We start from the raw sequence: 72089 nt of genomic DNA, 5'->3' as shown, positions 1-72089 counted from the left end.
CTGACATAACTTCTCTGCAATTGCAAGTTCACCTCTGAGGGACTTGAAAAGAGGGATGGAGATCTGACTCCTGCCAGTCACCAGAAGCTTCCCCAGGCCTCCTTCTCTGTGACACCTTCTGTGCAGGATAGAGGTAATTAACACTACTTTTAGACTGAAAAGTCACAGCAATCTGCAAATGAAAGAAATATCTCTCTTTACATTTACTTGGCCTTCATAGGGTATTCTGCTCTCTGCTATAGACCCTTCTGGGGGAAAAATAAAAAAAAAATTAGTTAAAGCATAAACACAAACCCCAAATATGTACATACACAAGTATGATTTTTTTTTTGCGGTTTTTTTCAAAGGGAGCTGGAGTCTGGGCTGACTCACCATGTATCGTAGTAATTGCAAAGATGGAATGCAACAGCTTCAGAAAACTGCCAAGAAGCAGGCATAAAATCTAGGCATCCGGGAGGCAGCTGGGCTTCTTAATTATTGGCAAATATATTTATATATAAATATTTTGCCAAGCATGATTTGGCTTAAGAGTTCCTGTGAAGTGACCTTTTGCTTTCCTTTGTTTTGTGTCTGTACACATGTCCTAGATAGATACATGGGGAGAGAGACAGAGAAGCACAGACAGAGATAAATGAGCGGATTTCACACAGCCCTTCAAAATCCCAAATGATGCCTAAATTAAACGAAGAGGGATATGAATCGAGGCATAAGTGCAAGCACAGATTTCAGAACTGTGAAAATATGTCAGCAGAGCATCATTTTTTTGGTTCAGGCTGATAATCACTCCCTGCTCTCATTATAAGATCAGAAGGGCCATCTGTCCTCTCTGGATAATTTGGAGCTCAGATACAGTGAGCACCCTTGTTAGAAAATGACCCTCCTACTCTCTGTAATCACAAGCATTTGCAGCCCTGGGATCCGCACGAAGCTGGGGAGGAACAGATTGGTTCCAGATCAGTATTGATTATATATAGATTTGTGGTTTATTTGGTGCTTTATTTTGGTAAGGAGGTTTTTATTTTGGAAGTGTGATGGGTGTTATTTTCTTCCTGCATTTTCCAAACTGTCACCTTCGCTTCCTCAGACTTTCCTCTCCCTTCTCAAGGTGTAACACTAGGATGTTGCATGAGATATAGGAGTATCTTGATTTTGTAATGAGAGAAATAAGCATCAATCTGAACAATACAGCTCGGGAAGCTATTTCCTAATATGCAATCCCTGTTTGCAGGTAGTTGTTTCCTCTCTGATACACAGTAATTCTCTAGTGAGCGACTGACTTATTCACAGCAACAGCAGAGAGGTGTAAAATTCAAGAATTCTTCAATGTTTCCTCTGGTCGTGCAGATAAAAACAAGTCTTAGAGACTTCACTGACACAGGACAAAGTCATTAGCCAAAGGGAAAGATCTTGGCAAGGGAGCATAAGCTGCCTTTCTCTTCTGACCCAGATTCAGTGACAAAGTCCCATGTCCCCACCATGTTTCCAGTCAAGGAGACAACTTGGTCATCGGAAGGGCATTACCAAAGTGAAAGTACCTATTTTCAGAGAAGGGTCCTTGCAGGAATTCATCAGGGATGAGATCATCCCATCATTCTTGTGGGGACCAGTGTGTATGGTATCGCTAATAGCCGAACAAGACGGACAGTTTCGGGACATCAGGACACCGAGAAGTCGCAGGTGGGAGGAATCCGATTTTAGGGCTAAGAGCTTCGTCGTCTCTAATGACCCGCTGTAAGAGACTTGGGGTTTCACGAGCTAGTTTATTCTGACGTAGCGGTTTCTCCTCATTTGTAAGACAATGATGTTTAATATTCACCGAGGAGCAGTGAGGTAGCATTTGAGCACCCCCCACCCGCCTCCCGCCCCGCGCCGGGGGCAGGGTTCCCGTTCGCACAGAGATGCGGCTGGCAGGCTGCGGTGCGCCCGCCGGGGACCGTTCCCTGCTGGGTCGCTGGGCCGGGCCGGGCCGGACGGGGTGGGGCGAGACCCGGCGGCAGCCGTGGGAATGATCCCGCCGGGCCCGAGCCAGGCACCTTCCCGAGCGGCTGCAAAGCCATCCCATCCGCGGAGGCGGACAGGTACTAAACGACATTTGTAAACTCAACCGAGTTCAGACCACAGTGTTAGCGCAGTCGGCGGGGACAGGCGCTGCCCCATCGGCGCCATCGTCCCCGGCTTTCCTGGGAAGGGAGAGCCCAGCGCCGCCGGACGGGGAACGGGCAAGGTCTAGGCACACTCTGGGCGAGATTTAGCATGCATCCCAAAATCGCTTTGTTTTGCATTTGACGTCCATAAAACATCTATGCTAAAAATCAGAACAAAGCAGAGCTCAGGTAACTGTCTCTGTAGACGCTGGCTGGCTTTAAGGACGGGTACGCTTTTGGGTAATCAAAATAATATATCCTTTAACTCTCTTTGTCCAGCAGATAAATAATTTCAAGTGTTGTTTTACTGGTTTAGGGGAGAAGAGAGTTGTGTTTGATTTGGATTTTTTAAAGATTCCTAATCTACACAATCTTTCGCCTCTAACAACAAGTAGCCCTGAATATGTGAGTGATACGTATATGTTTCTTCATCTACTAGGCAAGACGTCGGGTTCTGCATCTGCCCACTTCTGTGTAGTTCCGTGGAAGAAAACCCAGTGAAAATGCTTTACGTGCTTGTATATGTGTGTGTACGGCCGTACAGATAGATAGGTAGATAGACAGCACTCACGTAATCTGCCCGTGTCTACCTAGCTGGGAGGATTAGTTATCTCTGCATCTATTGAGAATTAACAAGGGCGAGAGATTATGTATCAACGTACAGACAACGGCTATGAATATGAAACCTTACGTACATAGGTAAGACGGATTCTGTCAGCCACTCAGCTGAAAAGCTCGTCTTTAAAGCTGCTCTGTCTTATCCTCCTAAAGCCCTCAGACAGTTTCCTCTGAGTACCTCCACCAGGGAATAAGGAGAGGGCTCGGCCCTGCACATCCCTGCTTTTCACATCCGAAAATGACAGACATGTCACCGCCGTGCCTGGACTTTACTGGAAATGGAACGCCTCCCCCCCACACACACCTTTTGTTCCAGGCAAAATAAATAATTCGGAGGAGCTGGGAAAGGGTGTTATGCCAGAAGGAGAAGGACGAAGAGAGGGCTCTCTGTCGCCCCGGCCCCGCGGGCGCGGCTGTCTGCTGAAGGGCCCGAGGGTGCCTCAGGGCGGGCGAGGGTCCTTGCCGCACCCAGCCCGGAGAGCGGCGGCGGAGGGCAGGGCAGGGCAGAAGGGTGTCGGGCCGGGCCTGCCGCACCTCCAGGTGCGGGGAAGGGGCCGGGGCTTCAGCCGGGGGGCAGCAGCGGCAGATGGGGTCTGAGGGACGGAAGAAGGGTAGCTGTACGACCGAGGAGGCCGGGGCGAGGGGCCGGGGCCGGGGCAGGGGTCGGGGAGGCGCACGGCGAGGTCTCTCCGCCGTGCAGGACTGTATTTTGCGGCAGAAACTCTCTTGAGCGCAGACAATGGAGCGGGATGTTTACTGCGGGCGGGAAGACAATTAGCAATTCATCGGGAGAGATGTGTCACCCAAATGTCACGGGGAAGCTAACATGACATCTGTTTTAATGGCTCCGTGCTAATAAACTCCTCTCGAAGGGCGGCTTTGTGGGGACGTCAAAGATTATTTACAGAATGAGTCAGTTTCCAAACGGGCTGAGGCGCCGTCGGTGCCGGCGGGAGCGCGGCTCGGCGGGGACACGGCGCCCGGGACGCCGGGGCGGGAAGAACCCGCCGGGAAGGGGGCACCTGCGGGCAGCGGTCCGGCACGGCTCGGCTCGGCACGGCTCCGGCAGGGCCGGCCTGGCGGGGGACGGTCAGAGCGGGGCGCTCCCCGCGCCCGGCCCGGCCCGCGCAGCTCTGGTGGTGCCCGGCCGAGGGGAGGCGGCAGCCCCAGGCGGGCGGCATTGCTTCCTTCCTCCCCGCGATGGCTGGCTGTGCCGGGCGGGAGCGGGGCCGGAGCTCCACAGGGTCCCTAGTCAGTGCCCCCGAGGGAATGCACGTCCACCTCTGGGGCTTTGCCTTCTGTTTAGCTCTGCCCGGAGGGTAGGGGAGTCACAGTCCCGGGAGAAACGGCGCGGTGCGAAGAGCCCCGGAGCAACAGGGAGGAGGGATCTCCGTCCTGGGGCCGCAGACGCGGGGCGCGGAGGGGCCCGGCCTATGAGATGGAAGTTCCTCGACACCGGGAAGCAGCGAGCCCCCAAAAGAGCGACCGGATTTTCACCGAGTGCCACATCCTGCGTTATTGAACAAGACACACTGCAGTAAAATACATAAGTAGACAAACTGAGAGAATCCATTTAGAAGTTAACACAGTCTGACTCTCTCACAAGCACACAGTGGGGGGAGACAATTTAATTTCCCTCAAATCCATCCAAAGATTTTTATGTTTAGATTGTTGTTTAGACGACGTAAAAGAGTTCTTTAAAACAGAAGAGAGGGGGAAACCTAGCAAGTCTCTGGTAATTGGTTTGTGTTCCTGTGCCTCCTAGATTTTCATGTTCTTTAAGGCCAGACTGGGGAGGGGGTGTGTGGAAAATATGCAACTGTCCTTGGAAATACGTATGTGTATAAAGAGAAAATGTACTTCTGTTTCTCTCTGTATACACATATATGTGGATCTCAACTGCAGAGAGAATGGATACTGCACCTTTTTAAGACAGGCAGAGCAAGCCAATCCAAAACTCTTTACTCGGGCAAACCCAACACTGAACGTAATAGCAGGTTATTGCAAACCTATCCTCGGTACTTATTAATCGTCCAGATCAAGTACATTAATGGATAGCGAGAATGAAAATAGGCTGAGAACCGTCTGTCGTCCTTTCAAGGGCAAAGAAAACTCGGGACTGACATCGGGTCTGAACGCAACAGCGTGCTCTATAACCTGGAGAGGGAAAGGAGGTGGGCCAGGAAGTAGATGGGTAAGAGGAAAATTGCCGTTGTCAGAAAAGCTAAATGCAATTTTATGTGGCCCACACCTGAGATGAGTAAATAAGCCATAGATCTACTTTGCCTCCTTCTGTCTCTAAGGCCACTGTAGTCTCAAAGAAACGCTACGGGAGGCGGGCGCCAGTCCCACATGTGCGAGATGATCCAGGGGACAGGGCTGCTGGAACAGGGGCTCATCCGGCCGGGGACCACGGTGTCCCACTTCCCCTGATCCCACCGGGGTCATTCTCTCGCAGACCTGAACTCATCTTCGCAGTTTAATACAAACCTCGGGACGCAGATCTGCTTCCTCGAGCTTCGACGGGAGAGTCGCTGTCTTCCGGGCCTCAGGGTGAAACGCACCAGCAGCTTCCCGGGACGTGGACCCCGGAGGAGCGAAGGGATGAGGGAGGGTGGGGACAAGGAAATTGTTCCTACTTGTCCTTCACTGGCAGGCTGTTTGTTCCCATCTACCCGCACAGACCAATTCTGTGTAGCTGCCCCTCGTGTGTGCATCTGTGCCACCGACTTTGGGGAGAGCGGGGAAGAGCCCCCCTCTCCTCTCTCCGCTTAAGCCCTCGCTGTTGCGCTTCCCCTCTGCGCGGAGTGCCGGGCAGAGGCTGCCCGCTGCGGTCCTGGGGGACATGGGGGCAACCCCTGTAAGGCGGGAGCTGAGGGGAACGAGCCCCGCGGCACGGCGAGAGGCGGGGAAGGCCCTGCTTTGCACAGTCTCCCCGGCGGCCAAACCTCTGGGAGTAGGGGGAGGCAGGGGAGGGATCCCGCTCTCCATCCCAGCTATTTTCGGAGCTTAGGAGGCCGGTAAACAAAACGGTCTTGCTATCTCCTCGCGCAGATAAGGCAAGAAGTGGCTTTCTTTAATAATATGATTGAAATGTTAGGAGTATGATGCCTCCTCGTTAGTAATATTGGCTTTGCATGCAGAGCACAATCCCATCCCTCTAGACTGCTTAGCCAAAACAGAGCGTAAACTCTGTAATTAGTAATGTGTTCCATCATTAAAGAGCCCTGCTGAGAATTTCTATTTAATAATGGTCTTAAATTAGTTATGATGGTAAATACTCATCTGGAAATTCAACATCTAAAACCATCTACAATCTGGAAATGCTCCAGTGTTGCCGTAATCTCCTGTAACACAGAAATGACTATCACATTCAACCATCGCATTAGAAATTCGCCGTACCGCTTGGTCCACTAATATACAGTATGGATGTGTTAATTAGGTTAACCCATAGACTGTCTGCTTCACAAATATTTAGAAATAAACAATGAAAGCTCCTTTTTAATACGATATAGCCAGGGAAGAGTGGAGGAGGGGCGGATTTGACTTCCAGTTGGAAAGTCTTTTGTTTTCAGATAAGGTGGAACTGCAACGTCGGCCCTAAGAGTTGACCAACACACACCCACGGATACACACTCATGGGCACACACCCACTCCCACACGCACACACCACCTCGGCCGTGCTCAGTAGCTCCCCACGACACGCAGAAGCAGCACCACGGCTCCTCCTGCAGAATGTGGCTTTTACCATTTGCCTCCCGGCTCAAGCAGATCAATTCATACCACACTCTTTCTGTTTGGGGTTTGGTTTTTTATTATTACTATTTTCTCATTTTAGAAAAGAGCTCGCTCCTTCTCTGCCATGTGCCTTATACAGCGGGGCTTGGCTCCGGTAGTTTTCCCAGAGAGCTTTAAAAGCATTCAAGGAGGCACACGGAAGAAGCAGTAAAAGGGTAAATAAATAAATAAATCTGGCTTCTCCCTAGATGCAAGTGGAATAAAAGTTTCGCAGGCAGACTGTGATGCAGGTATAAATAAGTCATTCAGGTACACTTATCCCCACTGGGGATATAAAGGAAAGTTATTTGTAATAACAATAGAAAATCAGTAACTGAGATAGTTGGGGGTTACGTAGCAGTGAAGGGAGGGGAGTGAAGTATATTTCTGTATTTACCTAGACGTCTAAATGTTTATCCTCTCTAGCACTAACCTTTCATGTTTAATGAATGAATCTGCATTGCAGGTTTTTTTTTTCCACTCCATGTGCCGGCTAGTTTTAAATCTGCAAGCACCACAAAGAGGCCGTGATCCCATCTGCCTATGATTCCAAATTAAAGTTCAAACGGATGGCTTACACACTGCTGATCCTGTATCATAGCCTCTCGCGACCCTTCAATTACTATTTAATAGAATTACAGTGTAAAATCCCAATAGTCTTAAAGAATGTTTTATCACAGACTGAAGAGAGAGAATATACAGACACCTCCAATGTTATTGAACTGTATTACTGACCTATTTAGATATTAAAAGGGAATATTTAGTGTTCTACAAGATATTACAAGAACTACTTTAATCTGAAAACATGCATATGTGTGTACACATATATATGCCTCTCTGTGTGTGAACATTATATACATCAGCTCCATCCCATAAGTGAGTGCACACAGCCACACTGTGTGGATGTGTGGGTTCACCCTTGTACACACACCCACGTGAATACACACACTCCTCCAGGTCCGTGTCCAAATTGGGGTGTTCTGGTAAACTGTAGCACTACTTTATTGTTGCTGGATATTGCTAGAGGGGTTAATCCAGTAGGAAAGCAATTTTTCTTTCACTCATTAAAAAATATAGTTTAATTGATCTTATTATTAAATGAACATTCCCTTATGTTGTTTCTATGGGGACCAAAAAAAACAAAAAACAAACAAACAAAAAAAACCAAAACCAAACCAAAACCCCAAACAAGCAAACAAACAAAACCCAACCAACCAACCACAACAACAACAACAAAAAACAAAACCACAAATATTTGCAGTATAGCTAAACTTCCTGCTAATAATTAGGACTGGAATACTGGAATTAAGGTCAGTCACGGTCTGGATTTGGATGCTGTAAATCTTGACTTCTAGTGTAATTCTGGTCTTTCTCTTTCTACCTGCTCGGCAAAGGATCTGTCTGCTGCACAAAGAGACGATTCTGCCACTTCAACTCATTTACAGCGAGGTGATTCTAACCACACACTTCCAGGTATTTACATATGTGTTTCTTTATTCAGTACTCTTCAACATCTTTCTTCTCTTGCAGATCATGAGGTGCCAAGCCACTTTGAAGCCTCCTGGTCTGAAAACACCTTGCTTTCAAAATAAAAAAGAACAGCGTTGAAAACAAAACCTCGCAGCCATCCTTCCCCCAGATACAGGAACACAAATCCCTTTTGTATCATTTAATCACAGCTATAGCCCGACAGCCCTTGCCTTTTGTCATTACCGTGCTAGAAGAGAATATTTAGTATGATTGTCGGTAATACCCTTAGTGCTTTCTCTTCCCAACACTTTCTTGCACACAGAGAGACACAGAGACTCCCACGTCCCTGACTTCTCCATCCCTTAGTCAGTTTACAGTTGGATGATTTGGTTCCTTTCTCCCTTTTTTATATACACCATTTACAAAGTTCTGTGTATCTGGGCTCTCTGCAGGGTGGTGATGTGGCTACAGGCCACGGGTGCCCTCTGCATTTTGGACTCGTGGGTGTGTGTGTGAGTCTGCACACCCGTGTGCGTGTGTGTGCTCTAGAAAAAGGCAATGTTTGTCTATCCTCTCCCTACACGCGGAATCCAGGCCAGTGCGATGTGGAGCTCAATAAGAAACTGCATGAATAAACACGAATAGAAAGTTGTGCTCAGCTAACCGAGGAAATCAGAGCAATACCAGGGCACCAACGTCCACATTTCTTTTCACTTCGGGCCGGGGCAGTAACCTCATCTGGGTATGCTAAAAATTAAGGGCAACGGGCAAGCAGATTCAAGTCTCTCGAAAAGGCTGCTGTAATTGATCGGACAGAGAGAGCTGGGGGTGACCGAAGCCCACGCCTGACCGTGGAGGCTCGTCAGAGGCCGCGGCCCAGCAGGCACACAAAGGACACCCAGCCTAGCTAAAGGGCTAGGGCTGGCCCTCGGGCAGCGACCACGGGGAGGAAGGGAGGGAGGAGGGCAGGTGGCTTCGGTGGTCCCCAGTCCTCTTCGCCGGTGGAACCGCAAAGCGGAGTTCGTTGGGGATGAAGGCAGTGTTATAGCCCCACGGCGAGGGAATGGGCGGTGAGGGGGGTAACTACCGTCTCCAAACTGCTCCGGAACCAGCTGGTCTCGGCCCGACTTCCGACGGGCGGGGCGGGGCTGTGCCCCCGCGGCGGCGGGCGAGAGGCGGTGGTGCGGGACTGGGGGGAGCGGGGCCGACCGGACCGGCTGCCGCGGAGCCAGCGCGGTGGGCGTCCGGGCTTCGGCCATCTGCCTCCCGTCCTTCGGTTTTCTCGTAAATATTGATCAAACGCATTTCAGCTTCCGAGTAATTTCATCTTAATCAACGGCCGGGCTCGGAGAGGATAATAAATTAATGCTGGAGAAGGGCTGTGGATAATGCCGGGCCAAAGGCAAGGAGGAGGCAACCCTCCAGTTTGGTGGGGCTCGATAGGCCCTATCTTCCCGGGGCAGATGGACTTAGTGGGTGAGAAGGCTTAAATGCAGCTTTTCATAGATTTACACCTCAATCAGCCATTCAGGTTTCTAATGCAAATCCTAAAAAAACATCATTTATCCATTACGAAGCCCGGCTTTGAAACGGCATTCATTAGCTGCACCCTTGGAACCCCGAAACCGTGCAGGCACCGGCACTCCCCGGATAAGTGTATGTCTTCCCCCCGCGGCCGCCCCGCACAAAGATCCACGGGCTCCAGGAGAGGGAGACACCTTCAGAACGGCTGGGGCAGCTCCCTCCTTCGGGATTGGGCTGAAGATCCGAGGAGCAACTTTGGGGAATGGGGGTGACAAATGGCTTGGGAGGAAAGGCCCTGCCCTTAAGCTTAAACTGTCCTAAAGCTTAAGTCCAGGTACCCGTAGGGCGACGCTAAGGGCGATCTCTGGCATACCCTAACTGGCACGGCATGACGGGGCGATCTTCTGGAGGATTAATCAGAGGGAAGAAAAATCCAAACCTATCAGTGTGAGGTTGAGCTGAGGTAGATTACTGCTGCCGGCTTGACGCCTTCTAGCTGCAGCTTCGAGACGGGAAAATGAAGAGAAAGGAAAAAAATATATCCCAAACTTTCACGCCTCTGAATCTTTGCAGGTATTAAATTCCCTTAAAAATACTGCTGGATAAGAGTGACACTGCTATCAAGAGGAACAGAAATACTGTGCTTCAAAACAGTGTACCGACATAGAAGATCTTCCTACCCAAATCTGGGGGTGACTGGAAGGCTGGAATTTGTTGTTCTAAAGGCCTTTCCGCTTTCTCGATGCCGGGGAAGGCGGGGGACAGAAAAAGCAACCTGATCTCTAGCGTTAGACCCGGCAAGGGTGCCGGCTACTGGGGAATCTTTTATCCCCTCCTGGGTGAGATTTCTCCCCTCTAAAAACCGCATGGGGGAGGGGGCGAACTAGGTCCATCACACCACCCACGCGGAACACCGGAGCCCTATTGTGTGTCTACCCACAAGCAATTCCCGTCCATTCCAGTTTCGTACAACTGGACGTTATTTCCTTTTAACTCCCCACTCGTGTTGGCAGCGGGGCAGTGACACCGCAGGAGGTGCCCGTGGGGAAGACCCCGCCTTGGAGTCGCGCGTTGAGCGAAGCCCGCGGGGCAGGGCAGGCGACCCCCGACGGAGCGGGGGCTGCCTCGGGCCATATGTGTCCTTCCCCGTGGTGACTCCCGCCACACGCGGGGACATGTTCCGTACGTGCTGGCTGCACGCACACGCGCGGCGTGTCCTCAGGGGAACCAAAGGTGTATTAACGTATTCGCACGTCAGCTTATTTCTTAAAACTACCCATTAGTGGCCTGGTCTAAGATCTCACACCCCATGGGGGTTCTCCCAAATCCACAGGTAGCCTCTCGCGGCGGAAGGGTAGTGGGTGAGAACCCAGAGAGTTCCTTTGGCTTTCCGTAGACCTAGCTCGGACTTCACTAAAAAAGGGGGAGGAAGGAAGAGGGAGAGAGGACTTGAGCAACACAAAGGTAGATCGGAAGTCCATAACAGTTTGGAAATGGTCAAGAAATTCCAGGCACGTTTCTCTCTAAATCCCTGGTAATATTCAAAATTGTATTTTCAAGTAAAAACAAGTTTAGAATTTACTTCTTGTTAATACACAGATGAATAATCTGCCAAGGGCAAAGGGGAAAAAAAAAAAAGAACAAAAGAAAGAAAGATGCTGAAATACTGTTAGTCATGCAAATAAAGGCTTCTTTCAGCACCTTACAATATACTCCGGATTCGAGGGGAGGAGCCGTAGCCCGCTTGGGGCGAGGAGTTTTTGTTTTTGTTTTCATTTAAAGCTACAAAACAAATCCCGAAATGTCTTAACCGCTCTCTGGAGACACCCGGCCCTGCAGACAGGCGGTCGGGGGAAGCCTTTTAGTTCGCAGTGCACAAAAAAATGACCGAGGTGGGGGGAAACGATGGAGTCCGCGGCGGAGGGGACACGGAGGGACACAGCCGTGCCCCGTGCAGCCGTCGCTATTGCAGCACTGTGTCCCCGTTGCCGCCCGCAGCCTCCTCGCAGGGTTGCTTCGTCCCTGCAAAATCCCTTCAGGGTGTCCCGCCGAGCCGGGAAAGGCGGGGACCGGCGGGGCGCAGGGGTCGCGCAGCGCTGCGTGCCCCGTGGGACCGCGGCGGGGCAGAGCGCGGAGCGAGGAGCCCACGGGGAAGTCGTGATTTCCCGTGGCGGACAGAAACACCAACATCGCTGGATAGATAAGAAAATGGAATACTGTATTTGATTTAGAAAGTTTGTACATATAGATAAACACGCAGTTAAGGAAACAATAGTTTAAGCGTCCTACGTGGAGTTTAAGAAGAGACCCCCCAAAGCTGCTATGAAATACTCAAAATAGCTTTTGCATAAGATAACTACAGTTGCACCCTAAGCTTTTTTTTTTTCTTTTTCTTATTTTTTTTTCTATCGCTGAGGTCCCTTTTGAAAACCTAGCACGTCAGATTTTGACAGCTAAGTTTGTGCAAGGAACACCGAGTCAAGGAAAATAAAAAGGAGAGAGAGAGAAAGAGTGGGAGGGAGATAGACAGAGAGAAGGGAGGAAGAAAGAAGAGAGCAAATATCATATACAAGCATTTCTACACATATATTACAAACTGGGAAAATGACCGCATCATTAAGATATACATAATTCATATAAAATTTTGAAATAAAAATAAAAATCTGTTACAGTCATAACTATTCTTTTTCCACATTTATAACCAGTACCCACACAGGCAGTGACAGAAGTGTAGAAAAAAAGGTGCTTACGAATAAAATGATTGTCTGCTGAACAAAAAAACAGAAAATTGCATCTTGGCTGGACCATCACTTGGACTAAAAAAAAAAAAAAAGGAAAAAAAAGAAAAAAAAAAGAAAAAAGAGAGAAAGGGAGAGGAAGAGAGAAAGAGAGAGAAATAGGACCAACAAAAAGGCGATAAACGTTTGTTATTTCCCTCTTCAAGGAGTTCCTTTTAATTTTTTTTTTTATTTTTTAGTTTTGTACAAATTCGATCGGAGTTTGCATTTGTTTGTCTGGTTTCTGTTTGTTTTCCTTTACTATAGAGAATATTTTTTCCCAGATACAAATTTAATCATCATCATCATGCAAGTGGGTGAAATGCGTCCATGGAAAAGCGCAAAGGAGAAATCGTGCTTGTCCTAAAAAGAATACAATTGTCACTTTTGCTTTGTTTTTTTTTCTTCCTTTTTATATATATAATAATTATTATTTCCCTCCCCCCCACCCCTCCCGCTGCAGCACCAGCGTTTGTGACTGTTGAAGTTTTAGCTCCATCTCTTGGTGGTGGTGTTGGCTGACGGTGGTGGTGGATTCTCTGATCCCTGTCTGTTTGTTTGCTATTATGTTTGGGTCGGGTTTGGCCTTTTCTTTCCTCCCGGCTGTGTGTGTGCGTGCATGCGTGTGTGTGTCCTGATTCTAGGTTGCCTCGGTTTGTTTTGCTCGGGACGGGGAGAGGGTGCTTGGCTGTTTGGATTTGGATTTTTTGTTTGTTTGTTTGTTTTCCGATATCATACATCACATTCCGAGTCGCTGGAGGTTACCGAGAGGATGGAGGTGCCCGTCTCGGCTCTTTCTGTCAAACTGGAGACGCTGGTGGTCGGGCTGGCCGCCGTGGACGGAGACTCGGCCGAGCTGTGTGTTGGGCAGCCGGGCTCTGCCAGCGACCGCATGCCGCTCTGTCCTATCGCCTGGTGCTGGAGCCTGCATCGCGCCGGGAGACAAAACAACAGCACAGCCCCGCTCAGACACCGGCCGCCGCCAAGGGCACGGCGCCCGCCCGACCCAGCGCCCGCCCGCCCGCCCGGGGATGGGCCCGGCCCGAAGCGGAACGGAGAGGACCCCTCGGCTGCAGCGCTGCGGACCCCGGCCCTGCCCGGCCGCTTTCCCTCAGAGCCCCGCGGAGCCCGCAGCGGCGGCGGGATGCAGGGCCAAGCCGCTCTCCCGGGCCGCGCTGCCCCCGCTGCCGGGTCAGGCCGCCTCGGGGGACACAACACCCAGCGCAGGCACAGCTAGAGGGGCCACGGCCGGAAAGAGGATGGGGAACGGCGGGAGAAGAGGTTCCCGTCCCCAGGTTTGGAAAACACGAGCAGCGCCTTCTCTTTACCCCGACTGCCAATCATTCCTCCCCGCAGCACGGCGGGCCTAGGAGAAACCGTGTGTGGGTGAGCTCCTTAACACTTGGCCACTGCGAAAAGCTGCAAGGAGGGTTCCGTAGCGGTCAAGAATAGTACTGGGTACCCATTTTGTGCTCTGGGCAATATCTGCCTAAATATTCCCCAGTGCACATACACTCTGGGATCTGAGATAGGGCTGGAGGGAGGTCCTGTCCCAGGGACGCGGCGCTATGGATAAAATAAAAGAAGGAGATTGTAGAACACAGTGCTTCTCTCCGCTCGAAATTTTAGTCCTTTATTCCTCTGAAAGCCAAAATCACCTTTAAAGTGCTGGTCCTTTCACCGTCAACGCTTAAGGAAATACTGTCTTTGAACATTTCTTTAAGAGGCAATACATAATTTTTAGGTTCCCTAGTGTGTTGTGAATATTTCTCTGGGCCCGTTTATTCCTCTCGAAACCCGAAAAAAGCCTGATTCAGGGATAAGAGCTAAAAGTCCTGGGCTGAGCAGCCAGCCTCAAACAGCTAGCGCCTAGCATTGCCAATGTGAATTAAAATACACTTCTTGCTCAAATGCTTCCCACTGGGAAATTTTCTATTTAACTGCTTGCAAAGAGCACAAAAAAATATAGCAGGTTTATTCTACATTTTTCATTATTTTAAGTCGCCTAACTTCAACCTCTTTGATTTTTTTCTCCCATTTACAGTTCCTGATGCATTCATCTGCTGTCAACAGCGTTGAGTCAACAAAAGCATCCATAGGCAACTTCTGTTTATTTACAGTCCTAAGCTGATCTGTTTTCCATTTAATGGAAATTAAATAGCTTGGCACTTTTAGGTTGCATTTTTCCTACAGAATCGTGAATCAATAGCACCAGTGCTATAATTAGGAGGAATTTAAGAGACAGCATTTACAAGAACAAGAAGTTTTGTTTACACGCTTACAGTGGTAGCCAAACTTAAATTAAAATAAAACCAATGAGTCAAGCTGGATTAAGGGTTCATTTTCATTTGCAAAATAAGTTTTACGGAGAGTGACGAGAAAGAAAGAATAAAAAAAAAAAAAAAAAAAAAAGAAAGAAAGATCCCTCGTTTTTATCATGGCAAAGAAAAAAAAAAAGACACCGAGAGACACGCAAATAAATGCAAGCGTAAATGCACAGGAAACACACGACCAGGAGGCCGGGTCGCCATGGGGTGTAAACACAGGAATGGAGATGGGGGAGAAAAAAAGATTCTCGATCTCTTACATGTTTTTTTTCCTTTTTCTCCAAGAGCCAAAGAGCTCTGGGGTATTCGTGTGCTGGTCCCGCTGCGCATGCAGAGCAGCACGAACAATTGGAGCGGAGCCGCTGGCTCTGCCGAAACCCGCTTTGAACCGCACCGCTTGCCTCGGCCCTTCGCCGGGGAAACCGCTCCAGAGCTCTGCCAGGCGCAGATCGCGGCAAGCCGAAAGCCAAACCGGAGCCCACCGACCCGGAGCCGTGGGGTTTTCCGACCCCCGCTGCCGCTGTGGGGAGGGAGGCCGGGAGAGCCGGGAGCTGCCCCTGCCGCAGCCGATGCGCCCCGAGCACACCCAGACAAACACGCGCGGACGGAGCTACCCACGCCTGCCCTGTCTGCAGCCCGGGAGCCTGTGGGGAGCCGGGGCACTGCTCGAGGCACGTCAGGCAACTTTGAGCCGCGCCTGTCCCCGTCGCATCCCTGCAGCTGCCGAGAGGAGACCTACCCGCCCGGAGGGGGGACCGGTTTCTCCCGGTGGCGGTGATGGAAAAGAGGAGAAGAGGGAAAGGAGAGGCAGAGGCGCGCTGCCGCCCAGGCGGCTGCCGACCCGCGGAGTCCGCCCGCGGGGTCCCGCCGCCCACCTCGCCTCCCGCCCCGAAGTGTGGCACCGCAGCCCCACTGACCTGTTTTTAGCCGCTGCTGCTCTGTCTCTTTGCCTTCGGTTTTTGAACCAGTTGCCTACTTGCGTGGGGGTGAGCCCCGTGGCCTGAGCCAGTTCCCTTTTCTTGCTGGGGTTGGGGTAAGGGTCCTGCAGGTACCACTCCCTCAGGAGGCTGCGAGTCCTCTCCTTGAAGCAGTGCGTCTTCTGCTCACCATCCCAAATGGTCCTGGGCAGCGGAAACTTCTTCCTCACCCTGTATTTATCAACCGGCCCCAGCGGGCGACCCCTTAGCTTCTCGGCCTCCTGGTAGTGCGCTTCGAGCCACATGGCCTGCAACTTGCCGTGGGACTCCTTGGTGAATTTGTGGTTCTCCAGGATGTGGTAGAGGTCTCGGAAGTTGCCCGTGTGGAAGGCCACCACCGCCCGGGCGCGGAGGATGGACTCGTGCTTGTTGATGGCCTCGCATGCCCCCGGTGCCACCGGCAGCGACCAGAGGAACCTCCCCAGCCTCTCTATGTCTCCAGTCTCCTCCAGCGTCTCGCAGACACTGGCCACTTGCTCCGGGGAGAAGTTGAGTGTGGGCAGCTGAAACATTGACAACTCTTCGTGGGGTGCCCGGGAGCTGCCGCCTCCACCGCCGCCGGCACCGGGGCTGCAGCCCGAGCCGCTGCCGCTGCCGCCGCCGCTGGCGAGAAGGAGGGAGCGGTGGTGCGGATCGGCGGCGAAGTTTGGCAAGAAGAAATGGGTGGGATAAAGCTCTAGCGGGGACCTGAACACCATGGGATGACCGGGGAGAGGGGGAGATAAATCAAGGAGAAAAGAAAGAAAGGGAGGAAGAAGGGAGGAAAGGGCACACGCACCGCGCACGCATCCACACCCGCACACGCACACACAGCCACATAGAGGCACGGGGGCACACACACTCACACGCACACGCGGGCACACGCACACGCGCGCACACACCCCCCCCACACGCACACGCACTCACACACACCCGGCCCCGCGCCGCCGCCGAGTCAGGATTCAGTGATTCAACAGCGATCGCCCTAATGACAACAGCCTCATAATATCTCCCCTAAATCCACAGTGAGTGCAGCGCTGAAACATTTTGTTTCGCTTTTCTATTGGTCTTCTGAGTGTCGTTGTGGCGTTGCCATGGCAGCCGCTGCCAATCACTGTCAGCCCTGCCAATCATTACGGAGTACGTAAGGAAGGTTTTTACCACTTCGCCCAAATGCACGGGGGGGAGGGAAGCGGGGCGGTTGGTGGAAAAGCCTGGTTTGTTGTTTGGATTTTTTTTTTTCCTCCTTAATCTTTGCAACTCCTAATCTCAGCACTTCCTCTTCTCCCTGTCTCTTCCCCCTCCCTCTCCACACCCCTCCTAAATAAGGGATCAAATAATGCGAAAAGCAGTGTGCACATATTTGTTGAATGGGATGAGCAATTAGAGGGTGGAATATTATTGTGATCTTAACGAGCCTCGTTAAAGCTAAAGGAGATATGGGGGAAAAGTAAATGGGCCAGGCTGGGATACACGTTCGGATAAAGGGCTCCTAACTGAGACAATTTACACATGATTTGCACGTAGTTTCACTTCATTCTGCCTATCTGAGCACTAATAGTGCCGGGGAAGAAAAGAAAGATGAGATCATTAGACCCATCCTCATGCCGGTGACCCTCCCAGAAGCAGGCACATACAGTACAGGCTGGGTTTAGCTCTGGTTCACCGAAGAGTCTCTCCTCCCCTCTCCCTCTCCCTGCCCCTCTCCGCGACAGGAAGGATCCGCTGCTCGCGGAGTTCCGCTGCCACTCCGCCGGGAGCCGCCCAGGGCGCCCAGCCCGGGCCCGCTCCGGCCGCCCGGCTCCGCGCTCGACCCCGGCGGCGCCCCGCTCTCTGCCTCCCTGTCCCAGTCCTCGCCTCCCCGCCCTCCCGCTCCTTCTCGTCTTCGCTTTCGTTCTCCTTTCTCTTCCCTCTCTCCACTTTGTTTTATTTCCATTCTGTCTTTCCTCCTCCCACTCACCTCACCTCCTCTCGCCCCTTCCTTTCTCCGGAGCCCCACGACCTTGCGAGGCTGCTCCTCACCCCCAACCCGTCGGGGCTTGACACAGGACCTCTCCTTTTCCCAGCAATTTCTGCCCCGAACTTGCAGGGCTCTTGTGCGGGCATGAGGAAAGGGAGGAGAGCATAAGCGGGTTTGAGCCCAGATTTTTTTCTTTTTTTTTTTTTTTTTTTTTTTTTTTTTTTTTTTTTTTTAATTGAGAGTAGGAAAATCTCCGTGGTGATGGTTTGAGTCCATCCCTCAGTAAGACATAGCTGGATCGCTAGACCTTGCTACCATGCAACTATATTTATTATTAGGTATGTTGCTTTTAAGAAGATTTAATCAGCATCTTGAGCTGGTAACTCTTTTGTTTGGTTTCTGTAGCTATGGAAGTGTGATTTACAGAGATTTGTACGGGTCATGGACATCTTTCCAGACTTACTGTGTATATTTAGACAGGACTTTGCTTGGTGTTAAAAAGTGTATATTTTGAATAGGTTCACACACAGTAGCAAACAATACCGACATTGTAAAGGCATGTACAACGAGTATTGAAACGCAGCATCCAGACTTCAACTAATCTGCCCTCAATAAAGCTGAAATAATTATCCTAAGCCGCCTTTCTAGAAGAAAAATCATTGAGGAATTCAAAACTTTTTTAAAGATCTTTTCTGCATTCCGATGGAGATCGAGGGGTGAGGCTTGGAGCCCAAACTACTTTCAGACATCAATGGAGGGAAGGAGGGGGGGAAGTGAGATATTACAATTAAAATGTGAAAACATAGCGTGACTTGCCCTATCCGAAGGATAATAATAATACTGCTATGGGTGGTAGAAGTTCTTTAGCTGCGCTCCAAACTGGTTGTGATCCTTTCACTGCGCACTCCTCGTGAAATAATTCCAAGTGGCAGATGAATAGGTCCAGTTGGAAGAGCTGCTGGACTGGAAGAAGCTCGCTGTATTACACATTCGTCTGATTTCCACTAAACTGTCATCGGTGTGCTACATGGCTTCATAGTCCTAATGGAAATAACTCACCCTCTTAATTTTTAGTGATCTGGTTAAGCACTTCTGTTAACAGACTTGGGAAAAACTTCTTTTTACCCTCCCACCTTCCCTGGCTCATATTTCCAGTTGTACAGCTAAGAAGGGAAAGAGACTTCTCAGCCCCTCTACAAATCGACTTGGAGGTATTAATTGGACAACAATATGTTTAGCCAAAGATTTTAATACACACACACACACACACACAATCTTTTTCTTTGTAATCCTTTCCTTTTATGTAAAGGATTACAGAGGGGAGAGTGGGGGGAATTCCTGCGGGAGTTTCTTAATATTTGATTCTATTTTTCTTCAATCTGCAAATTAAACTCCTTTAAAATGTATTTCCAGAAAAGCATCCAAACCGCTTCTCTTTTTTTCCTTTTTTTAACCTTACAGACTATCACACACTGGTCATTCGCCTATAGGTTGTGACCCCTCTATGAGGATTCCTAATGAATCTCTCAAAGCTTCTATATGTGTTTTCTTTCTTTCTCTTTCTTTCTTTTTTTCCCCCCTTCTTTCTTTCTCTCCCTATTTCTCTCTTCCTCTCCCCCCCTCCCCTTTTTTTTCCCCCCCCATTTCTTCCCTCAGACATATGAAACATGTAACTGCATTTCTGGTGAAAATATTTCTTCCAAAATATCCTTCTGTAGGGAATTTCAATGCTTCTACTCCGTGTGCGGGCACGTTTAAAACCAAACAAACCCACAACCTTGCCTATTAGCTAATATCAAGGTCTTCCTGAACCCCTCTCTCCTCTCTGAGCCGCGAAGGTCCAGCGCATGAGCTCTGCTAGCCAGAGGCTCTTGCAAGGACGGAGTCAGCATCCTAAAATGTTTCCACCAGCTCCCGCGGCTCGAAGACGGGGATCGTCGAGGCACGGTGGTCGTCAGCCAGACCTCGGGGAGCGGATCCTGCGCTTGCCCAGCCCGACCAGGGACTCAGCGCTCCCCTAAGCCTGTTAGGGACACACTCTCATGTCCTGAAATGTGCAAGCAGATAATTGTTGGCGCTCCAGCTTTGTGTGAGGAGGCCAGGGTGTAAATGGCTTTTAATGACTGCAGCTGCTGGCTGCAAATTGTCAATGGAATCGGCTAATGCCGAGCCCGGACCCGCCGGGCGGGCGCAGCCGCCGATCCCCGCGGGCGCGGAGCGGAGCGGAGCGGCGCGCGCAGCGGGGCGTCCCGCCGGGCGCGGAGCCGGGAGCGGAGCCGGGAGCGGAGCCGGGAGCGGGCGGCGGCGGCAGCGGGAGCTGCCGCGGGAAAACGGCGGCGGAGGCGGCGGACGGGGCAGGGCAGAGCAGAGGCTGCCCTCTCGGCTGGGGAAATCCTTTCCGGATCCTGTAAGTTTGTTACGGGCAGGCTGAGATCCCGCGGGGGAGCGCCCAGGGGGTGCGCGGCCTCGGTCCCCCCCCCCTTCCCCGGCCATTCCCCACCCCCGCGCTGGGACCCGGGGGTCTCCCTGTGCTGACGATAGCCGCCTTCGCCAGGCCGGGGAACCTGCCGTCCGTTTCCAGTCAATCTTACTTGCTCCCACATGATTCATTGTTTCAGCTGCTAGAATGACATGTGGCTCTGCAGGGCAGGGGAGCAGCTCCCACCCAATTCCCCAAACCTCCCCCTGAACAGACCCGGGCAAACCAGTGCTCTCTTATGGAGGGAGCCCTACGAAGTTGTGAGCGTCTGTGTGTGCACCCACCCTGGAGGACCTTTCTGGGGAGAGGAAGGGAAGCAGAGAGAGAAGCTCTTTTATTTCACTGCTTGTTTTGATGGTCGCTCCCAGGAGGCTGCGATTTTCTCCTGCCTAGTTAGTGCCCCTTAATCCTGACTCGGGAGTGATTCAATCGACGCTTGCAAACGCTGATTATTTTTTTTATCGGGGGAGGCAGGGGTTCAGACGGGGCTGGGGTGTAGCGGTCGAGGTACCGGCGAGAGGAAAATGCAGCACTGCGGCCGCGGCGAGGGGGAAGGCGAGGGGGGGAGAAAGGGAGAGCCCGGGGCAGGTAAAAGAGAACCCATCGTGTTGGTCTTGTTAGGCTTTTTGATATTGTTGTTATTATTATTATGACGATTTAATTGAAATTTTGTCAGTCTTCAGGGGCAAGCGCTGACACATTTGCACTGATGCCATCTTTACCAACACATCTATCTTCTCCCTTTCTTCCCTTTTTCTTTCTTCCTCTCTCCCTTTAGTCACGATTTTCCGGGATAAATGAATGCGCATTTCATGGGTGTGTAAGATGTGGCCCATCCAGCTCCTGTAACAGAGCCCTGTGGATGCCGTGCGTGCTAATAAGAAACAAGTGGGCAAGTGATATTTTTTTAGCTGTTTGGATTAGCTTAAGAAGACGAGGGGGTATTTCATTAGTGGTTCAAAACAGTGCTCCAGCTTCCAAGTTAAACTTTTGGGGATCCCTCCTCTGCTATATTTTGCATAAGCACAGAGGCTGGAGGAGGAAAACGTGAGATACTTATTATTACTCTTACAATAATTATTATTATTTTTAAAAGGGAGAAAAGGAATGCATCTGGCCTCTGCGGCGAGATGCCCGCTCGGGAAGCAGCGAACTTTCCGGAGGAGGTGAGGGAGCTGTAGCCACCTCCCGGCTGAGCTGGGCTGCTTCCCCCCATCCCTCTGGAGTTGCCGGTAGCTCCCATCAGTCGAAAGTTACCTGCTCCTCAGCAGCAGCCATACACTCGCTTGCTCCTGAATTAAACACAACTCTTAATGATGTAGCATTATCAACAAGGGACACTTGATTGACTGATCTAGGTATGATATATGTGCTGGGCGTCTAAATTAAATATTAAGTGAAATACTTAGCTCTAATTAGAAATCGTAACCTAGCAATGAAAACTTGAAGAAACAATTTGCGGGGGGAGGAGGGTACAGCCTTTAAACGCGGCAGCGAGAAAAGTAGCAGTGATGTGTACAGAGTCTGACATATTAGCAACAAGCAGCAACTTTGAAATGATTGATGTATCATTAAAGCCATCAGGCTGATTTTAATAATTCTTCTTCAAGGGAAAAAAAAGAGGATAGAAAAGGAGAAAAAAAGCGTGGAACCTCTCAGATAAGTTATTTATTAGGCACTGCATTAAACTGGAGAGAAACAATATTAAACCAGGGGAGAACGAGGGAAGGCGGGGGGAAGTCTGTTGACGAATTTAACAAATAAACGTCCATAAAGCAGTGACCGTCCAGCTCGGTGCTTATCCGTGAGATGGAGATGTCAGAGCTAGATGCCTTCTCCCCCGAGTGTGCCTTCTCAAGGTAAACAAGCACACAGTTGCTTCAACTTTCTACTTTAGTACAAAGTTCCTGGTGCGACGGAAAATTTGAATATTTTATCAGTCTCTTGTAGTGACCCTCATTAGGTGGGCATCCTGCTAAGGCCTTGGCGTTACAAGAAAGCTGCCCAATCAGAGCATTTGCACGCCTTGTTAGCGATGGTTAATGAAGCTTCCCCATGCACTCAAAGAAAGGCCCCCTCGATGTAGATTTACCTTATGTCAACTCGTTACTTCTAATGAATCGCATCAAAATTCTTCCCTGAATGGGGCCGAGACGCCCGGACCGGGATCCCCCTCCCCGCCCAGTGGAGCCCACCCCTGCCACCGCCGGCACTTTAGCGGAGAACCCGAGGCCAAGGTGACCAGGCGCAGTTTGGCGGTGGGGAGGGGGAGAAGAGGCCGAGGGAGGGGACGGAATGGAGCGTGCGGCCGGCAGCGGCGGGGGCACTGCGGTCTGCGGGGGGGCCCAGCCTGGCCGCGGCTCCCGGCGAGGGCAGCGGCTGCGGAGGCTTCGCTGCTGGCAGGTAGACGTTTGCTCTTCGCCTCTAATTTCCAGGCTCCCTCGACCCCAACCCCCCACCTCCCCGTCCCTCCGGGCTAGCATTTTAAAATCAATTAGTATTTTCAATTCTTAAGGTGAATTATTCAAACAAATGTTTGGGAGACCCTGAGGGAGAATTTGGCCGTGACAAAAGGTTTGATTAGCTTTATTTCCCCCCAAAAGCAACAAAGGCGCAGGGCTGCGAGAACAATCCGCTACATCAGGGCATGTTCAATTAAATGAAAGTCATTAGCTTCGTCGTGAAAGCACTACCTTTAAAATCAGATGGGGCGGGCGGGAAAGGAGCGGGGGGGGGGAGTTACTCTGATAATTGTGGCAGGAGGATTTAACACTCCCCCTCCCCCTATACACACAAAGCCCTCCAAAAAGAAGAAGAAGGGGGGCTGGGGGGGAAGAGAGAACGGGGACTCAAACCCAACACTTCACCCTTTGGAAATTTGTGCTGTCTAAACAATAGGAAGCCCATAATGCAGATTATAACACTCACTGACTCGAATCCATTATCTGCCCTCCACACTGTCTATATATTGATTTCCATATACTTTCTATTGCTCTCAATGACTGAGCAAAGCTCCAGTTAAGAGCCCGCGACACACAGGAGCGCTGCTTGAACTACATCTCACCAGTACAAGCCGGAGCCAGTTGTAAACACGAAATGCTCCCACTTTAGCGGTGTAGCTGTGAACAAGCATACGACCACCCCACACAACCCCCCATAGAGACGGGTGGTCGGGCAGAGACAGGACGCTGCCCCGGGGGCCCCCTCCCGCCACGGGGAACACGCGGATTTCCCCGCGGAGCCGCGTCTAGGTGCGCACTCCGTGTCCGCGGGAGAAATCCCAGGGTCGGTGCCCCGTGCGCCCCTGTCCCGAGAGCGTCGGAGCCGCCTGCAGGGAAGGGGATCTGGGTCCCCGCGCCCCTTGGGGCTCAGAGCTGGCACAGCCGGGCTGGCAAAGCCAGGGTGCTCAGAACCCTGCCCGTAGCCCTCTGCCAGCATCCCCTCTCCCCAAGCCCTGAGCTCTTAACGAGGGATGACGGTCGTTTCTTTGACTCTGACATCTAACAGAGCAGAACTTTTCCCAGGCAGGATCCTCCGGACGGTAAGTTTGATATTTAGATTAAGATCACTTCCTCAGGGGCTCCTGTGGTGTGAGTGTGAGGAAGACGAGGGGAAGGAGCAAGCTCAACAGAAAGTGGTCATAAAAGAGAGAGAAGAAACCACCAAAAGCACTACCCGCTTTTTTTGGAAGTGCTCTTAAAGGGAGGTGGGGTGGGAGCGAGAGGCCGCTGGGGCTGAGACCGGGAGCTCAGCCGAGCCGCCCCTGCCTCTTTACAGCCTTCTTCTGCAGGGTATTGCTCCACACGGAGGGAAAGAAGGTATCGAGAGGGTTAAAGTGCCGGGCGAAAAGTAGAAATTTGGAAGCGAATGGGGGGGGGGGGAAGGGGGAGTAAAGCGGTAATTCTACTGCTATAAAGACCCCAAATAATCCACTCGGAACGTCTATAGATGGGAGAGATCCGGGACAACGTCTTAAATGGTCACATCTCCCCCCCCTCCTCTCCCTCTCTCCTTTTACTTTAATGAAGATTGTTAATTTGCTTCGGGGCAGTGCGCTGAGTTGATAAGTCCTCCCCAGCTAATATGTTAAAGTTTAAATACCAGCAGGTGCAAATTCACTCTACTTAAGGCTATAAAAATAATGTCGAAATTCAAGAGCACAAGAAGTCAGCCTTTGTATTGTGATTTATAAAAGGGAAATTACGCTATACATAGCCAACTATTTAAAAAAAAAAAAAAAAAAAAAAAAAAAGAGAAAAACCCCAACCCCCAAAGCCTTGAAAGTGCTAAATTCTTCTTAATGATGCCGAAGGTGAAGTTGTTTCATATTGGACAAAATGGGAATTATTCTTTGTCATGTAAATCACCCTTCACTTGACCTCAGGTTAGAGGATAATGTTCATTCTTGGTTCACACTAAAACTTATTTAAATTAGAGAGCTGAAGAATCATTTCACCAAATCCGCGTAATAAAGTGAAGAGGACTTAGGGATCTTCATTAAAAAAAAAAGCACAAAAAAAATCAACCCACAACCCATGGGTTAGGAACATGTACTTTAAAAAAATTGATATTTTCTGAAAAACTCAAGGATTAGGAGGTTTTTTATTTAATAAAGTTATGCTCCTTGAATTTCCTGAGAAATGTGTATATAATTTCGCATAACAAGATTAAAAGAAAAGAAAAGATATGAATCAAAGGAGCTATAGATACACAAAAGACCTCCAAGTAACAATTACTGTAACACATATTTTAAAATAGGAAAAGAAATGAAAAGATATTTAACAATTGGGTAAAACAGAAGTGAAGGTTTGATAAAGAAGATGCAGCTTGCGGTGCTGTTTCATTCGATAAATATACTTTTGGCGTGGAGTGACAGGATATGTTATTTTGACACAAAATGAAAGCGTTACTGCAGATATAGAGACACAGATATACACGAAGACAGCTGTATACACTCATTTATAAATTAGTGGGTGCACGTGGAAGGAAATCTGAGCGTCTCTACTTTCCTAAGCAACGCTGAAAAATATCCCATAGGTAAGGTTCTGTGCTGAAGTAGGTTTAATATTGAAGTGCTGGAGATTATTGGAAATCAAATAAAAATTCGACACGCACTGACCCATTAGAGGATTTAGTGGTGAGGAGGGAGAGATTTTCCAGGGCTTTTGTTACTAATGTTTCAATGCTAGGCGCTAACTTTAAGAAAAGTGTCAGTAGAATAACAAATTGAGGGCATGAAAGGCCACGGAGAGAAAGCAAGCAAGGATGCTCTTGACTTCTTAGTAGTTGCTTAGAAAGGATCTCGAGCTTAATATGGGGTCTCAATCAGCGGAGAGCACAAAGCTGGGGAGAGGGAAGTTGGGCTCAGCACGTGCACTTTGGTCAAGTCGCTCGAGTGAGCACCGGAGGGGGAGCCGCGGGCGCGGAGCCTCCGCGGGCTGCACCCCCTGTCCCCCAGTCCTGGCACCGGGAGGTGGCGGGCACCGCCCTCCCGCCGCCTGTCCCGGGGCTGCCGCCGCGGGGGGCGGGGGGGCACCCGCACAGTAGGGCTGTGCTAAATGGGGACCCCTCTTTCGCCTCTGCCGGAGGGCAGGGAAGAGCCGCCCGCCCGGGACAGGCGCACACCGACTCCCCCAGCACACCGGCGTCCCGGTGGCCGCCGAGATGGGGGACTAGATAGAATGTAACTTGTCCCTTTACCGGAGCGCCAGCAGTAGATTTTGTTAAAAGGCTCCCTTATCAAACTCCGTCTTTCCGCGAGAAACGGACGGTTTTAAAGCCCGTCTGTAAAGATTTTTAACAGCTTAAAGAATATCAGAGATAAGGGAAATCTGGAAGATGCTCCCAGGACATCAGACCTTAATGTACTCCTTCAGCGGCGGAGTGAGCTCCACTCTGTTCCCTGTGCGTATTATACTGCAGACAGGATTCGATATATACTCTATTTAATCTTGCTCTATGACAGAGCTGTTTAAGTGTATACCATGCCTACATTCTTTGTATCAAGACCAAAAGGATGCCTTGTTGAAAGAAAACTATTCAAAATCTTTCATCTGATAGAAACGATCCAGCAACTGTGAGGCAGCTACAGCACAATGGTTCTGTCTGCATAATAGGTATCTCATAAAAATACAGCGTGTCATTGCAACAAAAAGTTAAAAGTCTTAAATGTATCCATCTTATATATTGCATGAAGTCAATAATATTCTAACCTCGCCTGCACCCCGCCATTAAATGGTACACGGCACTTTAAAATCGAGGGCATTGTGATTGAAATCCCAGTCTCTAGCAGAGAAAGAGGGGGAGCAAGGTAAGTTAAACGAGGACCATTACGGATGTAATGACCTCAGGGTAAATATTCATTAGGAAGAGGAGATTCCTCTTCTAATACCCAGTCTATTTTCTTTGGAATGCAATATGACGGAGCCTAATGTGGTAGCAAGACCCAAGATTTAAAAGGAGATTATTGACAAGTGTGTTGGGAAGAGTTTGGAAGATTTGGTTTTTTTCGAGACACTTTTCTCAAGTGGGACGCAAATGACAAGAATACGTTGGGTGGGTTTTGTGTTTGTTTGGTTTGGGGTGTTTTTGTGGTTGGTTTTGTTTTGGTTTGGTTTGGTTTTTTCTTTTTTTTTCTTTTTTTGTTATTTTAATAAGCTTTCTAAATTTATTCGGGTAACTAGAGAAGCTTATTCCTTGCTCAGCCCCCGGTAGGAGAAAACATTTAAGCTGCGCGGTTAGCAGCCCTACCTCTCTTTTCCCTTGGTAGGTGCACTTAGACGGCGGAAAAAGCGTCTGCACACCCTCCGGGGACAGAGTTTGCCTCCTGAACTACACTTCTCTTTCTGAAGAATAGTAGCTCCGACCTCCAAACCAACTGAGACTGGCGCTTTAAAGTAGCTGCGAACAGTGCTCTCGTGTCTCAACACGGTCACGTAGGAGATTTGAGCCTTTTAATTTCTTGACACAAGGAAAAACTCTCTCGGAGCCCCGGGTTGTTTTACGCTGTGGGGTTTGAGGTGTTTTGGTTGTTTTTCGTGTTTTTTTTTTTTCCCTAATAAGACAGAAAGGTAGGCTAGGTACGATTCACTTATAGACACAGACACATAAAAGGTAGGAAAAAGCCGAGCCGGGGCACATTTGGCTGTAGGAAACCGCCCTGTGCTCCTGGCCGCTCTGTTGTCCCCGGCGGGATGGCGGTCGGGGGCTCCGGCGCTGCGACCGGCCCGGCCCAGCCCAGCCCAGCCCAGCCCAGCCCTGGCGCTGCGCGGCAGCCAACGGGCGCGTCGCCTGGTGTGACCTTCAGGGAGCACATTTCAACTGCTAAACACCGAGAAAAGTGCTTCTCTCGCTCGCAGGCGCCATATTACCGCCGGGAGCCGGGGCTGGGGCGGGGAGAGGGAGGTTTCACAGTTGGTCTAGGTTTACGCAGTTGTTAATTCGGACTGGACGAGCTCTCGATGGCTCCATTAAAGAAAAAAAAAAAAGTACTTTGGGATTATTCTTCTCTTCTTCCCCACCTCCCTTTTCCAGTTTTCCCCGAGGGGATGGGATGCGCTTTATAACATTGATTTCTGCTCTGGGACCCTACGGAGCATCCTCCCTCTCCCCGCCGGCTGGGGAAGGGTGCCGACGGGGAACGATCCCCGGGAGCTCGGGATGTCACAGGGTCCCAGCCCAAGGCCCCGACATTCCCCTTGCCAGGGGCCCCAGAAACCTCCGGGCAGCGCCCGAGAGCGCCCGGCTTCCCCCATCCTGCTCCTTGCCAGGGAGGGAACTGGGAAGACTCCCTAAGCCTCGGTCCCTCCGCGCACCCCTCGTTTGTGCTGAGAAGGCAACGAGGAGCGAAATAAACAAATCCCCGTCTCCCGTCTGCCTCTCGTGCGAAATGATTTCCCGAGCTGTGGGTCTGCACTCTGCTGAGCTCTCCGCTCCCTCACCTCTCACTGAGACCTGCTGCTCAGTCATTGGCGCTGTTTTGTGTTGTTTTCCGGCATTTTTCTTTTAATGTGAAAAAAACTCACACAAACCCCAACCCCACCCAAAACCTGACAACAACAACTTTTGCAGGGGTGCAGAAGTGGACAAAACAACACCGCGATCGCGGCAGGGACACAGAGAATTCGGACAGAGCCTCTCCTCCCCTGGGCCGCAGAGCCGGTGCCGTCCTAAAGGTTCAAGTCCTATCAGGATTTCGGAACAAAGGCAGCCCAGCCCAGCTCCACTACGCTCCACTGTAATCCTGTGTTTTTCCTTGTTTCCTTTTTTTTCTTTCTTCATTTGCCCTGTTTTGCAGCCTGCGGTTCCTGAAGGTCAGATGGAGAGGTCACAGCTCTGCATCCCCTATAAATAGATTTTGATATTTAGACAGCTATTGCTACTCGATATTAACTTACAGGATAATGGCGAGAGATACCGTATGCGCTGAACCTGTTATTCACGAGTGAGCAGCATCTGTCGAATACAATTCTCGTCTTTTTGCCCTGTTTGGCTGTAGCACACATCAATAGGGCGAAGGACGTCTTGAGGTTGGAGTGGGAACGGGGACCAGGACTGCTCTGCGGGGCCACAGTTGCAAGTACAGCGTTGAAACTATAGAATGACTTCAGACAGCTGAAGTTATGAGCCAGGTAGGCACGGACCGGCTCTAAGCGAGTGCAGGACCAATTCAAGAGCCACTGGAGGAAAGATTCCAGCGGGCTTTTGACACGTCATTTTAAAATATGATGAAAGCTGCTGAGATGGAAGGGTTCTTCCCTCCTCACATTCACAGCCCGATTTCCCCTATTTCTGACTTTTAAAATCATGGGGTCCAGGTAGACCCGAACCAGAGACTCGGAGCTCACCACTAACCCTCTTGCTTTCAAGGGAAGGCAAGGTCTTCAGCTGGGGTAATACTTGGAAGGAGCACTAAGAATTGTCGTTTCCATTTCACATAACATCCCTTCTTTTGCCTGTCACCATAACCTCCTCTGCCTTTCACCACCTGCGAGGCAGAAAGGCTTTTACACACCCAGCGGTCCCTGGTGTCGCCACTTTTCTTGGCCGTGCGATCAAAATGAAATTCGCTGCCGGGACTCCGCTGAGGCTTTAGAGCACACCCGTCTGCAGCCGGGTACCTGCCGGGATGCGCCAAGCGGAGACGGTCAGCACTTTGGAAGCTGGTGGACCCCCCGTGTGCGACCTCCGCGGGTAGCGGCCGTCCCTTCACAGGGGAGGGCGGGGGTGGCATGGGTAGGTGTGGGGGTGGCCAAGACCCCGCGGGACGGGCAAAGAAATGGGACACAGACTGAAACCACCACTCCTCCCTTGTTTTTGCTGGCTCGAGAGTCGGTCCTGTGTCCTGTGCAAAGCAGAATCCTCTTATCACTGGCCAGATCGCAGCTCTAGAAACTAGTTGTAATCAAGGGCTTATGGACGGGAAAGTACGCAAGCGTTTTCATCCACCTACCTGGGCATGGGGGTGGAGGAGGTCGTGAAGGTCGCCGATTGTGTGTGAATTTTTTGGTAAAAAGAGGTAACCTGGGAAAGTGGAGGAAGGAAAGAGGCGCTGAGCGGCTTAATTTAATCAATAAAGTGTCTGAAAGGGTTGTCGAGATTTGATTCTCCCCTTTGCTCGTTTAACTCACTCTTTAATGTTCGTGTGTAACATCTGGTAGCTGTGCGTGTGCAAGTGCATTTCGGGGGCGGCTTGAGATTTGTTTTAAGAAAACGGATTATTGCAAAGAAAGAGACACAAAAGAGACGCTGCGCCTTCCTAAAGCCTTGCGATTTTACAACCAGCCAGCCTCAGTGAAACAAACTTGCTGTCAAAAGTTTCCCGGCGCTCAGGAAGGACGAGCGCGTCTCGCCGCCCGGCCGGGGGAACCGCGGTCTTTTTTCCGCGGGGAGGGAAGCCACAGGAGCTGCCACCGGCACCCCCGCTGTCCCCGGCCGGCCTGACCCCCCCACACCGGGCGGCCGGCCGGGACACTTGGGTGAAGGACTGGCGGATCACTCAGCCGGCCAGGCGGGTGTCCTTTTATGGGGCGGATGGAGGCGACGGTGAGCACCCTTCGCCTGCGGAGAGAAGCGGGAGCGCTTGTGCCAACAGCCTGACGGAAGGGACAGACACGACTTTTCTGCGTGTTTTCCTGGCTTGCCAGGGAGGGAAAGTGTCGCCTCTTCCCTCGTTCGTCCTCCTCCGCCCATCGCTTCTACCCAGGAGCTCCGGAGGGCTCCGGGAGGGGCCCGGCGCTGCACAGCCCCGGGCACACAGGGACGGTCCGTGGGGCCGGCGCAGCCCCCCCCGGAGCGGCAGCCGGAGGGCTTCAGGGCGAAGGTCGCGTGTCCCCCCCATCTTGGGGCGAGAGATCTTAGTGTAGTTGTTCTCGTAAGTGAAATCCGAGTTTTTGTGAGGTGCAGTCCCCATACATTTTTAACCATAGTGATTACTAAATTAATAGCAGGCCCTAAGACAGATGTCAAAACGTCTTGAAAATGTTTATCTGTGAATAATTGAGAAGGTGGTAAGACGCATTATCTGATTGTATAATGAAATATGTATGAGGAACAGCTGTTTGCAATAGTCACCTCCCGTTGTTTCATTAGCCTAGAGCCTCCTCTTTAAAGAAGCGCTTCCCTGAAGTTGGCCATTCATCATCGGCTGCTTCCACCGGCGCCGGCGGCCGAGCCGTGCCTGCCGGAGCCACAGCGGGGAAGTGGTAACCCGGTGTTTTTCCTAGGCCGGTCCACGGGCTCTCCCTGTGGTATTTCTCACTGGTGGTTTGCTCCGAGGGCGGGAGGGAAGAGGCGCGGATGGGGTCCGAAGATGTCTTGCTGAGCAATCTTAACCTGAAGAGGATGCCCTGAGAGGAAAGATCCTAGATGCTCATCTAGGAAGCACAGCAAACAGCCATTTATTATGATTTCATGCCGAGCAGCGACAGCCTCCTCGACTGCTTAGCGTTGACATAAACTTCCAGACGTCGAGCATATGCTGTTGCACAGCATTGTTTATGTGTGGTACCAGATGTTGCTTTGCATCCTATTGTCTGGAGACAATGTTTAGTTCAGGTTAAAATATCTTTACTTAAACTGCTCAGTTGGCCATTGTGTGAGCATTAGTGAAGTGTCATGGAGAGGTAATGGGAAGTCCGGGGAGGTTAGCTCTCCGAGCGTGGCCAGGAGGTCCCTGGTTCATGGTGGGGTTACAGCCACCACTGTCATCTTTTGTTTTCCCTCCTCAGAGAACCCTTGTCCTTCCTCTAAAAGGATGTGTCCCGCTCTTTTTCCCTTCGTAGTTTTCTCTACCGTTTCATGAAACGACCCGATGTTTGTTTTTCTAGTTTCCCTAAATCGCCCGAAAGAGGAAAGGAAAGTACGTTTCTGCGTCACCACCACCCCAGGCCAGGCCGGTCCAGGCGGAGCGGGGCGGCCCCACGCCCCTGCCCGGGGATGCTGGCGCCGGGGGGAAAATCGGTCCCTACCGCAGAGTTCACGCTCCAGCCAGGGCGGTGGCTGCCTCCCTCCAAAATGCCCGGCTGAGCCTCCCCCCAGGCCGGGTGGACGGAGGGGGCCACAGGCCGTCCCCCGGCAGGGCCTGCCGTTCGGTGGCAGCCCCCTCCTGTCGCCCGGAGGGGAAGTGGCCTGCCTCGAGCCTTTTCTTCCCTTTAACCCCGCAGTCTGGGCCGGCTGCGGCAGCTGACCTGTAGCAAGACTTTTGCTCCGTGGGAGAAGGGAAAAAAAAGCTATAGACTTTAATCGGATTTCTCCCCAAACACTTCTGGTATGTTGTTGTTATGCATCTATATGGAGATCATTATTTATAAATGAGCGAGTACGATCAGTCGCAAAGACTTTAAGAGCCCGGATTTGTGTCATTAAGTTGAGGGCGGGGTAGAGTGACTTAGAGGGGGACGGAGGTGCTGGCCGGGAGGCGAGCGGGACCTCACCTGCCACCCCGCTTTCCCTTTAGCCACCCCGTCAGCCCTGGCGAGATCCCCGCTTTGGAGAGGCTGGAAGCCCGGTTTCAGCCCCCGTGCCCAGGGGGTCTTCGCCGCCCCGCACGGACACCCCCGGCCGCGGGCAGCCCTGGGCTGCGGGTCGTGCGGCCGCCAGCTCCATGCTCTCCCCCTGCAGTCCTGCTTAACACAATAGAGGCATATTTTCCCGTAAACCAGGTGCCCTGCTAAGACTGGAGAAGACGTGAGAACATTTCCAGCAGCAGCAGATTTTATAGGTCTCTATGACTCCTGCCTCCTCTGCTCCCCGACATTGTGAAGCCACTTCAGGATACGATTAACATCTCTCTAAAATCTTGAATTAAACAAAAAGCCGCATTGTGCATTTCAGCACTGAAAGCAGAGGTTTTGCGACGCGATGACCGTATAATGTAGATGTATTTGTGTTATTTTCATCATTTTTGCCTGTGCATAATCCCTTATGCCTTTTATTATAATACTACACACTACAGTTCATCTGTAAAGATACTGCTTCAGAGGGACCTGTTGCATACAGTGATGGTAATTAGTAACCTTGGTAACAGTTTTAAATAAAGATTATAACAATGATGTCAACCGTTTTTATTCACCATATCATAAATGGGGTCTCAATATTATTGTGCCTGTAGAGGACAGAGTTTAAGAAACAGTTACAAGGTTCCACTTTACTTATTATGACGAGAGTTATCACTTTTTACCTTGACCTTAAGTAAACATGATAATGGCTCCAAATAGTATGAAGATTTTCAAACTCCTGAGGACTCTGTAAACTTTAATTTTCCGAATGAAGTAGATATTATTGTGAATTAGAGTTATCAGGATCCAAGTACCCTCACAAAGAACATTTTAGTCTTCCAGAGAAATACCTCAGAATAAGTACTGCTTGCAAACCCAGATGAGTAATGCTAACCATTAGTCTTCTAGGCTACCATTAGTCTTCTGCACAAGCTCTCCCCTCTATTAAAGCTTAGAGTAAATGCTCACAAGCTGAAAGCAAAATTAAATATAATTGCTTTTATTTACCTATTGCTTTTATACAATTAAAACATTTTTAGTTACGTTTATCAAACAGCATCCACTTCGAGTATTACCTGTCATATCTGTTAATTCATTTTTCTATATTAACTACACCACCATTAGGTATTAAAATATGTGTATGTATACACATATACATTACATATATTGTCTTTGTCAAGATATATTTCAGTCCTCATTAACAAAAAATATTCTTGTGGAGGATTCTCTGAAGCATGTTTTTCATGCACACTTATTAATAACCACAGTTGTCAAGAATTAGATATGCACAGATTGTAAATGAAAAGAAAATATTAGATGAAAAATGAAATATATAGTAGAATTGAGTATAACTATTTTTCCTCCTAAAATAAAAAAATTTACAGAGTGAAAAACTGAGCTATTAAGCTTACTTAAAAGATGGCTTTGTTGGTTTAATTATACTGTAGTTATTTTATAAATATGTTTCAAAGGAAGCTTGCCATATTGAATGTCAATGAAGCCTGTAAAGAAAAGACTTACAAAAGCTAATGCATACCAAATACCAAATTTTAGTCATTAGCATTCCTATTTATTACAAACTAAAGGAACCTATTAACAGACAAGAATTTCTGTTTAGCTAGCATTACAATGTTTAGCCATTAAAATAAAAAAGGACCAAAAATTACAATCTTCTCCCCCCACCATTTAGAACTGTGTGTTCTTTTTACTCAAAAAGACAAATCTATCAAAACCCCGATAACAGAAACTATGATTCTTCATTATTACTGTCTGTACCAAAGCAAAACCTGTACCTCTGTGTTCAGGCAAACTTTCTACTTTTTCCAAAGCATGAGATCTGTCTGATTAAGTGCTTCAGATATTTTGCACATACCTTAACAGCTGCATTGGAGGGACTTCAGGTTACGGGGAAGCGTAGGTTGGCTCTGGGCTCATGCAGGCCTGCGGGGCCTGGTCCAACATCAGTAGGCACTTCTGTATCATATTCAGTAGTTTGGATCAAGTGTGGGGTGTGAATAGCAGCTTTCATGCTTAGGATGGAGGAAGGAAGGGCTAAACCACTCACAAGTTAGGCAGGCTGCTAACCAGAAGCTTCTTTTCAGTGCTTGTCGCAAAATCAGCATATTTATTCATGTGCTGCCTATTTGTTCAAGAATTTCTTTAAAACCTCTTGGCCAAGCATTTCTGTTTTTCAAATACCCTTTAAGAAATTGTATTTTTGTCTGTTTTGAAGATGAGTGTGTGCAAATATACTATACCTCAGAACTTCTAAAAAAATGGTAAGCATATTATTATGTAACATTACATTTCACACATAAACAGTTAATAAGTTTTCTCTTGCTTTTCACGAAACCGAACATTTTTATGTAAAAAGAGAAGCTTTTGGGGACTCTGATATTCTTGATGAGGTAACAAACTGATAGATCTTTTCTCCTTTGTTACATCTGACACGGTCCTTGCCTTCTCAGCTTGAGAGCATCACTCCTAGAGACTCTGTTACGTCTATTCAAATTGACAGAGAAATTCAAAACAAGACCAAAGAAGCAGCACAACATCTACAGACCTTCTGGATGACAGATGCTGTCAAATGCCTGTTTTGCCTCAAAGATTACCTCTGTTTTGAAAGAATCAGGGGGAATGGGGTGGGGAGCGGTTCAGTAAAGTTCAACCCATCTGCTTAATCTTTGTTTTCCGATTTTCATTGTTTATTTCTAAAACAGGCTTTACATTTAATTTAATAAAGGGTTTGGCTTTACTAATAAGGATCACTTTTGATTTTGATTTTGCAAGAATAGAGTGAAGACTTGTACAGAGAAAATTCACTGTATAAACATCCTGCCAAGAAAGGAAGGTTCACCCTTACTCCATCTACAGGATCTGTAAGTACAAGAAATTAGTTCCCCTCAAAGATTTAAACTATCAGGCTTTAGGATGCCCTTGTAGGGCTGGTTGTTTATAGCTTTTACGTGAACATATGTTGAGAAGTTTGACTGAAATAGTTCTACAATCAGCATATCTTAGCATGTATGAAATATTTTGAATAAAATAGTTCCTGTATGACCCCATTTATGTGATCCATGTTGCTGCTTTTCACTAATGAAAACAAAACTGATGTGAAATTTACATGAGTGTGATGTCTGGGGATAACAGTCTCATAAAATCAAAATGATTCAGGCTGTCTCTGATTTTGCTCAGATAAATTAGAACTTAGGAGGAAGAATCTCATGGAAAATTAAATATAGAAGCAGACAGAGTTTCTGAAATTTTAGGAACTCCTACTTTTCCTTGGAGATATTTTCTGAGTCAAAGATCTTCAGTTTATTATCAATGAAGAGCAGTGGCTCAAGAGGCTGCAGACAGCCCAGATTAAAATAAGCTGGAAGGAATCTTGATATTGTCTCTGAAGTGTTGTAACTTTCACAAGGAGAGCTTTTTCCAGGTCAGCGTGTCTATAACCCAAAATGGAGCTGATCTATAGATGTACAAATCAGATGCTGCTGGAAAGATAGATGTCTTGCAGGTCTCTCACTTAAACTTAGGTGGCATGTTAGATAGCTACCATTAGAAGTTTTTCAGCAGAAAAGCTTTCATTTGCAACATTTCTACCTACCAAACCCAAATTATTTAGCTCTAAGTCCTGTTGCTAAAGTGGTGAATGTATTTAAAGGAGAAATGGTAACAATGCAATAGTTCCAACCATGAAGTTCAGACAACAAAAAAGAGCAGCCCTATGGAAGAAAAAGAAAGTGGTGTGATGAATCACTTCTTTGTTTATACTGTCCCTTTAATACAAAGCAGAATACAAGTGCATGAACAAAAATGCTTAAATTCTTGCATTTTCAGCAATGTTTTCCCTTTCTCACTTTAAAACATCCATAGTCCTTTGTAGCCATATACCGTATGCATCAGAACAATTTGGAAAAGATTCATCTATCAAGTTTAACAACTTTATGGTGTAACTTCACAGAGGTTTATTGCTTATTCATGTGGAAGTGAGTACACCCAACTTGTTTTGCCTGGTTTTGCTACTTTTTCTGGTTTGCAGGGCTGTTCTGGTAGCTGCAAATGGCTTCTCAAGTGACATTTGGTGACATTCAGTGGTGTATATTTATCAGTATTCTTCACCTCACTTCTATACGTGTAATCTATTTTATTTTGTTCTTCATAGCAACCTTCTTTTCACTGTCCATACCCTGAAAATGATAAATGGCACAGTGGCATATTTCCTTAGCTGCACTAAAATGTCACTGTGAAAAATCTTTAATGGACTAAGTGTAGCTTTTCAGGTTATAACTTGTCAAGTTACGGAGAAATTCTAGAGTTTCTCCCTAATCCACCATTCTTTGGAACCATACCACTGCAGGCAGAGACTAATTATAAGTTACACCAGTCAGAGCAGGACAAGAATAAATGAAGTAGAAACTGTTTGATAAAGGCTCATTTTATACTTGCTTTCTGTATTTGTGCTGTGTTACCCGATGTCCTCTGTTCAGGCTAATGCTGAATGTGCCTACTGCTTATGTATGAATATGGATGTAAGCTGAAACTTATGTTATTTTAAAGAATTTGTTTATCACTGTAGCACTGATTATATTTATGCTGCTCCTACATCTGGGGCTGCCCAGAGAAACCCTCTGTGCTGGCCAATGTTATATTACACATTAGGAAAGAGTGATTAAAATGCACACTAAATGGAAATAGATGGGTGAGAGGAAATAGTGTTACTACCTTCTTTAAGATCCAACTTACTTTACTTTACTTTACCTTACTTTACTTTACTTTAAGGTACCAAAGTAAGAACGACAGACTGAGGCTTTCAAGTGGGCTCAGAAATACGATCTACCTGTCCTGGATTCAGGGGTCTAGGAGACTATCCTGCTTTCCTATTTCTGCTCCTTTTTTAGCAGTTCCTGATCAACTTTTTGGACATAATGCTCAAGTCCACAATATGCAAGTGTAAGAGAAAACAGTTTTTGAGAACATTCACCCCAAATCTAACTGCAGAGAGTACTTTGGAGTCACTTTTCCTTAATTTTCCCTACCTTTACAATGAGTATTTAGAAGAAACATCTTAGTTCCTTGTAACAGGAGAGCTTTAAAGAGAAACCTGCTTCCCTGTTCTATTATCCCAAAGTATCCTCACCAGGTTTCCTCTCATTTCAGATCTAGAAAGCACAAAAGGAATGAAATGCTAGAACAAACAAGAACACCTGTGTTGCAGCAAATGGTGAATGGTGCATTTTATCTGACAAAGACTACATTTTTTGACACTGAGCAATGACAGCACCACTTTAGTTCATGCCATGAAGTAAGAAGTAGCTAAATTATTTTTATGTTATTTTTTTTCTGCTACTTGCATTTAGGTGGTATTTTCTTTATCAGTGAAGACAAGAGGTTGTAAATCTTGAAGTGCTATGCAGCATAAAATACTTCCTTGGCTTCTTACCAAGAGTGAGGGTGCAAGTGCTTTAGGGTAGAATTTACTTTCCTCTTCTCCGATTTTCTATACCCACTTCCACCCTATTACAAACATGCTATTACAAGGCCCGTGCACTCTTATAACCATACCAGTTCCTCAGGGCCCACATTTCACTCTTGGGATTTAAGTGTTCACATACTCTGTGATGACTTCCTGCAAGGATGTGACTTTAAATCCCTATGCCTCTAAAATATGCCCAGTGGGGAAAAACCTATTTTCTGACTAACTTTAAAATCATGTCAGTCTCAGGAAGTGTTGTGAGTTCATCAGTTTTACCAATTAACATTTTCAATGCTTATTTACTGTCTGGGTTTAGATCACCCAGTATTTTGGTTAGAGCAGAGTTCAGATTTCACTTTGTTTCCAAGGCAAAGTTTAAGGGAAAAGAAACCTCTTTTTCTTTAACAGCTGATACCAATAGCTGGAGGAAGTCTTTTGTATACTAAAGAGGACTTATGTCTGCAAGACTTTTTCTTCCTAGTTAAAATGGGTGGTCTAAGAGAAAATACTGCCTCTCCCAGCAGGTTTTTTTTTTCTTATCCTTAGACCATACTACTACAACAGCTACAGTATTACCATGCTTTGTCCTGTAGGTGTGAGCAAAATAAACTTACAATGTTTTTGAAATGAAGCCTTATCATGTCTTTAAGGCCTTTGCACTGCTATTTTTCTTCAGTTGACACTCCCCTGGAAGTCATTGGAGGCTTTGTGCCTGGATCTAGAAATTCTTAAATTTATCGGCTTTGCCCTAATGTTGTTCCTAGAGGACAATCAAAGACTTTTCTCCAGTTCACTCTGCAGGCCTCAGAAGTTTACCCTGAGTTCGGTTTACTGCATTTACCACTTGTTATAGTGAAACTCAGTGAGTCTTCATGCAGTAGTTGCCAGCCTGGCACCTATTTTTCAGCATGACATCACAAGGGATTCAGCTTTTCACATCTATTTATTTAGTTTGACTGTTTTTGGCCTTTCAAATGCAACTGTCTTTTGAGTGCACAAATGCCACAGGGGATGGTTTGGCTTTGTGAAAAGACAGGGAAAAAATGGAAATAAAGGGGCTTCCCTAAGGGCTTATTCATAAGATACACTGCTGCTTGTGGTTTGTTTCCCATGGAGGACAAAATTTATCCTAGTGTTTGACATATGTGAAGATACCACCCCATCTCTTTGACAGCATCAAAAGGGAAGATGTACTCAAAGATCTCAAATTGCATGCAGAGACTATCAACTGCTTCAGATTAAGCACAGCTAACATCACTGGGACCAAAATGGATATTGTATTACTGTCCTTTTTATCATCCTTTTTATTCTTGTGAGTATGTACAGTAGTTCACTTGAAAAACAAAATATTGAAATAAAAACTGAACACATTTCCTACTGTAATGGTCTGCCTGATAAGAAAATTCAAGTACTTCTTTCTAAAAGATATTTTGGAAAGGGTCATAGTTACAGTAGGAAAAGGAATATTCAGAATGGGCTTTTCAAAAACATTTGCCTGGTGGCCAGTTTTATGACATTTCAGAAGGAACACGGCTAAGGCATAACCACAGTCCAAAGCAATTTCACACATGTAAGCATGGGTAGATTTCCTGGTGAACATCCAAGGGTGTTGCAGACCCTCTGCTCTATCCTTGCTAGATTACAGGCTAAATTGTGTCCAAGTCTCTGCACTGCTCCCTAATATATATTGTAGGTGCAATCATCTCTGCGTAAATCCCTCTGTGGATCTGGGCCTGAGTGTTTTTTAAAATCCCACCCACATGGGACACCCGTAGGTCAAATGAAAAATTGCATAAGCTATTAACTAAAGCTATAGCTTATAAAAAGTTACCCACAAGAAAGGTACACAGGTTAGTGCTGCTCCAGGGCATCCTTAAGTCACACTTCAGCAAGTTATAAAGTTATCTTTGGAGAGCAATCATACCAAGTTGTCAGCCCTGTAAGGATAGATTTATGTGTCTCTGACATGTCAGTTGTCGTCTTTGCCACTTCATTGCGGCTATGATATTTCAGCAGGAGGTAACCACTGCTATTCCCCTGCCTGAAAATCCACAGAACTTTTCTCTGTAAACATTTATTACCCTCAGTATTTCCCCAACGCAAGGCTGCATCTCTGAATTCATCTACATGTTTGCTTAACTCTCACTCACAGGTCAGTGCTTGTTTGTCTCAAATTTTTCTCTTTTTAATCTGAATTTATGTAGCAGAAGATTCATGGGCTAACCTTTTCCCCGCAAAAGACTTTGTAGTTTGCTGGGGCTTTTTAAGCCATGTACTTTAAAAGGAAACATTTTTTTTGTTTGTTTCTGATACAGGTCATCATCCTGCACTGGAAGAGTTACTGTCTTCATTGTGGAGGGACCTGATCTAGTGGTTTTGTTAGTAATCTGTACTGTAAATCCAATATTTTTATTGAACTTTCTTCCAGGATTTTCCTTGTTTCTCCATATATTCTCCTGGAATATTGTTCTACAGGTTAGAAAAATTATTGTTTCTAGCTGAGTCTAAAGTGAACAATTAGAGAATGGAAACTAACAAAGTAAGTTTGAGCTTAAGGCCTTATTTTTCCACAAAGGGGATTGATGTGGCAATGCCAATGCCTGGTAGCGGACTGTGTCCTGATTGCAGTTACACTGGAGCCTGAGCCCTTACCCAAGTTCACAGCCACATGCACAGAACTGGCATTTGGTAGGCAGAAACTAGAGAGAGAATAGTGTGTGGTTCAGTACAGATCTGTAGCCTTAGCGAAATGATACTCCTGATAGTCTTAACTTTTGTACAAAATGCCCTCTGGAGGCATGTTTACAGAGTTGCCATTTCATCAAATGACATTTTGCATATCCTTTGGAGATGCCACATAGGTAGTTCAATCGTACTCAGCTGCAAAGTGATCATGTAAATTGAATATGATTCAACCACTCTCTGGATTACAAACCAAGGGTATTTTAGCCTGGCAGACAGTAAGAGGAGCTGAAGTGGGGCTAGAAAAGGGAGAAAAGACTTCTTTCCTTCAGTACTGCCATTTTGGTACTGCTGCAGTGTTCCGCACAGGTAGCAGCTTACGCCGGTATATGGAGGAGATCTGCTTCATAACAACAGAACTTTTTCTGTAAAATTCAATTCTTTCTCAAGTGTTGCTCTCTTTAGTGTGTTTCACCAGAATTAGTATTCAGAAACTACTAAGAAAATGTTCTAAAAGCTGTAATGGTATCACTTTTGAAAGTTGCTGGCTATTTTCTTTCTCTCATTATAGCACATCAAAACTTACTAAAGCACCATACCACTTTCCCCCTAATTCCTTGCTTTAATTTCCTGTTGTCTTCACTGGACTCTTCTACTATTTGCTTTGGTTCAGTGATCTGATTATTCCCTTTGCCCATGCTTGCTTACTGTGGTCTCCTTCCTCTTGCTGGGGACAATTTATTTTTACTAATCGCCAGCCCTTTTTATTTCTCTTTGGAATTATTTTTAAAAATAAAGTCTCTTTCTTTTTGTTGTGAATGGTCCTCAAATATTTGATCATGATTTATTCTGAACTTGTTGGTCTTCTTTAGACTGAAATTATTTCATAAGTTGAAATATGTCTGATCTCACTGTTAGCAGCAGGCAGGGTTCAGAGCAGAACCTAGTGAGACCGAACAAACCTACCCATGAAACTTCCTAGCATTCCATTGATGCTCCAGTTCTCTCTTGTAGCACACATAAGTGCTTTTAGAAGGTTTGTTTTTATACAAACAAACAAACAAACACACACACAACAACAAAAGAGCATGTGATCTCTCCTAGCATACTCAGGTTCAAATTCCTGATCTGCTGTCTCTCGAACTACAGATGACTGTGTCAATTCACCCACAACCTGACAGTTATCCCAGGGCAAAGTGCACTCCACCGTTCCTGCTAGAGGTGATCTACTTCCTCTAACAATGCATTCTTCAGTCATTATCTGAATTTGCTTCCTCACATATTGGATGAGCATCCCCACAACTGCGCTGCAGAACTACACTGAAACTGAGATGCGCTTTCTGACGAAAATTTATTTCATTGAAAAAATCCGAATCAGTTCTAATTTGGAAACCCCAGCTGAGTTCCTACTGTGAGACACATATCATAAGAGACAGATCGTGCTGTGAGGGGTTGCCAGTTGGAGAGATGAAGACTGAGAAGAAAAGCACAATAGAAAGGTGAAATGGTTTCCTCAGAATGATGCAATGGGTCAGTGGCAGTTTTGGGTCTTCTTAGTGCCTACCATAGCCCATGCTACCTTTCACATCCTGAGATTACAGGCAGTCTGTGCTTTCCCCTGGCCATCTTTTCATTAACCAGATTATTCTTGCAGGTAGATTAATGCATGGGTGCACAAGTTCAGCAGTTTTGAACCTTACTGCTTACAAGGCATCGCATACGTATATGGCATCATCAAAAATGCTAAAAAGGCAGACTATTACACTAGAGCAGGCAAGGGGACAACGAAAACCAAGTATTTTTCAAACTAAAGTGTGTCAGCTGTTCTGAACAAGGTAAGAAATATCACTCAAGTTTCACAATTTGGAAAACCTGGCATAAGTTAGTGCACCTGAGCCTGTACAGGTTATTAGACCAGTGTCATAGTCAGAATGTCACCCTTACTCAAAATTAAACTTTTCCTTTCAGATGTGTCCTAGGTCCCTAAGACCCTTTGAGAATTATAATTCTTAAAGCAATTTCTTTTTGTATTTCTGGCCTTACACTGATTAGTAGGAACAGATTGGAGACAACTTGTTGTATTTTATAAATAACATAACAGTGTATTTTGTATATTTTTCCTAAGAGTTTTCTGAAACTCAAATTTCTCTTTGAGGACAGCTGGTGCATGCTCCTGAGGAAAAAGATGCTTATGGCAAAGCATGATTTTAATGATTTTAATTTACAGTTTTTGTGGGAATATCATTTTGTTTCTGCAGAAATCTGTCTTTCCATTGTTTTAGAAAAGCAAAGATACTTAAATAGGTCTTATATTTTATTACCCCAAAACACATTTACTTTTGTTTGACTAGATCATGTCAGTATGTTAATAAAATAATTGTTATTCCAAACATGCTTGGTGAACTTGAATAGCAAAGTGAAGTTTATATGTTTAATCAAATATATTCAGTAATTCCAGTGGAAGATGTAGAAGTGTTTTCCATCAGTATTTCCTTGACTTTTGAAATGAATATACATTGCCCAAGTTCTCATTCTTGTGGATCCATTTGCTATTCATATCTCAGCAATTGAATTTATTTGTATGAATGTTTACAATTGTTGAAAAGGAAAAAAATTCCACAAGGTCACATCGGCAACTTTTCTTGCTGCAAGTGCTTTTACAGATGTATGATCAAGGAAACGAAAAGTCTTGCAGATTTTCAAGTCCCAACTTGTAAGGTGGATCATAAAAACAGTTGTAATTTCCAAAACCATACTGCATTTTTTCATGAATATTTGGATGTATTATAAAAAGGCTGCCATTTCTCATTTTTGTCCCTTACGCAACACTTCATCTTTCCTTCTGCATGAGATCATGACTTAAAGTTGTCTAGTTCCTTCAGAGAGTTTTAAAAGAAAAAATAAAAAGCTCAAAAAAAATTGATTTATAAAAAGCCTATCCATAGTGCTATATGGTTTGAAAACCAGACAGGGAACTACGAGGTGAGAACTGCCCATGGACTGGTACTGGGCAGGCATGGAAAGTGGCAGGATAGCGTGGTATGAACAGGAGTAGGAGCTCTGGGGGGCAATGGAAGTTCTGAGGGGACACTTGAAGAGACAACACAGAAATGAGATACAAAATGAAAGGAGCTGAGGAAGAATGATTGTGAGGACACAGGAGCAGAATAGGCAATTGCAAAGAGGGGGGAGTTAAGGGATCCTGCGAGGCTCGTTCTGCTGTTAACCCAGCTGTCTCTCTGGGTAACACTCCGGAACGATGCCCAAAGCTAATTTGTAGTTTGTAATCTTTCTATATATTTATCACTAAACTCTGTACTTTTTCTTCAAGCAGCTTTCTCCAGTAGTGACTGCTCAGGGTCCTTCCCAGGACAGAACAATTGAGGATGGACTTTTGGTGGGTAGTATGACTGGCAGAGAGGACGTGAAGTCAGTGCCCCAGAGCTCAAGTGTATCCTGTTCGCAACTTGTATCAGGAGTGATCCTTCCAGCCCCTGGAAGATTTTGTGTCCTCCAGGAATGTGAAGAAGTGGGGAGTCCAAGAGGGACACTTGAAAGATTTCTCCAGCAAGAAAAGATGTAAATATTCTTGTTTATTGGCTGACACTTTTTAAAAGTTTTGCTAAATACTATGGTTTTCTTACTGCTGATAGTAGAAAAACAAGAGAAAAGAAAACATAGAGTTGCTCAAGATTCATAGTGTTCCTCAGATTATCTTAGTTGGAAACCTCATTTGAGATAAGACATTCCTCTTATTTTGTTAGTTTATTATAAAACTAGGGATACGATGATTTTACTGTTAACAAACACATTTAAAAATGTTGTAGAATTGCTGATGGAAGAATATTATTCTTTTTACAAGATAATAAGCATTAAAAAAAATTATTTAATATGGAAATTCACCTTTCCCAACATACTTATTTTCAACCTACAGTGTATTCAGAGTATTTTGTAGAGCTTCTCTGTTCTGAAAAATGCATGGAAAAATTTTCACAGAGATATATACATACATATGTATATGTATTTTTCTTTTAGGGGAAAATGGCAGCTGAACAAAACATCTTCTTTTAACAAAGCAGCAAAGCAGTAGTATAGGACCAGAGATGGAAGTCCTTCTGCTGTAAATCCACATCAATTCAACTAAGACCAAGCACTTGTGAATATTAAATTCACAATAGTGTGGAGGAGAGTAGAAATGGCCTTTCTTTTTGAAACTCTTGGAGTCCGAAGTGAAAAAAAGTAGCAGGGTTTAACCTTTAAACTTTTCACTGACCTTTAAACAGTACTTTGGATTATATGTGCCCTTGTTAATCTGAAGCCACTTGCAAACATAACTGGCATTCCTTTTTTTAAGTATACCTTACATGCACTATTGAATGGGTTAAGCATTTCAAAAGTTTGGCTCTTGTTCATTATGTCTTTATCACCTTTTTAAGTGGTGTTTATCCTTGTCAACAAAATTTTATAGTTAGCAGCAACACAAGCAATGATTTGTGTCGAAGTACATTACTTAGGCGGTGGCCAGATGTAGATCTAAATTCTTTGAGGTGCAAACCCAGGTGTTGATCAAGGCACTAAATTTTGCAGAATTCCTGTATTAATGTAGAGCTCTATGAGTACCAGATATTTTAATATCACTTTCCATCACAGATGAGTAGAAAATCTTCCACTAGCATCTAATCAGACCATTATTTTTTTCCTCTTCAGCTTTTCTTTCTTTCACACTATTCACGTCACTGCTTTGCATGTACTTTTCCCGCACATACCCTCCCCATACATATCTTCACTTTGGCCTATTAAGTCCAAACTACAGGTACAAATTATAGAATATCAACAAAAAAATTATCTTGGACAAAATTTCATTGTTCTCATACTCTAGGGAGTTTAATTAACACTAGAAACTTCTACTGCTTGGTATAAATAAAAGAGTCTAAAATAGGTGATTGTAATTTCCCCTTTTCACTCACACAATTATTGAAAAATGTCTTGCCATTCTCATGGAAATTTGTATTCTAAGTACATCTGTCTTTAGCAGAAAAGTGTCATGGGCAGAGCACAAATTTATGAGAGGATGTATATGTATAAGAACTAACTGCTATACCATACTCTATGTCCATCATTTGGATCAAGAATTTTCCTACTGGAATGCTACCGTAACAGACACACTCATGTACTGTCCCTTACATTCAAGCTACTCTTCAAACACATAAATACTGGGCTTAGAGATAGCCTAAATTTCAAACAAATTATTTTGCATTGAAATATGAAATTCTGAAAATTGTTCACACTACATAGCACAACAGAAGCACTCATGCTGAGCCAGTGGGAGAAACACCATTACATCTTCAGAAAACTAAATGTGTGGGATTTGTGTCCCTGCAAAGTTTTACCAGGATCTGACATTGTAAAGACATTGAGTCTCACAGGTTTTTAAAGGAAGTAGAGAGATCATAAGCAGAGAGGAAACAGCAAAAGGTCTTGTGATGTAGCTGGTGAAAAGCATCTGTATTTTATGCTATAACTTTTTTTATTATCTCCTTGTCTCTTGCTGTTGCATTTTGGAGAATGATTAAATCTCTGGAGAGGAATCAGATCCATAAAAATTGTCAGTTGTTAAGACAAGATATTCAGTGAATAAATGAATTATTGTACTGAATTCCTTTATTGAATATTCCTGTGGCACTGCTTTAGTTAAGTATCAAGAACACAAGCATTTAACAATATTACTTTAAATTCAAAATGCCTTGAAAGGATTGAGATTGAATTTGCAAATGTAATCAAGAATAAAACATGTGCCTTGGATTACATGTCACTTCTTGGGATGTTTTGACATAACACATTTAGAAAATACTTTCCTGTGACAGAAATGATTAAAATAGATTTCAGTTATCTATAACTTCTAAAGGAGCCAGTCCAGTTCTTGGTTAATTTGTTCTCTGCATCACAGAAAGCAGCAGCTGACATGCTCACTTGTATATCAACGTGGAGGCCAACTGCTTAAGGCTAAAGTGCTATTGTGTTACTTGTGTGAGTAAACCTATTTGCAGCAAGAGAAATAGTCATTGATAAATTGTAAAATGGTCAAAAGTGAGAAAATAACCTAACTTCATTCTCTTTTCTGAAGATGATCTGTGCAGCTATTTTAGACAGACCTCTTGCATGATGGTACCCAAATCTTCAATGCCTCCATCTTTTTATCTCCTCTCAGGGGTACCAAGATCACACCAACTTTTCAATATGTAGTCAGATAGGCACACTTAGAAAAGTACTGGGTACATAAGCGAATCCATTTGATATTCTGTCCTATCATCCTAGGTGCAATCACACAGCACCTACAGGATGGCCAAGGGATCAGACCCAGCCAGTACAAGTTTAGGAAGGGCAGGTCCTGTTTGACCAATGTGATCTCCTTTTATGACCAGGGGACCCTCCTGGTGGATGAGGCTGTGGATGTGTCTATCTGGACTTCAGCAAAGTCTTTGACACTGTCTCCCATAATATACTCCTGAAAAAGCTTGGACAGGGCTTGGACACGGGGCTTGGACAGGGGCACTCTGTGCTGGGTTAGGAACTGGCTGGAAGGCAGGGCCCAGAGGGTGGTGGTGAACGGGGCTGCATCCAGCTGGCGGCCGGTCACCAGTGGTGTCCCCCAGGGATCAGTGCTGGGCCCAGTCCTGTTTAACATCTTTATCAATGATTGAGTCCACCAGTAGCAAATTTGCGGATGACACCAATCTAGGGGGGGACTGTCAATCAGCTGGAAGGCAGGAGGGCTCTGCAGAGGGACCTGGACAGACTGGAGAGTTGGGCCGATTCCAATGGGATGAAGTTCAACAAGGCCCAGTGCCGGGTCCTGCACTTTGACCACAACAACCCCCTGCAGCGCTACAGGCTGGGCACAGAGTGGCTGGAGAGCAGCCAGGCAGAAAGACAGGGGGCTGAACATGAGCCAGCAGTGTGCCCAGGTGGCCAAGAAGGTCAGTGGATCCTGGCCTGTATCAGGAACAGTGTGACCAGCAGGTCCAGGGAAGTGATCTTTCCCCTGTACTCAGCACTGGTGAGGCCACACCTTGATTACTGTGTCCAGTCCTGGGCCCCTCAGTTCAGGAAGGATATTGAGGTGCTGGAGCGGGTCCAGAGAAGAGCAACCAGGCTGGTGAAGGGACTGGAGCACAAGTCCTTTGAGGAGAGGCTGAGGGAGCTGGGGTTGTTTATCTGGAGAAGAGAAGGCTCAGGGGAGACCTCATCACTCTCTACAACTCCCTGAAAGGAGGTTGTAGCCAGGTGGGGGTTGGTCTCTTCTCCCAGGCAGCTATGAGTAAGACAAGAAGGCACGGTCTTAAGCTCTGCCAGGGGAGGTTTAGGTTGGATATTCAGAAGAAATTCTTTACAGACAGGGTAATCAGGCATTGGAATGGGCTGCCTAGGGAGATAGTGGATTCTCAGTCCCTGGAGGTGTTTAAAAAGAGACTGGATGTGGCACTGAGTGCCATGGTCTAGTAACCATAGCGGTGTTGGATCAAGGGTTGTTCTTGATGATCTCAACGTTCCTTTCCAACCCATCTGATTCCATGATTCTATGATTAATTTCCAAAACAGAAAATATAAGGATACACAGGGAGGTACTTCTCTCTGTATCTAGGGTGAAAAAGTACTTACTTAAGAAATTCAGTATATAGAAGGACCACAGAGAACTTTCCCAAAGAACAACCATGTCCATAATGGAAAATATACAAAATAAATTTAGTATTAAATCTAATGTTATTAAATTTATTGTTAAGGTAATTACAGGTAATTTTCAGTGTAAAATTTTAGTATTAAATGTAGTGTTAAAAAAAAAGTTTTAATCCAAGTTGACAAGTCCTACCCCAGAATTACACTTAAACTTGCTACTCATGTTTGCAAGACTTTTAGATATCCATGAATGGTAACATTAGGTTTACTAAAAAAAACGCCACACTTAAACTTAACCAGGAGAGCAGATAGGACTGCCTGTTAATAGTAACATTCTCAGAACAGCGTGGTTAATTCACTAATCAAATCACCTGCCCATCCATCTAGGCCAGGCAAATAGCAGAAACGAAAAAAGATTATTATCTTTTGCAATGCACCTGTCCTTAGCACATGATGGGAGGATTGGGAAGATAGCATCCATCAAAAACATGTTGCTTCATGTTCTGTGACACATTTACTGTAAAAGGAATGGAACAGAGAGAAGGAATTTGGTTGTTGTGGTTATGAAATTCAGAACCTGGTTCTATAGCCTGCTGACGACATGGACCTCTGTTGTCATTTGGCGCTGATTATATATTCACTGTCTTAATTAATAATTATGGATATCTTAATAGTGCATGAAATTGCACCCTATCTGAAAATAAAATGGGTACTGACATGTCAAGGACTTAGCTAAAGGGTGTTTTGATTTCTCTTTCCTTAGAGCTGGATCTCACTGTTGATCTGTTATCATTTGAGCTTCTTTAGATGAAACAGTAAGGTGGCCAAAGGAAGATTCTCCTTCCTGCAGTATCATAAGACTGGTACCAACTGCACAACACGACTGACAAGAAGTAAGGTAAGGTTAGAAATGCACTAAGGCAACTCTAGTACTAGCTAACTAGTATTACCCACTGTTCAAACCCTTCTGCTTTCCATGGAGTATTCCCACATTCACTGGGTGACAGAGAACATCTGCCTCACTCCTTAGGCCTTTGGTTAAGACACTTAGGGGACTCATGCATTTGAAAGCCTCATGAGGGAAAAGAAAGTAGAGCCTGGAACACTCAGACCCTAGGAAAAATTCACAGATACCGCATAGGTGGGTACAGCAGGGTAAGGGGCACCATCACCAAATTTTGTCAGAAAGCAACATCCTTTAGGACTTTTGCGATGTCCCTGACCTGAGAAGTGTGGTCATGTAACATTTCAGAGGCAGCCCCTTGGGTGAGGCAGACATGTCTGTGTTCACATATCCATGGGACTCAGAGGGAGTTAGGCGTGAGGAAGAAAGAGGGAAAGGAAAGGGTTGCCTTGCCCTGGAAAGCAGATGGTCTTCTCAACCTGTATCATAGGAAGCATCCTGGAAATATTAAGGCTGAAAATTGAGGGGCTTTAAGCTGCTTAAGGCCCTGGTGCACTTACACCTTTATGTCCACTTCTGCAGAGAAGAACATAAGATTTGCAGTTCAAAATACAGGTACCTATAATGTTGAGGTTTGGTAACCAGTTCCTTTTTTCTGCTATGCTCCTCTGGGAAAAAAAAAAAAAAAAAAGGAAGAAAAAAAAAAAAAAAAAAAAAGAGAGAGAAAGAAAGAAAGCAAAACTCCCACAGTTTAATTTTGCTATCAGACTTGACTTCATCCACTTAGAAATGTTAAAATCCAAGTACATTCCAGTAAAATGATTTGAGGAGATGGTACTCAGTACATAAAAAGCAACACAAATAAACTTCAAATATGAAAGTACTGGATTTTAAAGCTTGGAATTTAAAACTGCAAAGTGCACAGAAATAAAACCCTTACGGAGATGCTAAAATGTCAATTCATTATTATTTCAAAAAAGATTAAAAAATAATTTCTTAACATTAAAGTGCAATCAAGCACTGAAGAAATTATTTAAACTTTCCATAGGAAAAAAGCACACTCTAGAATGCTGCAAGGGTATTGATGGCTATTAAATATTTACTTTTCTCTCTCGCTCACACTAGAAAGAGTAATTTGTATTTGGCAGAAACTGGCTGCAATTACATTAGTCAATCCAAAAGCCCAACTTGCTCATACAAAATGCAAACAAATTAGTTAAAATGGTCTAATTAGCAGACTGTAAAAATGCAAAGCAAGGTTGGCATAAAAATGTGTGCTAGACAAGTATACTTTTACAAAATAAACAGAAAGGCAAATATGAAATAGTCTAATAAATCCTAACTGAAGGACCATAATGTGAACCCAAATATTTAGGGATTTCATACTTTAAAGAAAAGTTTCTATGGACTCTTAAATATTTTCTTGCAACCCACATTCCACCATGAATACATGATTAATACCATAGCTGAAGTTCTACTGGGATTTCAGTCAGTGGAGCCCTGTGGGGCCAGGTTATATATGCATTCTGTGTGAGAATATACACAAACACTGCTCCTAGTCAAGTTAATCAGCTTTGGAGCACACAAAGAATATAGGATGTGGCCTATGGAAGGAAGGTCAGGCCATTTCTTGACATGTAGTGTATTTGTTTTTGTTTCCACAATTAAGATAAATAACTGGAAGCATATGGAAATGTGGAAACAGCTAGATAAAAGATAATACATGTTTGTACTTATGAGAAGTATAAACTGTGGGCATTGTCTACAAGGACTCAGCTTACTGGTTTAAAAAATTTCTACAATAACTGTATTATTGTTGTCATTGATATATTAGATCACAAAGGGCTTTAGTATCTCTTGCTTCGTATCACTGCTGCAATTTCTTAGTCTGTGGGTTTTAACTCCCTAGTTTCTATTTTATAAAAAGAATAGTCCATTGTGATTTGTAACATCATATAAAAGAAGCTATTGTGAGATGATGATCTGAGTTTGCCTCCATATTCTTCTCATCTCACCACATGTTCTCCTGTGCTCCTGTCTATCTGTCTGAAGCCACATTCTTTCTTCTTGACACCTGACAGATGGTAGAAAATAGGTGGCTTTGGCAAAATTAATTAGAGACGCATTGAAGAAACAATAACCATGAACACCCTCCGGCAAAAATATGATGTTATTTGGCACAAAGAACTTTTGTGCAAAAGCATTGCAGCAGCAGAAGTACTCTGACTATGCCTAAGAAGAGCTCACCTTGACTAAAGGAGAGCAGTGTGGCCACAAGGTATGGTCATTATCAACATTACCACTTCTAACATATAATAGTTGACTCATTCAGTTATTTCACTGAAATAGCTGATTGTGGCACCGTCACTGCCCTGTACTGTCCCCAGATTGCCTCATTGTGCTAGATAGGTTCAGTCCATCACAGAGAGTACTTATTTGGTAGGAAGAACACCTCACTCTACAAGATGTCCCTGCTAGCTTCAGTACCATTGAATAAGAGTAAGATATTGTGAATGTAAGAGTAGAGTTCAGTAGGACTGATATTTGACTCAGTACTTGACAAATGGCTTGGAGAATAGTAAATGTAACAAACTGCATGACAGAAATTATCTTTTCCACTTTCTCACCAATTGCCATGTATTCCCATCTCAAAAAATTTTCCATATACTGAGAATCTTGAATTCCTAAGAGCTCCCTGGTGATGACTGGATAAAAAAAAGGATGTTGGATATAGGAGGAAGAAATTGCTGTCGTTAAAAAGGGCAGTTAAGAGAATCAAAGCTTGAGGTATGAGGAAAGAACCTTCCCATCATGTGTGAAGGTTCCATCACGTTGGAAAATTCCACTATGGTGTCCCAGCATGTGTCCCACCCACATGTTTCATGGGTGACAGACAGATAGGATGATACCTAAGCACTGTGGTTGCTGCCTTTTTGCAGGAGCCATGAGACTGAAGAGCAAAATTCAATACATCTCTCTAAGTTAGTGACTACAGCGCTAGGTGTCCTGTGTTTTACTGTTGCCTCTACAGGCACCTGCAGCAAGCCAAGGTGAGTTAATCAACTTCCTGCACAGCGCCCTGCTTTTTCATTCTTCTCTACATGTGCTGGCAGCTCCCTTATCCCTTAGTTGCTACGTATTAGGAAAGGCAGAGATGCCTGAACTTTTGTAGTTTTCCTCCTAGAGCTATTCATCCCTCGCATGCAATTCACCGGAGAGGCAGGTGATCTGAGAAGAGCATGATGCAGCCTGGCACACCTCAACCCACTTGGGCAGGTCCCCCCCATTTTTTCATGGCATCCAAATCAACTGGTTGAACAACCCAAGAGGAGAAGTGGCGTATTTCCTATCACTCAACTCTGCTGTAATAGCAGTGCCTGTCTGTAAAGCAGCCTCATACATAAGTCAACCTGCTCTCACAGAAAACTTGACTTCTACTCTGCTTACTCCAGTGAAGGGACTTCTACTAGGCTCTTTGGCTCATGCACAGATTACATCTGACTGCCTCTGTTTTTAGTGAAAGAGGGATGAATAGGGTGAGGAGAGAAATGATACACACATACAGATATTGTATCTCTAGTAAGCCTGCATAAAGAGATGTGAGTAGTAAGGAAAGAGTTGAGACCATCCAGGAAAGCTGAACAAGAGAAGATGTTGTTGGATGAAAAAGTGAGTGAATAAGAAAGTCAATACAGAAATACAGGGAGGGAAACTGAGAGAGACAGAAAATGGAAGCAGAAAAGATGTAAGAACTATATCAAGAAATAATATGTAAAGAAAGTAAAAAGGCAAATGATAAGGAAGACTAATTGCATATTCCATTGCCTGAAACAGTGCTTGTAGCTGCAATATGGCAGTAAAGATCAGGCTTGTTTCATAGATAAACATAGCATGTTCAAAACTGGGGAAAAAGTGTGAGGGAACCAAATAAGTAAGAAAGAATGAATGGTCAGTTTTCTCAAGGAAAGGAGGGTACTGCTGGAGACCCACAGGAATCTGGGCTGAGATCTATATTAACACAGAATTACTCAATATAGAAGAAATAAAACTTACATGAAGAATTTAAAAAAACCCTCTTGATAACACTTCTTGATAGACATCAAGGTGCTGGAGCAAGTCCAGACAAGGGCAATGAAGCTGGTGCAGGGTCTGGACCACAGGTCTTATCAGGAGCAGCTGAAGGAGCTGGGGTTGTTTAGACTGGAGAAAAGGAGAAACAAGGGAGAATCTTAACACTCTCTACAACTACCTGAAAGGAGGTTGGATTAAGGTGGGGTGAGTCCCTTCTCCCAAGGAAGAAGTGATACATCAAGAAGAAACGTTGCACCAGGGGAGGTTTAGATTGGATATTACAAAAATTTTTGTCATGGAAAGGGTTGTCAACCACTGGAACAGATTGCCCCAGGGAAGTGGTTGAGTTACCATCCCTTGATGATCTTGAAGGTTTTTCCAACCTAAACGATTCTGTGATTCTATTACTCTATGAATGTCTGGGTAATAAAATAATAGTCAATACATTCTAGTTCAATAATGACAATGCACGTAGGAAAACAAACACATCTACATAGTGATGATCACTAAATTAACAATTTCATCTCAGGAAATGTATCTTGGAGAGCCTGAAAAATATTTCAGCCCAGTGTTGAGCAGCAGTAAAACCAATTAAGAGTATTACGAAAATACTAGAGAACAAATCAGAAACTATTCTGCTGATATATAGCTTGAGATGTACAGTCACCCAATCTCAAAAACAATATGGATAAACCTAGAAAAATACACTGAAGGACAGAGACAATGGTCAGCTGCATTGAATAGCTTCTGAATGAGAACTGTTTGAATAGACTTCTGTATGGACAAGAAGCGACTGAGGGCTAACATAGGGTGTTATTGCTTCAGGAGACACAGAGAAGGTAAATATGAAATATTATTGACTATTTCTCACAATACAGGAACTAGTGGAACACAAGACATTACCAGTTAACAAACCAAATGTAAGAGAGCATTTTTTTCACAGATTAAGTAGCCGAAGTGTGAGACTCGTTCATGTCCACCAGATGTTGCAAAGCCTTAAAAGATAAGTAAACTCAATAAAGACTCAGTAAATTTGTGGAACTCTTACTGAATGCAAAATCTCTGTGTATAATAGTGGCAAGTAATGAACCACTGTATAGTTACTTTGGTTTTCTGGAGACAGAATATTGGGAAATGTTTTTTTGTTGTTGTTTGATCTAATGTGAATAGTAATTTTGATAGTCTATGAGATATAAACTAGAGGAGAAGTGCTTTTGTCTTTGCAGGGGATACAGAGTAGCTTTAAGGGATCTGAGATGAGTAGGATGCTGCAGGGTAAAAAGCTTGATTAATTTTTTTCCAGAAGAGAAGGCAGCTTCTTTACCTTTGGCTCTCATGTAGCTCAGGGAACTTGCTGTACCAGGCTAGTCTCACATCACTTCATGTCCTACTTTAACAAGTCCTCTCTCCTTTGTTGGTTTCATTAACATTCTGTGACTTAGGTAAAAAAAACCCCACTAGTCTAGAATCAGACACACATATACAGGATGGTTAAATAAACTCCTGTTTCCTAGCTCTAAAACACAATTTTTCCTTCATTACTGTGGATCAAGCCTATCTAGAATTTGTGAAGTGAGCATAATTTATTCCAGACTCATGCTGCAGTAATTTATGTTCTTGAGCCTTTGCAGATGTATGGTCACTAGAGAGCTGTCTGTCTACAGGAGTTTTTACACATATTTCATCTAAATCAACACTGCAAATGCAACATCGAAGATGCAGTGGGTTTGTGTGGATTTGTAGCACTCCCTGGAGGACTCTGTGTCTAAAAACCAATAAACATTTCACAGTCCTCAGTAAGTAAAGATTTTCATCATTTTTGATGCATGCAATATTGACTGGGTTTCTTATTTTAATTTCAGTATTATTCCACAGGTAATAAGTAACTGGAGAATAACTTCTTGCAAATGAGCTATAGTTAGCTGCTGCTATTTATTCATTATAAACAAAGAAGCAAAACAGAATGTTCATTTATAAGCAAAATGCATTTTGTATTGATTGAAAACTAAGGCAAGACATTGATATTTTATTATCAAAACAAGTGAAAAGAAGACAAATAAACAGTTATTTTACTTCTGTATGTATGTATTTTGGCTTTGTACACCTAATATGAGTGTCATAGGTCCAACTGTGAAAGTTAATTCTACATAAAATTCATTGTTACAGCCTGTAAGCCTATGTAGAGATGAAAATTTCTAATTATTACTCTGAAATCAGTTGATGCAAAGGAATGATTGAATATGGGGTCAAGATCTCAAATTTATTCCTTAATCAGAAAGATGCTGTTTCTAGAATGAAGGGACTATGAAATGTTTCTGAAAGGCTGATCAGGATTCAACACTGGAGATGCAGAAGCGGTGGTGTGTATGACCAGTGTTTACAGAGGTATATGAATAATAAATAATCCAGATAAATAACCATAGTTAGGGTTATACAAGCAAGACATCAAATAAATCAAGGCCTCCTGCTCGTGCATATATCCAAAACCTAGCACTTCTGTTTGTTTGGGTTCCTTTGGATATTTTTTGGTTCTTTATTTAGCAGGTTTGCTTCATTTAAATAGGAGACAGCAGGCAAAAATTTAATCAACCAAAATTTTTAAAGTTAGACATGATTTGGAGAAAGGTCACAAAGCGTCTCTAACCTCTACCACAGTCTTGATACTCATGGTCTCTAGGGGCAAGCAGGTTGCACCTTGCCTACATACACTGCCATGCAGATTGCACTAATGCAGTTCTGCAGCTGGTATAAAGCAACAGCACAAGATCATGTGTAACTACTAACATAAAATGCTGGAAGTAAAGGAGATTCAAGAACAAAAGTGAAAAGGTCTAGGTTAATGTATTTTTTTTTTGTGGGTAAAAGCCATTCCTTTAAACTGATATTTTTATTGTATGTTGCATTAAGACAGAGAAGACAATTATTATGTGCATTGTTTGTATATGTGATTGACTGTACAAGTAGAATTTCATATGAAAAAAGGAAACACAGGAATTACATGTCAAATACCTACTTCCTTATGTCATGCTGTCCAGCATTACTACTGATTCTATACTAACAGAGAAATGGTTATGAAATGCTTATTTCAATACGTAGATAAGTGAAATTAACTTATTTAATAATTTCTTATTTTATTTCCAGGAATTTCTGTAATATAAACCACTCAAATTTGCTATCCAGTTTATATCTAAATATGATACTATCCTTTTACATCTTGAGACTCTTTACATCCCCACAGATATCAGTATATGTGCATATGATTCAAACACAAGTAACTTAGCATAGAAGCAATACCACTGTGTCCCATACTCTACAAACAGCGCTTTATACCCTGGTGCAGAGAAGAAGTTTTAGGGAATCCTTGCACACAATCTGAGCAAAGGAAGGCAAATGTTAAATGTGAGATATGGCTTTCCATTTTTGTGTTGTAATTTAAACTATTAGGCAACAGCCAACTGAATAATGTGTAGCATTTATTGACATTTTTCACATCAGCTAATCAAGCACTGCAGTAGTACCAATGCATTTGTTGACAAATTTACTGTCATTTTTTAACAAGAATGTACAGTTGTGCAAATGGTCACAAGCAGCAGCTTTCTGCTTATTTCCAAATGCCATCTCTTTTCAGGTGAAAAAACTCTCTTCAGCAAGCTGTCCTCCCCATGGCCAGTGACCAATGTGTCCTGCTCCAGTTAGAAGGTTGGATGGTTTTTATCATGGAGGGATGAATAGCATTCCTTCTGTGAAACAGCACTGGAAATGATAAATGATGCTCTTGGCACCATGGAGGTTGTGAATGGCACCAGGACTTCCAGAAGCCAAAGAGCCCTCCTGGAGGTAGGTTGGATAGTGCCTGTAGACCCCAGTAGTGTAGCCATGGCATGTTCCAGTGAAAGAGACTGTCACCAGAGCAGGAATCACCCCCTCCTTTTCCCCTCTCTTTCCTCTGGTTGTAACTTTTGGTTTAAATCAAGTGACTCAGCAATATGCCTGCACAGAGCTCACCAATCAATAAACCATGCTGACACTCCCCTGCCCTCCCTGCCCTGCTCAAAGCTTGCACTGGAAATGGGAGCAATCAGTAGGGAGTTTGAGTGAGTCCTGCCCAAAACCATGTAGCTGCTGTAGGGAAAATATTATGTTGGAACTGCCTAGTGCCCTGGATAGGATGCCTGATGAAGTTGTTTGTCTCAGGATACCAACCACAGCTTCTCCTTCCAGCTTGCCATTGGAGAGAGTTTTTTCCTTGTGTCCCCTCCCCTCTCCCCCTTCTTTTTCTTCCTCTGTCATTGTTGATATGTGCTGTCAACTATGGAGCCTGATAATAAATTTTCGTTATATGAATTTGTCTCAACATCATTTCTGCAATACACTGATTCAATCTTGCCTACTCTCTCAGCAACTTAGAAATAATAAACACCACTTTTTGGCCAGAAACTGAAAGGAAATAGTAAGATTTTGATCCAGCAGATGATATCTATTTGTATATAGAAACACTTGAATGAAAGACAGTAGGCATCAAAATGTCACTTGGCTGGGACAAAGGGTCTGAGTCAGGTGCTAAGGTTGGACATTGAAGAAAGAAAGTCTCAGCCAAAACCAGGAGCAATGCAGGCTGAGGTTCAAGTTCCAAAATGTTATTTTCCAGTCAACATTCATGCAATTCAAACTAACCCTACAAACTTTGCCATACTTGTTTTCAGCAGCTCTTCTGCTATTGTAGATCTTCTCAAGGCATTGGGATAGCTTTCAGCAATGAAAGTAACAAGTGTGCCTGAGTTGTTTTCTTTATTTAATGCAGTTTTCATTGCCGACGTCCCCAACATTTCATAATTGTGGATATAGTTATCCCATGACTTCCCAAAAGATTAACCCTGTTGCATGACTAACAACTTGCCACAGCACATAGTGCATTCTAAACCCAGAAAAGACAAGTTCTCCCATGCAGTTGCAGGTCTGGGATATCAAGAAATACTTTTCATCACAACAAATAAGAGTTGGGAGACTGGAGCCCAAATCACACCAGTCAACAAAAGTTTTTCCACTAACTCAAAGTGTGGTAAAGTCCTGCCAATGACTCATTTTTTGTCATATCTTATAAGTAGTGGAAAATTTATGTGCAATTCCTTATATTCTATATAGATTTTAAAATATACAGTTAATAGTCTGTTTCTTTTTAGATATAGGAATAAATATTACACAAAAATAGCATACAAGGAGTGTTGTTTTATAATATTTGAAAACATTATATATGTCTGGGATTTATAGTCTTTTCCTTTGAAACTGAATATGGTGTTTGGTGGCTGAGGATGGCAAGTAAAACCAGAGACCTAACACTTTGAAACCTAAAAAACATTAGTCCCAAAAGCTACTAAAGTGACTAGGTGCTTGGATGGGCCACATCCCCTCTGAAGCCAAAAGTAATTTTGTAAACATCTGTCCTGGAGACTGACAGATTCTGTTCTTCAGCTCTTCCCTTTTTTCCCTGTGCAGGCTGAGGGGAGGAAGCAGAGTGTTACAAATCACTGTCAATTAATAAAAAAGAAAAGTATCACTCCTCTGTATCTACTTAGTATTCAAGTTAACTCTCCAGTTCAGGAGGCAATGATGCAACCTGAAATGTATAATAAAAGTGTAAAACATACAAAAAATTGTTGAAATCCATTTATTAGCTTGCCCTACTCACCTGACTGGATTCAGAGTTGCAGAAGGTGAAATCCCATGACACAGTGCTCTTGCAGAACACTTCCTTTATTTATAGCAGATTTCACACTTGGTCACCTTATCTCCATTGGCAGAATTCCTGCTTGCCCATAATAAGCCACTTCAGGCACATCAACAAGACCTGAGCCTATATTTAATAGTGAAAGGGTATTTTTTTAACTTTGATCTCACATAGGAAGTCTTGGTGGTACTTTGACCATTGAATTCTCTGTTACAGTATCCAGCCCACTTTCAGTCCTTGGTACATTTCAGGAACCCCTGGCAAACAAAATCAACCACCACCATTTATTGTGCAATCAAAATTTTCGTTTGTGTTATAAAAGCAGATGCTATAGAGTGTTCCTTCTGCATAAAGCCCCCATTTTTGGGTCTCATCTCAATTCTTGCTAGTGTTAAAGCATCTGTAGGACAACAAGGCTTTTTAAGTCTGCAGAGCCCTTGGTAATCATCCCAGAACTGTCTTTATTGTCTTTAAATTAAGACAGCTGAGATGATTTTGGTGTGACTCCCTACAGGGACTTCTCAACAGAAGATTGTCCAAGCTCCAACCCCAAATTATGAATATGTGTTCATAATGCACAGACACAGAATCAAAGCTACATATTTGAGCTACAAACAGAAATCAAAGTTTCAATGGGATTATGCATCCCAAAATACTTGTGTGGTGACTGTCAGAGACCTGCAGCTAATTGCTAGACCACTGAAGCCCTTATTTCATCATTTCAGTTTATGATTTATTTCAGAGAAGGATTCTTTCTCATTTATTCCAGTTTATTCTCATGTTAGAAAAATATTTGAGGTATATGCAGGATTTTTCTATTAACCTGACACAAAACTGTGGCCTCATCTCACAGGAATTTAATACTGTAACTTAAATGTAGGACTATGACTGTAATCAGGGAAGTTACATCGGGTGGAGCAGAAACAACAAGGTAAGGAATCAGCCTGGAAAGTTTACTGGACTCCCCGTCTGTTACTTTTTTTACTACATTTTGAAACAGTAGTGAAAAAAGCACTTCTATTTACAAGTTATGTGAATTCAGTTTTAGTGGAAAGGAAAAAAGGGAGTGAAATTTGAGGTTTCTAGTAGTCCTAGTTCTCTGTTCATTCTGTACGTCCTATATGTGAAAATGTGGAGGTGCAGCCCATCTCCTTTTAAATGGCCCCATGCTGGAGCAGCCAGTTTGGACCTCATACAAAGAGAGTGTTTCATACACTGCAGTGTTAACTGCAAAGCAAATTTTTATTACACTCTTTGTTTCACTAAGCCCTTGCTTTGTGCATAGAGTGGTCAATAAAACTCCACGACCAAAACAAAAAACCTTGCAGTTTTCCCAATATCTCCACGGTCAATATAACTAAATTTTAAGTAAAAGCTTCTCTTATCACCTCACCTCTAGCTTGCTTACATATAATAGGCACTGCTGAGTAGTACATCTGGTTAATGATTATCTTTTACATATTGATATTAGTACCTGAAGTGGGAACAGCTCATTTCCTGAATATGATTACCATTTTGAAATCTTATGCACAGGGGAAAAAAAGCAATTCTATAAATTAAACAAGAAGTTCTGAGAACTTATATCCCCCAGTTCACATCCAGATACTAATGCATCTCATTTACTTTGTTGCTATTCCCTTGAGTTATCTGTGTCATGCAGACCAGTCTTGCATGTCATGTTAACTATCCACTGAAAAAAGCTAGAAGTGTACTTGTAACAGTGCCCTAAGCTAGCATACAAGGTAGGTAGAAGAACATAAAAAATTCATCACTGTTACATTTCAAGTTGCTGGGATATTTTAATTCCAATAGGACAGAACCCATGTCAGCTAAAGATGGAGCTATAATTAAACTGATATGGCATTCACAATTGCCTCGAAACCTGCTGTAGTTGTCATATGTTTCTTTTCCCCATCTTTAAACTATATGGAAATCAATTATCTCAACAAACCAGCTGTAAGGACTGTATGCCAACCACTTACACTTGAAGTGAATAAATTATTTGAAATTCATTATTGATGTGAACAACTCTCCAAGATTTAAAGCACCAGTCCATTTTCTGTGCTGAGATTCACATGGAATTTTAACAAGTTCAGCACTATCCTCCGTCATAAATTCGTACAGCAAACTGTTATGCAAATAGCTAGAGTTCAGGGATTGGCGAGCTGTGCACAGAAAATTATGCTTCAGATGACAAAGTGCCTGTGAGTTAATGGTTCTTTACATTTAGTGACAAATTTGTTCCTGATTTACCCCAGAGTGACAGACACAGGGTAAAAGGGGGACATCAGAGACTGAAAATACCATTTGTGTGTCAAGGATGTTAGCAACCTGGAGTGGTGATAGGCACTGGTGTCTACAGGATATGAAATTGAGTTGATGTGATGTCATTTTGGCTCTACTGTAACCTGGTTATCTCTTGCCAAGACTTCATGTATGATTAGTCAGCTCGGAGAGGACAGCAAGCCTTATCAGGCACACTTCCTGACATTCCTGTCAACTTAAGAAATGTAGTTAAGGAATTTAAGATGAGGTGTCACATCTTCATATCAAATCCCATTGAGTCACCACCTACAAGTTTGAAGATTCCTTCTAAAAATATTAATGAAAAGGAAAAATGAAGTTTGGGCTGGATTTGACCTTGTAATGCACTTTGCATGCTACTCCTCCAAGGTAGTGTCTTTATTATGCATACACAGAACATAATTGTGGAAAAATAATACTATTACTAATGCAAAGGAGTGTTCTGAGTTAGCTTACTCCTAGTCTGTAGAATAAGGCAACCTTCTATGCACCTGAGCAATTGCAAAAGAAAGTCCTTGTGTAAAAAGCTTGCCATCCCATATATTTAACAAGGACTATATTTGGAATGGTTAATAGACAGATGAAAATACTAAGCATAACAAAATTTTTTCATCTCTTCAAAGGAAAATTTTGTACAATGTAATAGTCACACTGTATACAGACTCTTTCAAGTTTCTTTTCAAAAGCAGGTTAGCAGCATGCTATTTTCATGCCATTACGTTTGTCCAACTGCACAATTTGTATTAATGAAGGCAATGGCATTCTCTGCCTTGCAATGGGGCTCAAAGTTAAAATTCATTGCTAAATCAAAAAGATTCCTTATATGCTGCAGACCAAAACACCGCATAAACAAGGCACACTAAAGAGTCTGTCTATAGACCACCATCTGGAAGACTGAACATGCATAAGTTTTTCAGACATTGCCAAGTTATTCTTCCAAGTATTTTAGGGCCTGGTAAGGTCCAAAGAGTCTTCTCAGACAGCATACAACTGCTTCACAGTTGCTTCACAACTTAAAGAGAAGTTTACACAGTCCCACATCCTGACACATAAGGTACACATTCCTTCAATAACAGTTTTTATGGTTAATAATTATAAATGTATCTGCACTGAATAAGTGGTCCTGGGAAAACTAATTCTACACTGCACAAGCATTCATGTCTCCCTCATTTAGAGATGATCCTGGTGCTTTTAATGTAGGTCCAGAAGACACATTTACTGTGTAAGCACATCTGAGAACAGATACAGAAGACTGTAACTGGCTGCAAGAGCCCTGTTAAAAGAAACTCTTTCTGTTACTGAGTAGAGCAGCAATAAACTTATTTTTATACCTTGCCTTATTTATTTTGTTGATTTCAGTTTTCACCATTTGGTTAAATAGCCCTATAAGGGCTTTTTGCTTTTCCAGAACCAGTTTGTGACATTTGAGAATGTGTACCCTGAGTTTTTGCTTCCAAATTTAAATGCACTGCTTTTCTAATTTTAATAAGACACAAACAAGAAGAATGAGTGGGAACACTTTGAACAGAGCAAATGACTTAGACTTTTAACTATATCCCTTTTCTCATGACAATGAAATGCTAAAGCAAGAGAATCTGTGACCTGTATGTTCAGCAAGCTTTGCCCATGAGGTTCAGAAATGTCCTCTGCTTGCCTTGAAGAACCAGAAGAACTTCTGTTCAAGAAAAAAGTGGTAAGTTGTAAATCTTTTTGTGCACAACAAGCACAAGGACAGACCACCTCCTCTTTACCAAACTCTCCTGACTATTTCAGAGTAGGTAAAAGTAAAAGAAGAAATGCTTTAACACCTCAATTGTCTTAAGTTGAATTATAGAAATATTTTGTGATACAGAGACAAGACATTTATTGCTAGTGTACAGACTTCAATCTGAAACTATGTAAAATTTTAATTGACTTTAAAGATTATGAATCATATTCTGAAAGTCTTCTCCCGTGGAACAATAATTTAATTGTGTAGGTCTCTCAGTCTATAAGCAAACATGAGAAGAGAGCAATCAATTTGCTCTTTAGAGTAGAGCATTGCTTCCAAATTCTTCTAGCTAAACATTTTGCAGATAGACATCTACCTCTTAGGATGCTGGATACTTACGTGTTAATATCATCTTTGAAAGTGATACTCAACTACAACCTCTGCAGTTCCTTGTCACCTACAACATCCATATTTCTGTCAGAGAAATGGATGTGCACAAGACCACTAACTGTAAATGTTTGCACTCCCTTAGGCCCTGAGGTAAGATTGGGAAAAAAGAGTTTTCTCACTTCTTTTACCAGTAAGACTCTAAGCATGCTTACCACTAGGACTCTAAGGACACCTACAGTTGTCAAGGTACACTATCCCACAAACATCTCAAAACCAGACACTATTCTAAAATATCCATGCATCACCCAGCTACAGGTATGTGCCATGTGGGCATAACTCCCAGGTTTTCATGTCTAATTAAGTGATTAAACCAATAGATGCTTGGTTGTTAAATAACGATGATCTCTCTTTCTTAAACTGTCCCACAGAAGAAGAAATAAAGAGCGTGGGAAGAGACAGAAGTTGTTTCTGAAGTTGTTTGTGTGACAGAAGAATGAAAAAAGTGTATTAGGACAGTATACAGGACAGTGATTAAAACATGGAAGGTGATGAACGTGGGACATGAAAGTTTCATAGTAGTGGAACCTCAGCTCAGGTTAGGATTGAGGTCACCTAAACCTTAGTGCCTAAACAGTTGATGTTGGGGGAGATAGGCAACCCCAAGTGGCAGAGCACCTCCTAGAATGAGAATTATCCAAGACCAGAGGAAGGGATTCTCTCCCACGGATTGACTATTTTTCTCCTTTGACAATGGAGTGTGTTGAAAGGTGCCAGGACAAGCTATTACCCTCTGACTTGTTGCTCTAAGATTTGAAGGCCAATTTTTGTATCTGAACATCTAGCTTGGGCTCATCTTTAACTCTTAAAGCAAGACCACTCATTAGAATGGAAATTATATTTCTTAATATTCGCATTTTTAAAAATACATTTACAGAATTAAGTAGCTGATGATCAGTGCATGGTGCAAAGCCCGTCTATAGCACTTAGCTTTGCAGGAAACAACATTAAGACTTTATATAGATCCTAGTCTTACTGTTGTTGAGGTCAATGGAAGTTTTATTACAGGCATCAATGAAAAGAAGCTCAGGCAAAGATACAGTAGCCATGGAGTCCTTGCCACTGTCTCAAAGAAGAGCCTGTTGTCTTGCAGCACTTTTAATATTGCTCTCTTTTCATAATTTATTTGCCTTTATCACTGAACATTTTGATTTCTATTTCACCCCACAAATCATCCTGAAATAGCTTTCTTTTCTACCATTGGCCCCAGCGATTGCTTATGCACGTTGCTATGTCTTCAAGGAGCATTCAAGTCCCAGCAAATAAATAAACAAGCAAACAGCCACAGAAATAACAGATAAATAAATAGGACGTACCAACTTGATCTGTAACTGGAATAGGTCGCAGCTTCATTGTAGTCAATGGGAAGTGTCATGATAGAAAGTAGAAGAGACCCTGCTCCAGCTGATCTTTGGTTGATGATCAGGGACAAAGAAAGTAATTTGACCTAATTTCCAACATACTTGTTCTTCATAATAATGAGTCAAATATGAATGTTCATGTTACATTTCACTGAGGTGAGATTAGAATGAGATGCCAGGAAAGGGGGCCTTCTACATGAGACAGATGAAAATAAGCAAGCTGCAGGAAGAATGGAAACCACTGGAAAGTTTGTGGAGATCGGGAGGGATGGAGGGAGGGAGAGAGGAAAGGAGAAGCTGAAATGGAATTCTAAAATATGTACATAGCATCTATTTGGGTCAGGGACACATACTGGAATATGACTTTCTAAATGTGCAGCTTTCTCCTTACTTGTATTTTTTTAATTGTCAGTTATTCCTTTTGAAAATGGACTGGAGTGCCACACATCTTTACTGAAGAAGAAAAATAAGTTATTATACACTTCATAGTCATAAGCTACCCTGCAAATCCCTGTAATTAAATAGAGGGCTTTGTAGACTCCAAAAATTTTGTCATTCTAGCTCCTGCTCTTTTCTCTGACAAAGGTTAGCCTGAACTCTGGCAAAAGGACATTTTTTTCCCACAGATGGGAAAAGGAAAAACCTCAGGGTCCTGGCCAGATCTTATTATGCTGCTATCCATTCCTGACTCCTGATATTCTTGAACAAGGTCTTTCAAGGGGGTTTACACCCAACCTATCCCCTCTGGGAATGTCGTCATCATGTGTGTGTCCTGCAAAACACACTAGTTTTTCCTAAACACAGTCTGGTCCTGCTATTTTTGCTGGGCCTTTGACAGTGTGTCATCTTTGAAATGTCATTGCATTAACCTTTTGCTGTGTTTGGGGTGCCAGTGTCAACTTCAGGCGCCTCTGGAAGGATGTGCATTTGATTGGCAAAGACAGGATGATTGACACCAGGCTAGTATTCTGTCAAAGCTCAAGCGTATCATTGCGTGGCAAAGCTGTTCTGCTCAATGCCACCCGTCCCCATCATATATATGCCATGTTGGTGCATTTCAACCCACTGTCAAAGGCAGCTCACAACTGGTACCGGTGATGTACGATAAAAAGCAAACCTACTAGTAACCAGTGACAGAAGTCTTTACTTAAGATAGCAAAAAACCACATTTTAATTCTATCTCTTTGCCTGTCTCTCTATATTTACACATACATGCACACTCCCAGCTAGTTGATTCTTCAGTACAAAACTGTAAGCTTTGAATAATTAATACATAAGGCCTGATTCTTCAGTCTTTATTTTTTTTTATCTAGGAAGTAAATGGGAGTTTTCCTAGATACCAGTCCTGCAGATTAAGTCCAATTATGAACTGGATACCTGCAAAGTTTTTAACATGTTCTAGCTTGTCAGTTTTACATTTAACTTTCTGCTTTAAAACCGAAGATATGGATGAGAATAATTAAGAAAATGTTTAAAGAGGAGGATAATTATTCAAGTAATTTGTCTTTTAAAATTAACAATGTGCTCTTATCTATTGGCCTAAAAACCTTTGTGAAATTTTTGTACTATTAAAAGAAGTCATTCTATCACCTTCTTAAGTGAGAGGGTTCATTTGCATTCACTGATCATCTCATTACATTTTGCCTGTAGTCCTTCCTGCAATTTCAGTTGGATATGCTATTCTTCTCTCTTAACACCTTGGGTGGCAGGCCGTGGCATTAAAAATGTGATGCTTCTCAGTTGCATCCAACAACCAGTGAAAGAGTGTTTCCTTTCTGAATATGTGAACTAATGATGAAAAATCTATGGGTTCCTGATTTTATGCCTTATAACTCAATGTATTTTTAGAAGATGTGAGGTTATAGAAGCATCCCAGCTTTAGCTTTTAGCATGTGTATTCATTTCAAATGAGAAGGAGTCTTCTACTGATAGCACTGGCTGGGGTTTTTTCTTTCTTTTAGAAGAAAAAAACTGTTTAATGAAATTTCTTATGGGAATACATTGGTTTGTGGAGAAAATGTTACAAATTCCTTCAAGGTAGCAGTGAAGGCAAGAGTGAAAATTATCCACTTATGTAAAACAGAGTTGCTATCAGGATATGTACTTTTCTTATTTCATTCTTCCATTCTACCTCTGGATACTTTCTGCTCACGTTGTCTCCTGCCACTTCTCAGACATACTTACCATCTCCTTCCTTCCCTCAGTTTTCTGTTGACTTTCCATTGCATGCTTCCTGTCCATAGGCCCATCTCTTAAATACAGCCTCTAATTATAAGTTTGTGTTCCCACTTCTTGACAAAACGTTATCAAAGAGTATTAAACGACTGCATCAACTTCTACTTAAAGTCATCCCCTATGATACAATATTGAGATGTTTATGATTTGCTTAATCTCACAGAACTGTTTTCAATAAACTCCTTGCTGAGCTTTTCTCATCACGCCCTTCATATATTCTTGTAGAGCTCAGGACATCCTCTCAACCACAAAGTCACATTTCTATTTGCTTTTATGGTGTTATCATTCATTAGTTCTTTCCTTATGTCTCTAGATGGTCTTTTTCCCACAGCCACATGTGTATTAAACCTCACTTCAGTGGCAATGGCTCAGAAATTTATCTTTTCTAAGTGCCATCCTGTCTTATCCTCATCCACACAATCCTGCACCTTAGCCTGTCCCCAACAAAAAACAAGCCTCACATATTTCCTTAAATATTTTTTACCTCTTCCACATTACCTGTGCCACCATTTTCCCAGACATTGAGAATTATAATTTGAGGATTGTCTTTGACTCCTCTCCAGTCACACATCCAAGCTGCATTACAATTCTGTAGATCGTATCTAAAATCTATCTTTTTGACAAAATCTCACATCTGAGGAAGTTGGGCCTTTTCAGTCTCAAAGAGGGACCTCACCAATGTCTATAAGTATCCAAAGGGAAGATGTCTAGAGGATGGAGCCAGGCTCTTCCTGGTGGTGCCCAGCCATGGTACAAGAGGCAATGGGCTGAAACTGATGCACAAAAAGCTCCACCAGAACATGAAGAAGAACTTTACCGTGTGGGTGACTGTGCACTGGAAGAGATTACCCAGGTAGGTTGTGGTGTCTCTATCTCTGAAAATATTCAAGAACCATCTGGATACAATTCTGTGCAATCTGCTCTAGGATGACCCTGCTTGAGCAGGAAGGCTGACATTCAAATCACCGCTTCTGCATCACAGAAGCCAATTGTCACAGGGCAAATCCTTCTCACAGTTTGGAGTCTCTGTTTTAAATCTCTTCATCAAAGTCCTCCTCCCCTATATCAAATTCCAGTTGTTCCAGTCTTTACTGTCAGAGCCCAATCAATGCTTTAATTACCCATCCTAATTTCTTTGCATTGCCCACACTGTACCCTGTTCGTTGCCCACTGCCATTGCCTCCTCTCTTCTTAATATTGCCTCTATGCATGCAGTGGGTGCCCAAAATGCTGTTCAGAGTCAATACCCACTTCTACTTTGAGCACAAAAGCAAATGACGATTTTTGGCATGGTTATTTGATACCTGGGGGTAGTCTATTTATATACTGATAGATGGTTGATTGCTTTCATACTTACCGGCAAAAGTTCTTTTTGCCTTTTCCCATCTCTCTCTATTTCACCTGCTCAAAATATCTCTTCCTTGTGAAAGAGCCTCTGTAAATCTGTAACTTCAGAAAGCATTTTGTAAATTTGAAGCAACTTTGTAATACTGTATTATTAGGTAATAAAACCATAAGTATCCATCATAATTTATCACACTTTTAATATCTTTCTACATTTTTCATCCCTTCCAGAAGTTTCTTCCAAAGTATTTTGCCTTAAGTAACAACTTCAATGTTCAAAATATATATTTAAAAAACCACAACATGAATAGATTAAAAATGTTTGCGGTTATACTTATTAAAGATCTATAGCCTTATTATTACAGAAATTACAGTTACTACTCTCATTTGCATGTAGTACTTATTAATAGCATAAATACAGATTTTGTCAAAATTTTTCTATGCAGACAGCACAGATCATTACAAAACCTACAGAAAAGTGTTTGTACTGAAGTAAATTTTTTTATTGAACACTGGAGAGAAACTCTAATTCACTTTATTGTTCACAGCAACTTCATGATGTTTAATTCACATTTAATGGTGCTTAGAGATATTGATTGAGCATGGCCTCACTGTTTAACAGTGCTATCTCTGAAAGCAACTGTTGTTGTCCGATGTGTTGAGCCTGCAGTTTTGACACAGAACATATTCGGTGGTTGTCCCACTGATTCAGGTAGTTTGGAAGCAGTTAGTATGAGCAAGGAAGTGGGCAGTGGGAAAGACAATCTCTAGGTCTAACAGCTTATCACTGCTAGATAATTTTTCAGGATTCAAACAGTCTGTCACATCCCAACTAAGAAGTGACTTGCTTTTACAATGCCATTCATAAGAGTGTATTGCTGTGCTGATGGTAAAATACACACAAAGATGATTAAGGACTGATATCTTCGTATAGGGCAAGATATCATCTGCTGAGGCACTAATAATGATGAGCTCTGTGATAATCTGACAGACTCAAGATATCCACAAAGACTTCCTGGAAATGAAATGCAGTGTGGATGCAGTGGCTCTAAAGAGATCTCAGATAGCCTGTGATTCAAGAGGGGAAGGTCTGTGCCTCCTAGACATGGCTGTGTGGGAAGTCAAGGATGTGCTTCTCAGAGCAATAACAGGGGCAGCAGACTTTTTGTAAGGGGTTTGGTGGGTTCCTGCTGCTAGCTGTACTATTACCCACGTTTTAGGGAGCCCATAGGACTTTCAAGTTCTCTTATTGTTATTTAAATACAACTAACAAAAACAAGTCCTCCTTTTCCCCCTTCCTACTCACTAAATATCTGACTGAGGGACAGTACAGAGTGCTTATATTTGTTTGTCCTAAAATTGATTTTTTGCAAGATCCACAAAAATTGGAGCTGATGGAAGGTGCATTTCTTTGTTCCAGAATGTGATAAAATGGCTTAAAAATTTCACCTGGTGAATGATACAAAATGTTCTATGCTTTACTGTGTTTTCAATTTCTCAGATTTTACTTCTGTCATAGAAAAAACAGCCTTCATGCTATTCCAGAAGAGATTTCCAGATACAGTTCCATATAAAGTTGTTTAAAACATATGATGTTTCACAACATGGAAAACACTTGCTTTATCAATCACATAAACCAAATCCACCTTCAAAAGGTTAAACATATCTGAATAGTTCCTTGTCTTGCTTTAGGCTGACATTCATACCATCAGGAATCAAGATATGAAGAAGTTTAGATTAAAGTGTAAATCACAAAATACCCAGGCAGTTAAGTGGCATCCCTAAATTGACATCAGCCCTCACATACCAGCTGCTCTGGAACTCTACCACTCACTGAGTGATGCACTGTTTGCTGCTCCTTGGGGAGTTCTTAACAGCCAGTTCCAGAAAGGAGAGGAGCGGAAGATGCTTGAGAAGTCAGAAGTGAAAGTTGAATATTGCAACATAAACTTGGGTCTTGGTTTTTTAGAGGCTTTTTTTGCTACATTGCTTTTTTCCTGTGGGATAGATATCTCCATTCTGAATTGTCTCTATCATACTTCAAAGTAAATCACATTTACTTTTGGCATTCATTCACTGCAGGCTCGTTTTCTGACTATCGCCCACCTCATGGCACACCTTTCTAGAATGGCACTCCTTGAATATATTGCAACCTTGTCATTTGTGTTAAAAACTCTTAGTCTAATCCTCTTTTCTCCATACCTCACTTTCCTCATCCCCCTATGTTTTCTGCCTTCTTCTAAACATGTATGGACTTGCTGTCATATGCATATTCTGTGTTGCATTCTGCTCACCACACCATCTCAGCCTTTGGACTATTGCTGTTAGTTTCTCTAGTTGCTACCTGCCTGTTTTTTAATCCTGTTACTGAGACTCCACGTGCCATCCATAGATCCATCATCTGTCCGTCTGTCCCATGCCAATATCCCGCTCTCCCTGCCACCCCACAGAAAGCAGTGTGTGTCCTTAGCTGCAGTTACAGTTTCCTCCACCAAGCCTTCCTATTCTGTGTGGCAACTCAGCCCCCACCTCCTCCCACAGCCCCTTGGCGTTTGGCACTCAGCTGCAGCTCAGGTTACTGCATATTTCCCAGCAGGGAATTAAGCTCTTCAGAGGCAACTGCAATTGCACATGCCAAATTTTTTTCACGCTAATAGAGTGCTCTCTCGATATGTTTGATCTTCATCAGATAGGACTATAAATACCTGAAATACTGGACAAACTTGTGTGACCATTTTTGGATTACATAGTCTACAGGATTAGACTTCTTGCAAGATTTCCAGAACTTCCTGGTTGGCTGAGTGGAAATATTTTAAAAATAACATCTTACACTATTTCAGTGTTTCTGTTTCCTCAATTGGTCAAAAACAGGAAATGCAGAAGCATGTGAATCTCAGGTTCTACTAAACTTCAGAAAGCAAGGTTCAGAGAGTGAAAAATAAAGGACCAGATTAGAAGCCGGTTTCTATTTTCACCTAAACCGGTTCACCCATCTGCATTAACCATCCTTCAAAAACAACACGGACTAGAGTATTTTGCATATGTGTAAAGTCTGACAGAGATAATAAGCAGAGAGCAGGCTGGTTCCAAAATAGGCTCATGCTCCTTGTGTAACCTGGTGAGTGAACATCCTGACACGCAATTATTTGTTTTTTCTCTCTCTACCAGCGCAAAACATTTAGATAGTCAGGTTTTAATTTATTTCCATTTACAATATTACCTAAGGACATTTCTTATCTGAGAAAAGCATTACCATTTGAAAGAACATTTTTGCTCTTTTAATAGCTGCCCGTCCAGTGCTAGTTACCTTATTGCATATATAAAGTTAGAACTGTTTTTTCTCGTGTGTATCACTGTACACTGATCAACACTGGGTTTCATCTGCCATTTTATTGTCACTTCCAGAGCTCTAAAAAATGAGCACCTAACCTTTACATTATCATTTCTTCCTCTGAATATCTATTCTGCAAGCCTAAAAGTTAACTCTTTCCCCTCATCATACTAAAAGCTCAAGCATAGAACATCCATGGAAGAAATTTGGTCAGAATGTTTTATCCTATTTTTGAAATTAGCCTATTGAACTTAATTTTTTTTTTTTTAAGTTTTAGAATTAGTTCTTCACTACTTCTCACTTTAAAATTTTACAGCTTACATTTCAGAGAACTTGACTTAGGATATACCCAAGCCTCCTCTCGTGCTGCCCTTTCTGATATAAGATTCAGCCTTGGTAAGTTGTGCAACGGAGACAGTGCAAAACAAGGATAAAAAAAAAGCTCAACAGCTGCTGTGCCCATTTATGTTTTCGTGTTTAGTCCAATTTCACCTTCTTCAAACCAGAAAATATTTAGGATCCAAAACTGTGCTAATTTTCTGAGACCTGGTTAAGAAATAACCTGTTCTTTACCTCATCTGCTACAGAAAAGGGGAGCTATCAAGACTGTGTACAAAGCTCAGCTATAGGTTTAGAGGCATTTGAACAGGTTGATGTTCCCTTGGCACTGTTCCTGAAGTTAATTGGGTACCAGTTGTTGTTTGGCACCAGTTGAAGTCAACTGGTACACCAGCTCACACAGTGCAAGCTGAGGACATTGCTTTCTGGATGTACTTTCTCACCTTAGAACAAC

At 43.9% G+C, this 72089-nt stretch overlaps 1 protein-coding gene and 1 long non-coding RNA gene across 2 annotated transcripts; one reads left to right on the top strand and one right to left on the bottom strand.

Moving 5' to 3' along the window:
• Window positions 1-12764: 12764 nt before the first annotated feature.
• Window positions 12765-17171, bottom strand: SIX3 (SIX homeobox 3). The gene is made up of 2 exons (XM_050314354.1): window positions 15555-17171; window positions 12765-13235 (listed from the first exon to the last, which is right to left on the bottom strand). Exons 1-2 carry the CDS (start codon window positions 16310-16312, stop codon window positions 13043-13045), a joined length of 951 nt encoding a protein of 316 aa, XP_050170311.1. The 5' UTR covers window positions 16313-17171; the 3' UTR covers window positions 12765-13042.
• Window positions 17172-19896: 2725 nt separating this feature from the next.
• LOC126639513 (uncharacterized) lies at window positions 19897-45412 on the top strand. Its single transcript, XR_007628817.1, has 4 exons — window positions 19897-19960; window positions 34824-34907; window positions 43524-43768; window positions 44225-45412. It is a non-coding gene; the product is annotated as an uncharacterized LOC126639513 (long non-coding RNA).
• Window positions 45413-72089: the final 26677 nt, after the last annotated feature.

The sequence above is a fragment of the Myiozetetes cayanensis genome, unplaced genomic scaffold, assembly GCF_022539395.1.
Source record: "Myiozetetes cayanensis isolate MyiCay16 unplaced genomic scaffold, myiCay2020 scf2-11, whole genome shotgun sequence".
Classification (NCBI taxonomy): Eukaryota; Metazoa; Chordata; class Aves; order Passeriformes; family Tyrannidae; genus Myiozetetes; species Myiozetetes cayanensis.
The sequence above is the reverse complement of the archived record's forward strand: the minus strand, read 5'-3'. Positions and strand labels throughout refer to the sequence as shown.

Coding starts and splice junctions, on each gene's coding strand:
- SIX3 (XM_050314354.1), bottom strand. CDS start 16,312: ATGGTGTTCAGGTCCCCGCTAGAGCTTTATCCCACCCATTTCTTCTTG. Junction 13,236..15,554: donor GCAGCAGCGGCTAAAAACAG/GTCAGTGGGGCT, acceptor GGCGCGATGCAG/GCTCCAGCACCAGGCGATAG.